This window comes from Malus domestica, chromosome 03 (assembly GCF_042453785.1).
Source record: "Malus domestica chromosome 03, GDT2T_hap1".
NCBI classification, from domain to species: domain Eukaryota; kingdom Viridiplantae; phylum Streptophyta; class Magnoliopsida; order Rosales; family Rosaceae; genus Malus; species Malus domestica.
In genome coordinates, this window is record NC_091663.1 from 24,186,647 (window position 1) to 24,238,454 (window position 51,808).

At 38.0% G+C, this 51,808-nt stretch overlaps 4 protein-coding genes and 1 long non-coding RNA gene across 15 annotated transcripts; 3 read left to right on the forward strand and 2 right to left on the reverse strand.

The window, feature by feature from the left end:
* Positions 1-8,262: 8,262 nt before the first annotated feature.
* Positions 8,263-10,339, reverse strand: LOC139194749 (uncharacterized). Its single transcript, XM_070819655.1, has 3 exons — positions 9,700-10,339; positions 8,903-9,612; positions 8,263-8,307 (listed from the first exon to the last, which is right to left on the reverse strand). The coding sequence occupies exons 1-3, from the start codon at positions 10,337-10,339 to the stop codon at positions 8,263-8,265; spliced, it is 1,395 nt and encodes a 464-aa protein (XP_070675756.1).
* A 6,218-nt stretch (positions 10,340-16,557) lies between these two features.
* On the forward strand, positions 16,558-20,392 carry LOC114823978 (copper-transporting ATPase HMA4-like). 11 transcript variants are annotated; one of them, XM_070818372.1, is made up of 8 exons: positions 16,558-16,863; positions 17,183-17,252; positions 17,380-17,440; positions 17,702-17,738; positions 18,360-18,521; positions 19,364-19,458; positions 19,602-19,933; positions 20,186-20,392. In XM_070818372.1, exons 7-8 carry the CDS (start codon positions 19,625-19,627, stop codon positions 20,318-20,320), a joined length of 444 nt encoding a protein of 147 aa, XP_070674473.1. In that variant the 5' UTR covers positions 16,558-16,863; positions 17,183-17,252; positions 17,380-17,440; positions 17,702-17,738; positions 18,360-18,521; positions 19,364-19,458; positions 19,602-19,624; the 3' UTR covers positions 20,321-20,392. The 11 variants fall into 11 exon arrangements, with proteins under 11 accessions (XP_070674473.1, XP_070674474.1, XP_070674470.1 ...); XM_070818374.1 differs by having other exon boundaries at positions 16,622-16,863; positions 17,183-17,206; XM_070818373.1 differs by having other exon boundaries at positions 17,164-17,440.
* A 1,901-nt stretch (positions 20,393-22,293) lies between these two features.
* LOC139194088 (LRR receptor-like serine/threonine-protein kinase FLS2) lies at positions 22,294-26,612 on the forward strand. The gene is made up of 5 exons (XM_070818356.1): positions 22,294-22,985; positions 23,163-23,234; positions 23,507-23,866; positions 23,963-25,962; positions 26,059-26,612. The coding sequence occupies exons 1-4, from the start codon at positions 22,421-22,423 to the stop codon at positions 25,600-25,602; spliced, it is 2,637 nt and encodes an 878-aa protein (XP_070674457.1). The 5' UTR covers positions 22,294-22,420; the 3' UTR covers positions 25,603-25,962; positions 26,059-26,612.
* LOC139194750 (receptor kinase-like protein Xa21) lies at positions 25,731-26,429 on the forward strand. The gene is made up of 2 exons (XM_070819656.1): positions 25,731-25,962; positions 26,059-26,429. Exons 1-2 carry the CDS (start codon positions 25,731-25,733, stop codon positions 26,427-26,429), a joined length of 603 nt encoding a protein of 200 aa, XP_070675757.1.
* Positions 26,613-26,624: 12 nt separating the features above from the next.
* On the reverse strand, positions 26,625-26,916 carry LOC139194099 (uncharacterized). Its single transcript, XR_011578809.1, has 2 exons — positions 26,779-26,916; positions 26,625-26,655 (listed from the first exon to the last, which is right to left on the reverse strand). It is a non-coding gene; the product is annotated as an uncharacterized lncRNA (long non-coding RNA).
* Positions 26,917-51,808: the final 24,892 nt, after the last annotated feature.

Genomic DNA, 51,808 nt, shown 5'->3' on the forward strand with positions numbered 1-51,808 from the left:
AGGGACTAAAGGGTTTAGGGCTGGGCTTGAAGCTTGGCCCACTTGTTTTGGGTTTTTAAAAGAAAACCAAATAAATAAAATAAAAAGGGTTTGGGTTGGGCTTCGCAAGGCTTGAGCCTCTGGACATTTGGGCTCCGGGTTTGTGTCAAATGGGCTAGGTAACCCGGCCCAAAGGCCTGGGTTGAGGGTAGTTTTCAGACCATCCTTTGGCCGGTTTCTGGGTTGATTTTTCAAGGCTCATAACTTCTCGTTACTCATCCAAATCAAGTGATCCAAACATGAAAGTTGTAGTACTCGACTAGATGAAGAGATTGATACCATGAACGCCGACCAAATCGCCGTATTTTGGCCTGAAAACGCATCGAAATGGGCGGTGCTCGTGGGGCAACTGGGTTTTTGGCCGAAGGTTTGGGCAATTTTCAAAGCTTCGTAACTTCTTCGTTTCTTGACCGCATTGAGTGATTCAAAAGCCAAAATGTAGTTAGGAATGTGATGAAGAGATTCATACTAAGTGGGGACCGAGTGGTAGCCAAAGTTAGTTGGAAAATGGCCTGAAAGATGGCCACATGACCACGGCCTGGAATTTCCAGATTTCTGGAAAATGCCCATCGAGTTGTTTTTCGTGCTAAAACCTTCACCAAAGCCATTTTAATCACTAACCAAGTAATGTAGACTGTGAGGAAGGAAGATCAAAGGAATCTCGAAGCTTACCTACATCGGAAAATCCTCAAAAGTCATCGGAGTTCGTCGGGGAAGTCTGGGCCATGGCTGTCACGGTGGAGGGTCGTGCTTGGCCTGAGGTTCTTTAGGTCTCAAGCCCAGGTGATGGTGGTGATGGGTGCTCTGTGTGTGTGTGTTTTCAGAGAAAAAAAGGATAGCTGAAGAGAAAGTGCACGGAAGTGAAAGGGAAGAGATAGAGTGTGTTATAGAAAAAAGAAAGAAAAGGGGAAGGGAACCGGGGGCCAAATCAGGGGGTGGGCCCCTTGGGCTCACCAATTAAGACCCAAAAACAAATTTTAAATGAAAAAGGTATAGCCCAAGATGAAATTTCAAGAAAATACATTCTTCGTTTCGATAAAATCGGGACGGGTTGTTACACTTGGTGATTAGTCAATCAGCTGTTTCATAGTGTTACCTTAGAATCTTAGATGCCAATTTATTTGAAAATGAGTGGACAGAATCGGAGATCAAAATTGACAAAATAAGTTGCAAACATTTTGATCGCACCGCATTTTTGCCAACGATGCATCCATATGCATTTTGTTCAGAGCTGATTGTTGCAGGTTTCTTTGTGTTCTCAGTGGAAAGCTCTGATTGTTGCAGAGATTGCATTGTTTTTGGCTCAGAGGAAAATTACAATTGTCAATTTGGATGCTGCCAACGATGCATAACTGTATCATTTTCTCTATTTTTTGTGTGTTTTGTTCTTTCTAATTTGCAGTATTGCATTGTATTCCAATATAGAATGTTCAGCCTTTAATGAATTTAGTTATGAATGTTTTGTGAACACGGAGGATCTTATAAAACTCAATCATGTGATGGTGGAGCACTCTCTGATCCCAATCGAGGTTAGTGTTCTTTATTGAATCTTTAAAAGTTCAGTGCTTCGATAAAGTAAACAGTATAATTGTTTTTGGTTTGTGAATTTGGAGATAGGTGATCATTTTTCTTTTAAAGATAGGAAGTTACTAGAAAGATAGGTGACAATTTGGAGAAGTTAGATGGTAGGAACAATGGTTACTGACTTATTTTTGTTATTTAAGCATTTAAGGATGATTTTCTGTTTGCTAAGGACTAGCCAGAAAGCTCGTTTTAGTCCTCTGGCCCTCCAAGATATTAATACTTTAGTGAACAGGACCATATTTGCATCCATCTTTAACCGATGACCAAACATAATTTATTATTTAAAAGCTACCACTTAAATTCAAATCCAACGACTAAGTGATGTCAGCATGAAATAAATAAAAAAATTTAAAAATATATGAAACAAATTTTGTGAAATAGAAGTTATAGGAAAAAATGGAATTTCAAAAAAAAATATGAAACAAATTTTGTAAAATAGAAGTTATAGGAAAAAAATAGAATTTAAAAAAATATATATGAACCAAATTTTGTGAAATAGAAGTTACTAGAAAAATTGCCTGCACTTTGCTGCAGGTTTTAAAACCTTTGTCCACAACAGGTATGAAAAATTTGCACAGAAAGATGCACTACAAAGATGGTACGAATGGAGTCACGCCCTAAAATGCACCAATGCAGATAACACACATTTCACCAAAGTAAATCCAACAAAATCACAAATCAATACAAGCATCTCTAAGGAATTTGAAGGACCAAAAGATGAGGGAATCGAGCTGATAAATATTTAAATAACCAAGAGATGGGTGAACCACAGGAAGAAAAGCATGCTACCTTTTACTATAATTGGAACGAATTTAAAAATATCTCACCATCACACTACCCAGAACTACAACTCTTAAGGAGAAAGTGAGAATTAAAGAGGTGTTCTCCAGATGATTCTCAAAACATCCTTTTACAATTTTTCACCCTATATCTCCCATGTATGATTATAGGTCAAATGCACAACAGTGAATTGGATAAGGGGGAAAATCTACCTTAGGAGCCAATAACGAAAGGAAATACAGGCTAAAACACTCTTTGAATTGTTCCAACAATAGGATAATAGGATTCACTAAATCATTAGAGATTGCAACGGTGAGAGAGTATATAAGCCCACCAATGTTCCCCTCTACACGTAGAACAAAATATCTGCAAAACAAGTAACATTCAGTCACCCTAGATACAAATCAAAATGCACAATTAAAACTTAAATAAGATTATACTGCTCAATAAACTTAATGCAAAGGAATCTTATTAAGAGTAATGTAGGCGCATGATGTTTTAACATGAGTCCAATAAAGATATGCTCCAGTTTAGTGAGAATTAGGATAAACCTGCAATTATCAGTTACAGGTTCCACTGGATGAGGGTGTGCAAGCATATAGTTCACCTGCAAGGATACATCAGACCATCCTTCAATTTCACTGACAACAAACCTACCCTCTCCCTTCCCTCTCTGTCTGAATTCCTTTTAAATAACGGACAAATACAACCACCATACATGAAATCACATTTTCGCTTCTCCCAAGCACTAAAGCTGAAAAACAAAGTAGACTTCCAAAATCAAAATAATTGATTGTACCATCCTCAATGTGCTTGAAACCCAAAAGAACAAAAACAGAAATGAAAGCAAACGGAATAACTTCACTCATATATGGACTTAAAGCACTCAATTTAGTGAATTCATTAATCTTCTATCTTTTTCCCTCGATTTTCTCGGAAACCAAACAGAAAATGAGAAATGAGTTAAACGCTATTCAAAAGGGAGAAAAGCGCAAATTCCCTATCACTCAATTTCTAATATCAAACAAACAAAATTAATCCAAACCCAATACAACATTAAACATAAATATTCAAACTTTACAGCATTTTAGCTCTTTGATACTCTCAAGCCAACACAGAAACTAAATCCAGTTAAAAAAGTATCCATTATTTAAAACCACTTGTCAATTCAACATAAAAAATAAAATAAAAAGGAACAGAAACAGTCCTAATTACTCCACGACACTGCGCTTTTTTTGGTCTAGTAATGTTGGATACATGAAAACTTAAAGCTCAAAAGTAGACATCCAAGAAAATTAAATCCTTCTGCAAGGGATACAACTATTAACAAAGATTTGGGAAATTTCAATTTTCTGAATGAAGCATCTCTTCTGAATGACAAACTCAAATCTTGGAAATAAACAATAATATTACTATAAGCAAAGAAAAAAGAAGAAAAATGTAAGCCAGTGTTATAGATGGTCCGTGGAAATGAGTGGCAATCTTCTGGACAACATTTATGAGCATCTTTCCAGTACTCGACAAATTAATTTAGTCAAAACCAGTTTGATGGTCTGATTCCCTCCAAACTGTGGCAATGCAAAGAGCTTCGTGACATTGCATTAGGGTCTGACAATTTCCGTGGAAGCATACCCAAGAGTCTTGGCAATTTGACCTACTTAAGCAATATTTTTCTATATTACAATAATTTAGAAGGTAATAAATTTGGGGGCATTTTACAATCATTTCGTTTTTAGTTTTTAGTTAAACTGAAGTTATAAAGTTAATGCAAACATGTTGAAATTATGATAGGTACAATACCAAATGAGATTGGTGATCTTCCACAGTTAGAGACTTTATCACTGGGCAGTAATAAGCTCTATGGGGCCATCCCATCCAAAACTTTTCAATCTCTCCACGGTAACAGAAATAGCGCTTTCTTCTAATCAGCTATCAGGTGGCCTCCCAGCAAACATAGGTCTTAACGTTCCAAACCTAGAATTCCTTTATGGAGCCCCAAATAACCTCGTGGTCGGACTATTCCCTAACCTTTCCAATGCTTCCAAGCTCAGGGAGCTAGACATGAGTGTAAACTCATTTACCAGGTTTCTTTTTATCACACTCTGTTCCTTGAAAAACCTCGAGTACCTTAACTTCTACTCCACAAGCAGCAAACACTCTCTCTTGCTTGTTTAATCTTAGAAATTTGACAGGATTATCCTTGGCAGATAATCCACTAAACACCACGATTCCAGCTTCTCGTGGGAACATCTCTACGTCACTCCTAACTGTTGATTTAAGAAATTCCAACATCAAGGGTAACATTCTCGTTGATATTGCCAACTTGAGCAGCTTGATATATAGGATGATACTTGGGAAACAATCAGTTAAGCGGAGCAATTCCAACTCCAACTCCAAGGCTACAAAATCTCCAAGTTTTTTATTTGAATGATAACGAACTGCGAGGACATATCCCATATGAACTCTGTCAACCTAGCCGAGTTACGTTTGGATGGTAATCAGCTCTCTGGTTCTATTCCATCTTGCTTGGGTACTTTGTCAGTAGCCCTACGAAGTCTATTATTAGGGTCTAATTGTTAACTTCAAAAATACCATCTTCATTGTGGGAACTCAAGTACATATTGCACCTAAACTTGTCATCCAATTCTCTAGTTGCACTCTTGTATCTCAATCATCTAAATTTGTCTTTCAACAAACTCCAAGGAGAAATTCCAACAGGCGGGCCTTTTGGAAACCTCTATGCTGATTCATTTATATCCAATGGTGCACTATGCAGTGCTTCTCACTGGCCACATCAAATATTATGCACGATTCAGGTAACCAAATTCAAATAACAGAGTTCAGATAACAAAATGCAAAGAACAAGATAGATATAGTAAAATTCAAGAACATGATTAAGAGGATTTGAACTACACTGTGTTGAAAACTTACCGAAGAATGATAGTTCCCTGGCGGCAATGGTCAGGCTAACATGGATTTAATATGAAAAGACTTTCCTTCTCAGTCAAGTGTACCTGTTCAGGTAGAGTGAACAAAGATTTTATACAAAACAGAAAAATAGCAATTTGTAAATTTATTTTGATTTGTTCATAGGGCGGCGATGACGACAGTCTCGGCTGGTATATGTGACGAATCTGGAGGCGGAGCATAGAGCTGCAAGCTATCAAGGGGTTCGCGGCTGGCAAGATGTGCAAACCGATGGCAATTTTTTAAATAAATCGAAATTTCTATTTGAACGATGTATAGGGGCGGTGGAAATTTTGTAGATAAAGTGAAATTCGGTCCAAATTCAAATGAACAGTGCAATTGGATTTCCTATTTTAGACTAAGGGGTGTAGTCAAACTAAGATTTTAAAGTATTTTAAAAGTGATAGATTTGATAGGATTTAAGAGAATTAAAGACTCCTACAAAATTCATATGGATTTTAAAGAATTTGAATGGATTGTGGTGGTTTGTGGGGGAAGGATTTGAAATCTTAGGGGGTGAGTTTGGATGGATTCTAAAATCTTTTAAAATCTTTTAATTGGCTACATCTAGATTTGAATGGATTCTAAAATCCTTTAAAATCTTTTAATTGACTACACTAGGATTTTAAAGTCTTTTAAAATCCTATCAAATCCAAATTTGACTACACCTCCATAAAGTAATTGGAATTGTATAATATTATAAATATCCAATAAACAAGGCATAAGGTCACACATTTTATAGACAACTGCAAGCCACCACTAGACACTACCACCACACACGGGTGTAAATGGACAGATCATTACCGTAGTCTAAAGTTGAGGGAATTTTGGCACTGTTCCTAAGCTACAACAAATTTCCCTTGATTTCGTAATATTTACATCTCTGCCATTGACTAGATTTGGGTCTTTTTGGGCCTAACGTGGGCTTCAGTGGTGTTCATTAAATGATTAAAGCCCTGAACGTCAAATGCCTATTTTACCCTGACTACATTCCAAATCTGACGGATTGGATTGGAAATTGACTTGGGTATTTTGGTCATTCTCGATTTGGGAGAGTTTAGGGGTGTGTGGTGTGGGTTTGATGGGATTGACATGGGTATTTTGGTCATTCTCGTCATTTCATTTCCTTTATGTCTCTGGCTTCTTTCCTTTTCTTTTGCCTAGTTTTCCGCTTTGAGCTTTTTATCCAGTAACTTGTTTGATTTTTTTTTTTTTCCTAGTACACCGCGTATTATGACAATATTTCGATTGCATAGTCAATTATTTTTTCTTTCTTACATCAGGTTGTCATTGTAGCATTTTTGACATGGCTTGGATGGTTCATCCCCGGAGAATTTGGTCCTTTCCCCGAAAACTGGATACCAAAAGGCATGGATAAATTTGAGCTGGCATTATAGTTCGGTCTCTCAGTGTTAGTGGTTGCTTACGCTTGTGCCTTGGGACTAGTAACCCCTACGGTGGTAATGGTTGCAACAGATGCCTCGGTTCTGGTCATTTCATATTATCCCCTATGCTACCAGCATACATTGTGTTAACGTTCCGTATTATAACAAGTTATGCACTTCATTCCTGACCAGTAAAACGCTCTGCTTCGGTTCGATCAATGTTTAGGCTGTTGACATAAAACTAAATGCAATCTATGTCATTGGGTACGGAGGATGTTCCTTATGCATATATTGGGATTGAACATGCAACTATTATTTCATAGTTGGAATCTGTCTCATGTGACCCTTTGCTCTGGACGGTTGATGGCTGTATGCACCTTGTCCATGTCACTGAAGGAGAGTTCTCTTTACCCAAACTCCTTTTTTTATAACAAGGCAAATAATTGTTTTATTCTTTTTGGGATTTTTGTTCTTTCCAAAATTAAAAGCTGAACAAACGGTACCTAAGTCATGAAGGTTGATATGTTTCTTAGCATTTGACACTTTGTTGGTGTCTGGACGTTTACGGACGTGTTTGATCCCTGCAGGTGAAAACGGTTGTTTTTTTATAAAACAGGGACTTTGACAGTTGGGAAACTCGTACTAGTTGATGATGTGCCTCTTCTCCAATTACTCAATGGAGGAGTTCTGTGCTGTCCACAGAGGTTGGTGCTTATGTTTCAAATTTGTACATGAAAAGTTTAATTTGCATATTAAAAAAGTTTGAGTGTTTGTAGAGCTATGCTACAAAAGAGACCACTCATTGTTATTATGCTATCGAAAATTATTTTGTCAATCATGCTACCATGCTTCTATTTGAGAAATATGTAGGCAAATAGTGAACACCCAATTGCAAAATCGGTGGTGGAGCATGCTAAGATGCTGCTAAAGACGTTTGGAACAACTAAACATGTGATGGAGGCTAAGGACTTTGAGGTGCACACAGGAGCTGGCGTTAGTGGAAGAGTTGGCGACAAAAGGGTTTTGGCTGGGAACAAGAGGCTCATGCGGGAAAACAATGTCCAGGTTGGTCCAGAGGTTGACAAGTATGTTTCAGAACATGAGAATCTGGCTCGAATGTGTGTGTTGGTTGCCATTGATGGAAAGATTGCTGGGTCATTTGCTGTAACTGATCCAGTGAGGCCAGAGGCTGCAAGAGTCATCTCTTATCTTCACTTGATGAACATTACAAGCGTCATGGTTACTGCTGATAACTGGGCTGCAGGAGCAGCCATTGCGAAGGAGGTTGGCATTGATAAGGTGTCTGCTGAGACGGATCCACTAGGAAAAGCTGATAGAATCAATGAATTACAGGTAACATTATATAATAGTTGCAGGTGCGGTGCGAATGAATTACAATTACCCAGCTCTACAAGTAATTTTATTCTGGTTTTGAACGCAGATTAAGGATTACTAAATTATATTTCAAATGCCTTGTCTAGTGTAAACTAATGTCTTACAGAAATCTTCACTCATATTTAGTGGCGGAGCCAGGAATGTTACCACAAGGGATCTTAGTATAAAAGTCCAAATAAAAATTTAGGATGGAAAAACATTGAAAATGAAATCATAGTACTTTCATTCATAATTCATAACGGAAACAATATTACAAGCTATAATCCACGACGAGGTTTCATATTTTGAAAACGAAGCATTATAGCTTCATTTTCAATACAAGCAAAAATATCTCTCTCAATATAAACAAGCAAAACAAGCAAGCGATCACTCAACCATTGATCTCCCATTTTGTTCCTAAGTGGACCCTTAACAATATTCATGACAGAAAATACTCTCTCCACTGAAGCAGTTGCAACTGGTAAAACTAAAGACAATGTAATGAGCAAATATACATAATTGAATACTTGATGCATCCTTGTCTCCACCATTTTTTTTGCAAGATCACCAATCCCTTCCAATTGAGAGAAATCACTATTGGAACGCACATAATGAATATAAATCTCAAGTTGATCTTCAAGTGTCAAACGATCCTCATCCGAAAAGTCTTGAGGATAAAATTGAGCAAGATGATGTAACTTTGGTTTATCAAAAACTACAAATGAATCTTTCGAACTCAAACATGCCAAACAAATAAGCAACTCAGTATTTACCTCATTAAAGCGATCCTCTAACTCCGTAATTTGCTCATCAATGACATAAATAAAGAGCTCCACACGATAATGATGACGATTTGTCCTTATTGGAGCATTACGCATTGACCTCCCTAGAAGTATAAATGCCTCTTCCATGTTAGGAACATCAATATGATGTTTTTCACAAAAAGAAGATACTTCATCAACCAATGAATCGAACCCATTATTCCTCATCCAATGTAGTTTTTCCATGCATAATTTCACTAAAGCCATTGCATTCACAATTTCTTGATCTTTCCTTTGCAATGCTTGTGACAAATCATTTGTGAGTCCCAATATGACTTTCATTAAGAAAAGGTGAAACACAAACTCAAAAGTACGTATTTCTCTCATTAACTTATTTGCTTCACCTGCACTTTCATTGGGATTATCATCAATAACCATTTGAAGCACATGAACCACGGATGTAAACATGGAAATGATGCTAATCAAGGTACCATAGTGTGAGTTCCATCGTGTGCCACCGGCACGTTTGAGACTTGTTTCTTGATTTAAGCCTCGCCCCGTTATAAGACAATCATTTTCAAAAGCTATCATAAGCTCTTCTTGAAGTTGTTGTCTAAGTAAATCATGCCGCTTACAAGATGCTCCAACATGATTAACCACACTATTAGCCGTTGCAAAAAAAGACACAATGTCTATATTCTTCTTTGCTACGGCAACAAGAGCTAGTTGAAGTTGATGAGCAAATCAATGAACATAATATGCACAAGGTTATTCTCTCAATATCTTTGTTTTAAGGCCATTCAACTCACCTCTCATATTGCTAGCACCATCATAACCTTGTCCTCGTAGCTTGGAAATGCTCAAACCGTTGCGAGAAAAGAATGTGTCAATAGCATCCTTTAGTGAACTTGAAGTAGTGTCGGTAACATGTTGGATACCCACAAATCTTTCAATTGCATGCCCGTTGTCATCCACATAACGCAACACCATAGCCATTTGCTCTTTCACCGACACATCACGTGCTTCATCCACCAATATTGAAAAGAATCTATCTTTTAGACCATCCATGATAGCATCAAGTGTTTCAAAGGCACATGAATTCACAATTTCTTTTTGAATGGAAGGAGCTAGTAATTTGAGATTCCCCGGAGCATTTTCCATCACAACTTCTCTAACTTTATCATCATTATCTGCAAGGAATTGCAATAGCTCCAGGTAATTTCCCCTATTGCTTGAAGTGGCACTTTCATCATGGCCACGAAAAGCAAGATCTTGTCGCAATAAAAACTTAGTGCACTTGATTGATGCATTCAAGCATGTGCGATAAGCCTTACGAGCTTGGTCGGAGTGTTTGCTCACTGCCGTTTCAATATGTGTAACTTGATTCATCAAATTTGTAGCAGCTTCTCTAACCTTATTATGAACACTCCCAACCGGTCCAACATGCATCTTAAATCTTTCTCTCCCTTTCTTCCAAGTCTTAAATCCATCTCTAGTGAAAGCTTCACTACCCACTTGTTCAAAATTGGTTTTAAAGAGATAGCAATAGAGACAAAATGCCGCATCTTTAGATATATTATACTCCAACCAATCAAACTCATCAAACCATTGGGGAATGAAGCGTCGATTAATTCCCGACATATTAGTTATTGGGAAATTATGACCTCTAGGTTGATAAGGTCCTTTTTGTAGATATGATCTTCGGACCTCATCTCTCATATTAGCATCATAATCTATTATTTGAATTCTTAATCCAGGATCCGCTTGAATATTACCCAAAACACCATCTAACTAACTTTGTCTTGAACTTGGAGTTCTTGAACTACCAACAATATTTGAACTATCAACATTATTCGAACTACCCGAACCCGATGATGACTTTCTCTTAAAAAACCATTCCATAATAATTCTACATATACAAAATATTCAAAATAAATACTCACAATATAAACAAACCATCAACATAATCAAAATAAATATGAATTGGATTTCAATTAAATTAAATATATTCTACATATACAAAATAATGAAAATAAAAACTCACAATATAAACAAACCATCAACATAATCAAAATAAATATGAATTGGATTTCAATTAAATTAAATATATTCTACATATACAAAATAATGAAAATAAAAACTCACAATATAAACAAACCATCAATATAATCAAAATAAATATGAATTGAATTTCAATTAAATTAAATATATTCTACATATACAAAATAATGAAAATAAAAACTCGCAATATAATCAAACCACAAATATAATCAAAATAAATATGAATTAGGTTTCAATTAAATTAAGTATATCATACATTATACATAGGGTTTAGAACTTACTTGAATTGTGAAATTTCACAATAACAATGTCAATGAGCAAATACAAAGAGAGTAGTTGGCGCGGCACCACCACCACAACGATGACGACGGCAACACAAAGGCACCTCAATGGCGGCAGCAAGGGAGGAGATGGAGTTGAGGGTTTTGGGGGGGGGGGGGGCATTGAGTTTGGAACTTAGGGTTGGAGGAGGAGAAAACAAAAGAAAATTGGGGGTTTTGGAATGGGGGAGTCGGATCTGTGAAAGAAGAAGGAGAGCTGCCTTTTTTTTTTTTTTTTTTTCAAACCTGGGCCAAAACAACGTCGTTTTGCCCGGGTTGTTTTAAAAAAAAAATGCCCGCGGACGGCGCCTCCTTCTTCTTCAACTTGCAAGGCTGCCTTTTTCTTTCAGACATTCCGTCGAACACGTGGTGTGCAGCTCCGAGAGGTCGCACCAGCAGCTCCAAGGGGTCGCACCAGCAACTCCAAGGGACCTCTAAGGTTATTTCGATGGCTTCCAAGAGGTCGTGCGACCCCATTGACCCCACTGTGGCTCCGCCTTTACTCATATTTCTATATCAAGTTTGTTTCCGACTTGATATATGAGTGCAATCTATCAAACATAGCGTTTTCAGACTTACTAAACTGGATTTGGATGCAGATGAAAGGAATGGCGGTGGCGGTGGCAGTGGCAGTAGTGGGAGATGGAATCAATGACTCTCCGCCTTTAGTTGCAACAGATGTCGGAATGGCAATTGGTGCTGTCACCGACGTAGCTATAGAAGCCGCTAATATAGTTCTGATGAAGAGCAGCTTGGAAGATGTAGTTATAGCCATTGATCTCTCTAGAAAGTGTAAGATTTTGCCATGTGTGTGAGTTTGCCACATCATTTCATCTGTATTATGTTAAATAAGAAATAGAATTATACATGTATTAGGAGATAAATAATATAATTATTTATATCAAAATTGATTGGGAATAGAACTCTGAGGGAGTGGTTTACACCACTCACATAATGGGATTACAGTTTTCCTTAATAGGAGGAAATTGTCAACAGTTAGATATATATGAATTTGGTCTCTCCTCTCACAGTTACGTTCATTAAGAAGTTTTCTCTATTGAAACTGAACACCATTTGCAGAGAGGAGAAGGCTAATTAAAGAACCATTGACTATGAATTCATCAAGTAAGTTTTATAGATTGTTTCTATGGAGTCAATCCTGTATTTGATTGTAATGTTAATTGTAGTTCCTTGTATTTAATTGGTTTAGATTCTTTATTTGAAAAATACTTACATGTGGTATCAGAGCCACCAGTTAAATCTTGAACTCAATTATTTTGACTTAAAAGAATATAAAGCTTGAAACGGTGCCGTTTGTCTTTTGGGTATAAAACTTCACTTTTCTTCCGCTGTTCTGTGTATAACGATAAACTTCTTCTCTTCAATTCTTATATGGCGGCAGTTCAATATTTCTTTCTTGATCTTTATATTTTATGTTGATCTCAATTTTATCAACTCTACTTTTCGTCTAATATAAAAGGTATGGACTTTAATTTAGTTATCTGCCATTTCGATCATTACTTCATCAAAATTCTATAATCTTGTCTAATTAAATCAGATAAAGTTTACTTTTTGTTTAAAATTATTACTGTAATCGTTTATTTTGAGTTCGTTTTCAATTATGGTTATAGTTGTGAACTTTGTCTAAATTATATTAGAATTCATTGGAGATCAAATTTAGATGAATTGATTTGTCTGATGGCCTTCTGTACATTTTTGTTTTTGTCAATATTGACAAAATATGAATTCTGGGTTGGTTTCATTAAGATGTTCAATTTACTACCAAAGTGGTTTATTTGAAATTTTGCTCTTAAGAAATCAAGTTTTGTTTAACCAGATTATGGTTTATGAACTATAACAAGTAAAATTAGCTTCCAAAAGGGTTGTTTTACTGGGATTAGTCATAAGCTAATGTACAGTGAGCAATGGAAAACTTGGATTATATTGTTCTTCTTGCCTAAAGGTGTGGATTGACATAATTTCTGGTGCTTTATTGTTGGCTATGCAAATGTTTGAATGTTCATGTTAATATATAGAATGGTTTCTTGCCCAAAGGTGTAACCAGTTTTTAAGTTGAATATGTAGAAAGCTTGTTCAACTTTCTTGTCATAGATATTATGAAATTCAAACACTTACAAAATTTTGAACAACTTTCAGGTCTCAATATTCTGAATCTCGTTAATATTGAGAAATTGAATGGGAACAACTTCAAAACATGGAAGCAGCAAATTAACATGAATTTGGGACTTTTGGAGTTTGCGATTGCTTTCAAGCAGCCTATGTAAGATCCCACATCGCCCAGAGGAGTGGATCATCTAAGCCTTATATGTATATTCTCATCTCTACCTAGCACGAGGTCTTTTGGGAGCTCACTGGCTTCGGGTTCTGTAGGAACTCCGAAGTTAAGCGAATTCGTGCGAGAGCAATCCTAGGATGGGTGACCTATTGGAAAGTTCTCGTGTGAGTTCCCAGAAACAAAACCATGAAGGTGTGGTCAGGGCCCAAAGATGACCGTATCGTGCTCAGTGGAGTCAAGACCAGGATGTGGTGGGGGCCTGGGCCGGGATGTGACAATTTAGTATCAGAGCCAATCCCTGACCGGAAGTGTGCCGACGAAGACATCGAGACCCTAAAGGAGGTGGATCGTAAGATCCCACATCACCCAGGGAAGTGGATCTTCTAAGCTTTATATGTATATTCTCATCTCTAATTTTTTTTAATAAAATAATAGATAATTGACTAAATAAACATTCTCCAAAGTTTCAATAAAAATTTCCAAGTTTTTCTTACAATTTCCGTGGTTTTTATTCAATTTTTAACGATATCGATAATATCCCGATATTTCCATCGAAATTTCCATGTTTTTAGACTACCGATATTTTCGATATCATCGATATTTTATACCATGATGAGAACAAAATTTTGAGAATTCATATGGGAATCCATAAGAATACTACTGATCAGACAATTACAATCCATAAGAATGCTACTGATCAAACAATTACAAGGCAAAACAAGCCTCAGTTTTCAAGGTCTAAGTCCATGGGGCCATGTTTCCTTGGAAGGCTCACTGGATGCACTGGCACCCTGATCTTAATAGCAACTTTTGAACTTAATTAGGTAGCTTTATAAGTTTTCAAATGTATCTGTTCATATGCTTTCATAATACATATGAAGATTCCGAGTAAATTATAACATATTTCAATTTTTAATTTGCTGTGCGTAGAAATGGAACTGAGTGCTTCGTTATTTTGATCTTGCATCTGAAGCCAAGTCTAGATTAAGAGAAATATCTCATGGCAGGAATCATGGGCTTGATGAAGGTGAGGTTAACGAAGTGTGCTTTAGCACCAAGATTGAGTTTTGTTTTGTTATGATTTTTCTATAATCTAGATGCTGAAATACTTGGAGTTGGAATTAATAAGAATCGATTGAAACATGGATTTTTTATTAGATTGGTATGGCTGACATAGTTAAGAAGTAGTTTAAGATGCACTGCAGTGATTAGGGAATTTATTTAACTGAACATATTTGTTTTCATGACGCAGGTGAAATCCTCTGTAATTTAATTAATTAGATTGAAATTTGGAGCCATGTCTGGATTCTTAAACTATGGTGGTTAATGTGGTTTTTAGGTGATTTTTTCAAGTGGGGAAAAAGAGGTGGGTGTGAGATTTATATTGTTATTCTCAGTCGGTAAGTATTTGAATGTGCAAGACATGGATACCATACAAGAAATGCAAGAATTGAAATTACAAGGCATGAAGGCAGTTTGCAGAGGGTGGGTTCGGGGATGGTAAAACTCGCCTAGGTGGCAAGATTAATGGTGATGGTTTCGTGACGGAGTAGTTCGCCGTGAAAAATGGCGACGATGGTTGCCTTGCTGTTTCTGTGTAGCAAGCACAGTATCGAGAGAAAGAGGTGAGGGAAATAGGGAGAGTGGTAGAGAGGGAGTGATACATGAGGGTGGTGGCAAGGTGGTGCCTCGCCGGAGTGGCGAGTGAGGTGGTGATGGCTGCTCAAACGGGAGATTGATGGTGCATTGGAGAACTTGACTCTTCGTTCCGTCTGGTCTCTGGAGACCAAATAGAGTTTGAAATGAGGGGTTTTAATCTTTGGCATGCTATTGTCTTTATTTAATCTTATTTGAATAAAATTCCGATGGACAAGTGAAATAAACTGAATGAAAACTTGGAGAAGAAGTTCTGATTTTAATATCTTCAGTCGGGGATTATTGTGATGCCTTTGACAATTGAAATGTGAATACATTATGTTGCTTAGAACACAAGTCAAAATTTTTTAAACTGGAACAAAAGTCCATTATCTAGACTCGAGTTTTTCTAAAATTGTTTTATAAATTCCAGTGTAATTAACAAAAAGAATAAACTTATGAAAAATGTTAGCTTAAGGTTGGATTCCAGGTAAATATGTGCTATCCCAGACGATGGAATTGCATCATGAGTTTCTATATTTTCCTTAACAAATTTACTGAAAATGTTTCCAACACCTAGGGGTTCAAAGATATTCAACTAAAACTTTAATCTTCAGACTTTCTCATTGTTGTAGTCTCTAATGGTTTAGTTAATTCTATTAGGCTATTGTTAGATTAGTTAAAAGAGTGTTTTAGCCTATTGATAGTGTATTGTCTTATATACTTTCTCATTGTTAGATAAGTTGTGATTTTGTGTAGTTCATGTTTCTGGGTGTAAAATTGTTCATACAATCTCACTTTTGCATCTAAGTAGTGAGCCAACAAGAAATTTTTTAACATTTTAAATGCTAGTTATCTCTATTTCAGCCAATGCATATTTTTTCCACCTAAAAGTCTTTGATGCATGTCCTTTTTTTTTGAAGTATTGAAACATACATTGTTCGAAATTTGTTCGAAGTTAAGGAGATGTATTCAATTGAGAATTTGAGACTTTAATGGGTTTATAAATCCATGGATTTTTATGGAATTTAATTGATCTGTAGATATTCCATATAAAATTTTGATTCAATTCCCTCGAAATCTCATGGGGAGGGGTGAGATTTGTGGATGTTAAAATACACTACAAAATCTCTTCAATTCTCTCTAATTCCTCAACTTTCTCAAATTCTTTAAAATCACTTTCTAATTGGATATACCTAGAATATTATAAACTTCTTTAAAATTCTAATTGAATACATCCAGATTTCTAAAGATTTTAATAAACTATCTTAAAATTCTAATCGAATACATCTTAAATTTTAGAGAATCAACTTTTAAAATTCTGATTAAATACCTAGATTCATTAAAAAATTAAAATCCTTCGAAATGTCAATTGAATACAATTGAATACACCTGTAAGTCTTTCATTCCTTCCTCCTCCACCTCTTCATCCTTGCTCCACCGCGAATCGAAACTAAAAGTTGCTCATCCAAATCAATTTCGGTTCACTCAAATCCTTAGAACCCTAAAACCCAAATTTCTCCAGATCATTCCAAAATGCAACGGCAAACACAAAACCCAGATCCCTAAACTCACTCGATAACGTGTCAAAGGCTGGGCATCCAGTTCTCACACGTGGCTCCCATTGGATCCAGTATGCTTTTGCTGCTGCCAATCTACAGGTAAAGCTTAAATTTACATACAATTTTTTTTTTCTTGATTGGAATTTGGGCTTTTTGTTCCTCCTTAATCCCAAACTTCTGTAATTTATGCAACTTTGATCGAAAGACATGTTTTTTATTGCTGAAAATTGTTAACCCCAGTTTAGATATTCATTTGCTCATTAAAATAGCGTTTTGGGTTCCGTAACCGAACCTCCTCGCTCCTCTTTTAACTCTAGAATCTTGAGAATATATGTGGGTTTTGCTTTGAATTTGATAAACCTGTGTATTCGTGAGCTGATATAGTTTTTGGGTACTAAGTCGAAATTTTGTTGGATAGGAACCCATAAACAAATATGAGGAAGTATGTGAATCATCACTCAGCAAGGGTGATTGGCGATAGAAATTGGGTTATTCCATTCATTACTTGTTTCTCAAATTTGTTTGATGGAAAGATTGTTTTATCCTTTACTAAACAGTTGTTAGGATTAATAGTTTTGATTTCTTTTGAATTTATTTTTTTATTTTATTTTGAAGCCCTGAATTTTGCAAGGACTGTCTACCATGTACACCAGATGCTCCTGACATTTCAAATAAGGTAACTTCCCAAACACTGATGTTTCGCTTTTTTACTGGTTTATGTAATCCATTGAGTTATGTAACTTTACTAATATTCGTTTACTATGCAAGTTAAATTGTTATTTTTCGGTTTGTCAATAATTTTGCTTTTCTTCTCTACATCCTGGATTAAGAGGTTGCCTTGTCAAGGAGTTAAGGTTTTGCTTAATAGATAACAATTGTTTTTAAGCTTAGTCTGTAATCTGTATGGTCTTGATCATGTCTTTTATTTTGGTGGCAGTTAGGTGTCACCAGATGGTCTACTAAAGCAGCTAAAGGTATTGAAATCAGTTATGGTTGATTGGTGGTGGGGAATTGTAGAGGGATATGGTAGACATAAGTATAATTGGAATGGATACAAGAGGCTCTTTCAGATGGTTCATGCCTGTTTTTTCACTTGCAGAAGCTTTTTTCTCTCAGTGGGCATATAAACACCACCTGTGGTTAATTGTTTTGCAATCTTTGTGGTCATTTTTATTCTTTTCATGGCTTCCTGTAATGCTTGGCAAAGTTTTGAGATTTAGTCTCTACAATGTGGGAACCAAGGAACTCACTTCCCTTTCATGCTCTGAATTCACACTCAGTCTGGAGATTATATAATCATTTGGGCATGGTTTCTCTCTAGGATAAAGCTTCTGTCTGGCTATATATATGGAATTGGGTTTGTGTAATTAATGTCAAATAATTGAGTTCAACATAGTTATATTCCTTGGCTTAAGCTTTCATTGTTCTTCCTTCCTTTTTCAAGAGGTTAATTTTATACTCATTTTTTTTAAGAATTATGCATAGTAGTTGTTAAATAATTGGGGCATTTGAAAGTCCTTGCTTCTGTAATTGTGAGATGATTATTATGTTTTGCTTTATTTAATTATAATATAGGGGTGATGGAATTTATGCAGGTGTTTTCATTTTTTCTTCCTAGCTATCAATTTGGTTTTGCACATGATGCCAAAAAGAACTAGGAATAGCAAAAGAAATCAGATGGTACAAGATCATACTTCTAGAAGTCCCTGCAGCAGAGCGCGGGTATTTTTGCTAGTGTACTCGAAAAGGCTTATGAGGTAAGACCACCTAATCCTTGGAAACAAATTTCTTTTTTAATTTAGAATCTGGTTTTCGTGCATTTGATTTTCATGTTGTTTTTTGCTGGTGTGTTTAGTTGCTTCATTATACTTGTTCCTACTTTTCCTCCCGAGGACGTCGAAAACCTGTTTGTTGTGGTATAGGAAAAAACAATTTCTGATTAGATACATTCTCTATATGTCTTGAGGGTGCAAGTGTAGTTTTTTTTCTCGTCTTTCCTCCATTTTGAAGTTGCTCTCCTCATATTGTTCTGGTCATTTCATATTATCCCCTATGCTACCACCATACATTATGTTAATGTTCCGTATGATTACAAGTTATGCACTTCATTCCTGACCAGTAAAACGCTTTGCCTCGGTTCGATCAACATTTAGGCTCTTGACATAAAACTAAATGCAATCTATGTCACTGGGTATGGAGGATGTTCTTCCTGCATATATTGGGATTGAACAAGCAACTATTATTTCATACTTGGAATCTGTCTCATATGACCCATTGGTTCTGGACGATTGATGGCTGTATGCACCTTGTCCATGTCACCAAGCCGTACTCGCCAAGTTTTAACTCCCCATTTCTTGTAGATGACAGCTCTCATTGAAGGAGAGTTCTCTCTACCCCAACTCCTTTTTTATATAACAAGGCTAATAATTGTTTCGTCCTTTTTGGGGTTTTTGTTCTTTCCAAAATTAAAAGCTGAACAAACGGTACCTAATTCATTAAGGTTGATATGTTTCTTAGTATTTGACACTTTGTTGGTGTCTGGACGTTTACGGACGTGTTTGATCCCTGCCAGTGAAAACGGTTGTTTTTTATGAAACAGGGACTCTGGCGGTTGGGAAACCCGTAGTAGCCAATGCTGTGCTCTTCTCCAATTACTCAATGGAGGAGTTCTGTGCTGTGTCTATTGTCACAGAGGTTGGTGCTTATGTTTCAAATTTGTAAATGAGAAGTTTAAGTTTGTACAGTTAAGTTACAGATGAGACATCTCATTGTTATTATGCTATTGTAAAATTATTTTGTCAATCATGCTAACATGCCTCTATTTGAGAAATATGTAGGTAAATGGTGATTGGTGAGGCTCATGCGGGAAAATAATGTCCAGGTTGGTCCTGAGGTTGACAAGTATGTTTCAGAACATGATAATCTGGCTCAAATGTGTGTGTCGGTTTCCATTGATGGAAAGATTGCTGGGTCATTTGCTGTAACTGATCCAGTGAAGCCAGAGGCTGCACGAGTCATCTCTTATCTTCACTCGATAAACATTACAAGCATCAGGGTTACTGGTGATAACTGGGCTACAGCTGCAGCCAGTGCGAAGGAGGTTGGCATTGATAAGGTGTATGCTGAGACGGATCCACTAGGAAAAGCTGATAGAATCAAAGAATTACGGGTACGATTATATAATAGTTACAGGGGTGGTGTGAGTGGATTACGATTACCCAGCTCCACAAGTAATTTTATTCTGGTTTTGAACGCAGATTAAGGATTACTAAATTATATTTCAAATGACTTATCTAGGGTAAAATAATGTCTCATAGAAATCTTCAGACTCATTTTTCTATATTAAGTTTGTTTCTGACTTGATATGTGAGTTTTATCTTACATAGTGTTTTCTGACTTGTTAAAGTGGATTTGGATGCAGATGAAAGGAATGGCAGTGGCAATGATGGGAGATGGAGTTAATGACTCTCCGGCTATGGTTGCAGGAGATGTTGGCATGGCATTTGGTGCTGGCACCGACGTAGCTATAGAAGCTGCTTATAGTTCTGATCAATGAACAAAATATCGATATTATCGGCGAAATATCGCTGATAATATCGTTTTTTACATAGAGCGATATTTTTACACATATCCAGTCATTTATCGTCAAAATATTGCGATAATATCGCCGAACTCCGAGGCTCCGTCGTCGGAAGGGAAGGAGAGGGCTTCTGCGGGGAAGAAATTGGGGAGGCTCTGGGAAGCAGTTATGAAAATCAATGGCAGGATGAGGTTTGAACAAATCTTACCAATAAAAAAGGGAAAATATACAAATGAAAACAAAAACCATAACACAATTCGCCCTTCGTTTTTCCATTTCTAGGGGCTGCGGCGATTGAAGGGTTGAAGGGTTGGGGGGGGAGATCTGCGGCGATTGAAGATTCGAAGGGTTGGGGGGGGAGAGATCTGAAGATTCGAAGGGTGGGGGGGGATCTGAAGATTCGAAGTGTGGGGGGGGCGCAGCGGAGAAGAGATTGTTGGGGGGGGGGGGGGGAGGGGGGAGATGGGGGATTCAAGAAGACTGAAAGGAGAAGAGAGAGGGATTGACTGAGAGCTCTCGGTGTGCGTGTGTGGTGTGGGTTCTCTCGAACTTTGTGTGCATGTGTGGTGGCGTGTGTAAGAGTGTAATGTGAAAAAATTTATCTCTGTGTGTGGTGGCGTGGCGTGTAATGTGAAAAAAAAAACATGCAAATAATTTATAGGACGAATAAAGTGTAAAATATTATACTAATTCATTATATATAAATAATTATGGTGTGTTTAAACTTCTTTCATTAATTACTACATATTTTCTACACTCACATGTTTGTCAGCTCGCTATATAATCAACTTAAATAAGTTAAATCCATCATGCAATGCATTTTCTTTCAATTTTTTGTGATAAAGTAATAGATAATTGACTAAATAAACATCCTGCAAAGTTTTAATAAAAATTTCCAAGTTTTTCTTACAATTTCCGTGGTTTTCATATAATTTTTATCGATATCGATATTATCCCGATATTTTCATCGATATTTCCGTGTTTTCGGACTACCGATATTTCCGATATCATCGATATTTAATACCTTGGTTCTGATGAAGAGTAACTTGAAAGATGTAGTTACAGCCATTGATCTCTCTAGAAACACCATGTCTCGAATTCGATTGAATTATGTCTGGGCCCTGGGCAATGTCCTCAGCATGCCGGTGGCGGCTGGAGTTTTGTTCCCTTTCACTGGAATTCGATTACCACCGTGGCTTGCAGGTGCATGCCTGCTTCATCTCTAAACGTGGTATGTTCTCTCTTGTTGCAGTCATATAAGAAGCCTTTGCATATTCAGAGCGTCTCCAATGGCAAGTCTGCATGATAGTGTATGTACGTATCTGAACTAGTTTTCAACCTCTGGTTGTTACTTCCCTTCTTCGTTATTGCTGCAATGAATTTGTTCATGCGATCGTGATTAATAATTTAGAAGCATAAGACCGTAATTCTTAGACCGTTTGCGTATCATCTTTGCTTTGTTCTGTTCAGAAAAACTAATTAGCCAAGTTTAGATGATTTTCGAATCCGAAGAGTGTTCAACTAGAGCTTGATTATATGTAAACGTCGTCGAAAACATTTCATCCGGAAGAATGTAACTGTTATGTGTTTGGTCGCATTTGCATTTGCATTTGCATTTGAATCAAAATGTATGTCATCATTAAATATCAATCTTGAAATTTATGGTGTTGTTTGTTTTGATGGTGAACTGAAGACTAAAATTCCACATTTGGGCATCTCCAGCTGTGGCCACAAAATGGACACCTGTCATGGGTACACAGTTATTTCAGTCAACTGGGTTGGTACGCCACTTTCAAGTCGTGGCCTTGAATCTCTCTTACATCGCAGTCACCATTCCTCCTCACCTAGCTACGCTATCAGCAAAAAATGATTGGTGTGTGTTTGATATGTTAAAAAATCTAAGTCTCCTCACCTTGACATAGAAGCCGGGCAAGTCTAAGTTGTTCACAAGTCTTGGTAACACCGACTTGTTTCCCTATTTATGTGAATGTAATGAGTTCTAGTTTTTGATCAAATTTATACCGAAAGACGAAAACTACTACAATTAAGGAGAGAAGTCGTTTCCTACTATCAAAAATGTTATCGATGATACACTGCATGTGTTATATCTATATGATGATTATGGCTAATTACTTAACTGCAGGTGCATTAGCAATAGCTCATAACAATTTCAACACGGATCAGTCTGCGCTACTTGCTCTCAAAGCTCACATCACTAGTGACCCTCAAAACATCCTGACCACCAACTGGTCGTCTACCTCCAATTCCAACATTTGCAACTGGGTTGGTGTGTCATTCGGTGCTCGCCACCACAGAGTCACGGCCTTAAATCTCTCGTACATGGGTCTTGCTGGAGTTATTCCTCCGCATCTAGGCAACCTCTCATTTCTCGTTGAGTTGGGCCTTAAGAATAATAGTTTTGATGGTCCCCTACCCCAAGAACTGTCTCGTTTGCACCGGTTGAAGGCGATTAACTTGGGAAACAACAACTTTATGGGAACCATTCCTTCGTGGTTTGGGTCCTTCCCTAAACTTCGAACCTTCACATTGGCCAGTAATGGCTTCTCTGGTTCCATACCCGCTACTATCTTCAACTTATCTGCGCTCGAAATAATTAATCTAAACAGGAACCAACTATCAGGTACGTACATACCACCATTACCAACCACCTAGGAATATAAATTAATGTTGCTTGCTTCATGATTACATTTTAACATCTTTGTTTCATTTTAATATCTATATATAAGATGTATAACAATCATCTCTTTTGGATCTTTTTTCCTTCTTTTTTGTTGGCATGCATGCACATATTTAACAGGTAGCATACCAAGAGAAATAGGCAACTTAACAATGGTGAAGAGCATATACCTTGACTACAACAAGTTCGAAGGTATACTACACGACTTAGGTTTTGTTACATCTATACATACAAGATCCTTCTTAGCAGGGATCTCGTTCCACTTTAGCGAAAATGAGATGAGAGGACTATCAAAGGATCGTATATTTACTATGTAAGACCCTTGTATTCGGGAGCAAAAAAGAGGTCCTATATAGTGAGTACATGGTCCTTATAATGTTATCCCTCTTTTGCTACCGTACAATGGGATAAGCTGCTCCTATATGTCTATACATGATTTTAATATATACGGATTGATTTTACAGAACTTCCAAACGAGATAGGCAGTTTAGGTCAGCTGGAGGAGTTGTTTGTGCAATCCAATGCCCTAAAAGGCTCTGCTTTTGTGCCTGTCCTCAACATATCTTCTTTGACTACTTTGATTCTATCCGAAAACAACATGAGTGGTAGTCTTCCGGACAATATATGTGAGCATCTTTCGAGTATTCGACGATTTAATTTGGCTCGAAACCAGCTTGACGGTCTGATTCCCTTCAAACTGTGGCAATGTAAAGAGCTTCGTCAATTGGTATTAGCGGTTAACGATTTCCGTGGAAGCATACCCAAAAGTCTTGGCAATTTCACCTACTTAACCCACATTAATCTTAGTGACAATAATTTAACAGGTAATAAATTTAGGACCGTTTGATAATCATTTCGTTTTTAGTATTTAGTTATACTAAAGTTTCAAATTTAATGCAAACGTGCTGAAATTGTGACAGGTACAATACCGGATGAGATTAGTGATCTTCCACAGCTAGAGACATTGGAACTGTTTAGTAATAATCTCAATGGCGTCATCCCATCCAAACTCTTCAATAACTCCATGATAAGAGGAATAACGCTTTCTATTAATCAGTTCTCAGGTAGCCTCCCAGCAAACATAGGTCTTAACGTTCCAAATCTAGAAATCCTTGATGTAGCGGAAACTAACCTCGTGTCCGAACTACTCCCTAACCTCTCCAATGCTTCCAAGCTCAGGGTGCTAGACATGAGCACAAACTCATTTACCGGGTTTCTTCCTAGTGCGCTCTGTTCCTTGAAAAACCTCAAGCGTCTTTACTTGTTCTTGAATCATTTGACGGTTGATGCTTCTACTCCACAAGCAGCAAGCACTCTCTCTTGCTTGTTTAATCTTAGAAATTTGAAAGACTTAGACTTGGGAGACAATCCACTAAACACCACGATTCCAGCTTCTCGTAGGAATCTCTCTACGTCCCTCCTATATGTGGATTTAATGAATTCCAACATCAGGGGCAACATTCCAGGAGATATTGGTAACTTGAGCAGCTTGATATCATTAAACCTGGGAAACAATCAGTTGAGTGGAGCAATTCCAACTTCAATACAAAGGCTACAAAATCTCCAAGCTTTGTATTTGAACGATAACGAACTGCAAGGACATATCCCGTATGAACTCTGTCAACTAAACAACCTAGCCGAGTTACTTTTGGCTGGTAATCGTCTCTCTGGTTCTATTCCTTCCTGCTTGGGTACTTTGGCATTAGCTCTAAGAAGTCTATCGTTACAGTCCAATTTGTTAACTTCTAAAATACCATCTTCCTTGTGGGAACTCAAGTATATATTGGACCTAGACTTGTCGTCCAATTCTCTAGTTGGACCACTCTCAGAAGACATTGGAAAGTTGAAAGATGTGGTTATTTTGGATTTATCAAATAACCATTTCTCCAGAAACATTCCCGATAGCATTGGTGGTCTTCAAAGTATGATTAATTTGTCCTTGGCAAACAATTATTTAGAAGGCCCTATTCCCAGTTCATTTAAAACCTTGTTAAGCCTAGAATTCTTGGATTTGTCCAAAAACAATCTATCTGGAGAGATCCCAAAGTCATTGGAAGCACTCTTGTATCTCAAGCATCTGAATTTGTCTTTCAACAAACTCCAAGGAGAAATTCCAACCGGCGGGCCTTTCGGAAACTTCTCTGCTGATTCATTTGTATCAAACGGTGCACTCTGCGGTGCCTCCCGACTCCATGTTCCCTTGTGCAAAAATAGAACAAAAGTTAAGCCAATTTGGAGGAAAGCTAAATATATCATCTCAGGGGTCATACCAGTAATACTCCTAGCGGCCGCTGCATTGATTCTGATACTATGCAAGAAAAGGAATGTCGAAGTTGTTAGAGAAATTGCCTCGCTACATCAAGTTCTTTGGAGAAGAGTTTCGCGCCTAGAACTTGTAAGCGCAACAAATGGATTTCATGAGAGTAACTTACTAGGCACGGGGGGTTTCGGCTCAGTATACAGAGGAACACTTTCAGACGAGATAGATATCGCCGTCAAGGTTTTCAATTTACAGCTAGAAGGGGCATTCAAGAGTTTTGATAAGGAAGTGAAATGCTAAGCAATATCCGTCACCGGAATCTTATTAAAATCATAAGTTGCTGCGATGAACTTGATTTCAAAGCCCTGATACTTCAATTGATGCCTAATGGAAGCCTCGAAAACTGGTTGTATTCTCCAAACCGCTCCATGACTATCTTGCAGAGGTTAGACATAATGAAAGATGTTGCATTGGCACTAGAATATCTTCATCACGGTTACTCGATACCTATCGTTCATTGTGATGTGAAACCCATCAATATACTACTAGATGATGATATGGTTGCACATGTTGCTGATTTTGGCATTGCAAGACTCATCGGCGGTGGAGATTCAATGACAGAAACCATGACCCTAGCCATAATTGGATATATGGCTCCAGGTGATGTATTTTCTCAATTTTGTATATGTTGGCCTTATTAAGAGTTATAATTTTCTTTTTGTCATATATAACTAAATTCACATACAAATTTTGCAGAGTATGGGATGGAAGGAAGCGTTTCGACTAGAGGGGATGTGTATAGTTTTGGTGTTGTACTCATGGAGACATTCACAAAAAGGAAGCCAACAGACGAGATGTTTGTTGGAGAAATGGATTTAAAGCAATGGATTGCAGATTCATTATTTCCAGATGCTGCAATAGGTGAAATTGTGGATGTCGATATACTTGGTGCGGAGGAAGATGGTGATTTCATCAGCAGAAGGGATTGCTTATTATCCGTTATGAGATTAGCTTTAGCTTGCTCTGCAGCATTGCCGAGAGAGAGGATTAACATGAAAGATGCTGCAATCACACTCACCAAAATCAAGACTAAGTATTTGAAGAACTGTGGAGGAATGAACTCTTAGTTATTTTTGTTCTCTATATTTTCGGATCCATTTTCTTATTGTTGTTTTCAATCTGCAAAGACTACATTATCTTCTCATAGTGACGGATATGAGAATATGACAATATTCCTAAAATTGAAATGTCGTACCTGGATTTGTCAATGTAATGAGACCAGTAGTAAAGCATTCAGTTTCTACAGCCAACCAAATCCATTTCAAAAAGTTTACACTTCGAGCTCAAGAACGCCTGTCATGGGAACACAAGGTTATTTAAGTCAAAATATCAGGAAGTTACAAACTTCTACACACGCCCTTGACAAAAAATTATAAGGCAGTGAGGCTGCTCCTCTAGGTAGTTCAATAAACTTACTGGTAAGTTGGGTTTTTTGGCTGCTTTACCAAAGAACAAAGTTACTCCAATTTTCAGCCCTAAAGATCTTATTGTTCTTAAAACTTAGAATCTTACGGAACATGCAAAGCAGCTCCATGACGAGACAAAAGTGAAGCAACAGGATCATAACCATCTCTAAAAGCAGTGTTGTAGTATCCTGCTGTAAGTTCAGCAGGGTGTGCTATCGCCTGTTACCACCAATTTTAGCCGCCAATACAATTGAAGTTTGCTCGTTTTCTTGATATTTCTTTGGAATGTTAGCTCCCTTTGCAAGAATATTATCTGCATGATGGAGCAACCTACCACTGTACCATTCCTACAACGAGTCAAGCCACGGTCAGATCTACTAAGCTCCACAGTGTTTTCCAATAAGTTTAATCATGTTATGCCAAGTATCGTATGATAAAGAACCATAATATAATTTAATTTTTCACTTATACTCCATAATTGTCCTTAGTTTACTAACCAGTATCAATGCATTTTCATTCTTAATCAAATTGCAAAAAGTCTGCAAGTACAACCCCTAGAAGCAAATAGAGTTAGTTATAAGAAAAGTTCCAGTCATCGTACCCAGTGCACAAGGCTCCCGCTTTACGCAGGGTCTGGGAGAGGTGAATATATTGCAGGCCCATATTGTTTACATGCACCTACACGGAAATGTTGCATGGCTAAAGAAACACAACTTCAATTCAGCGTTTGCATTTTACTCTGAGTGGTAGTTCGAGGATGAAATGTGCACAAACAGAACGATAAAAGCAATTATGTCATGCAAGTTACACAAGGCTTTAGCTATGCAGAAATTTTTCATGGGAAATAATTAAGCAAGCTGCTTTCATCAGTTTCATACAAGGAAAAAACACCCATAATCAGAAACAAAACTTTCCTCTCCCTCTCCAAAGAAAGGAACTTCAGATGGGAGACTGTTGTAACGGCCAGCGTTTTGTGGTCCCTTCTCTTCCCACTGAGGTTTTCCTTCCTTGCGTGCAGCCAACTTAAGGTCACCCATCCTAAAAGGAACAAGGTTGTAAATAGTAAAAATTCAATAGCAACCAAATTTCCGTCAGAGGAATGAAAGATTTTTAACATTCATGTACTTGTCATAGCACTGGAATTCACCGATTCTAGGAAACTTGCATCTACCATCACCAAAAGGATGTGCAGGATATCTGTGTGAGCAATGTAACAATGTGGCATAAGAAATCATTGGACTGGCTTCATACTCGTAGTTCTAGTGCAACTCTAAGATACTTAAGTTCACCAGAAGGACCAAGACCAACACTAATTTCTTCTATTACAGTTCCGATTAAGAAACATTGCAGAGCACAGTACCATAGCACGTTGCAGAGCACGAAACTGAAGAAACATTGATATTATCTCTAGTCATCCAAATGGGTTATGATTCTTAAAGTATGACCAGGTAAATTAAGGGTTGCAATATAGCCATGTGCATTGTACCAGACTAATAACTTCAAATGGGATTTCAAAATATCAAAGAAGACAAACCTCTATGATCCAAAGTGGAGGAGGTTCACCCCCTTTTCTGCTAGAAGAAGAGTTTACGTTTGAGTGAAAAGACAAGGCAACATGCAACTTCAAACCTAACCTGAGTCAGAAACCAGTTTAAAAAGCTCTTCATATAGAGACCAATCATATGCAAGAGGAGAGAAACGCTCTACGATCCCCCACCAAACCGCAACTGCAATTCCGTGGACACATGCCAACTTGAGTGCTTTTAGAGCTACAGTTAAGGCCTTGATTCTGAAACAACAGTAAATCGAGCAACATATAAACACGTACATTTACATAACTTGAATTGGGAAGAGATCAAAATAGTTAACTGCAACCTTGTAGCTAATCATACTCTGTCGTTTAAAAGAGTAACAATTAAATTAAGAATGTAACAGTTAAATTAAGAATGAAAATGCATCATAGCCTCATCAACAGAAAGTCATAATAAAATTAAGAATGAAAATGCATTGACGCCCCGTACCATCAATGCAGAAGGCATCAACAGGCATCATCACATATATGGGAATTCTGTTATCTCGGGAAGATGGCAATATCGAGGACCTCGAATCATCTAATTATCACACAGACACATTTATACCATCCCATTGAACATTCGAAAGCAATAAACTAGCTCAGAAACTTCTCGTCAAATAGATTAAAAGTTCGCGTCTAAATTTTATTGTTTGGAATTTATCAGCAACCCAACTGAACGTAGTCAAGTATTCACTTCAGTAAACTCTACAGAAGCTCCAAAATTTTATAAATTTTCCTGCGTTTTCTCGGGAACCAAACAGACCGTGCAACTCAAAAGAAAACGGAAAAAAACCGTAATTGTGTGAGATAAACCTGAGAATACTGTTTCCGGTGAGGGATGGGCTGCAGCGAGTAAAGAGGCCTTATTTAAAGACGGGAAGGGTCGAAATGTTTCGGAGGAGGTTTCCGCGGTCGGGCTTGTCGTCGAAACTGACTTCTCTGAAGCAGAAGACGCTCCTCCTCACTGTTGTGCATTTGCGGACGACTGCCATTGTCCGCCATTGCCATCGATCACAGAGAATCTCTCAGCGATAGAGAGAGCAAATCCCAGCGTGTGTAATTTGCATTTGCAACTGAAATGTACTAACTGACTCTGTATTTTTGGGTCCGTTTAGTTTTGTGCTCGTTAACACACTTATTTCTACTTCTCAGACATCACTTAATAATTTATGTCATTTAATTGTTTCAATTGATCGACAGTTGAGAAATAATAGAGGTTTGTGAAAGGTAAAAATAGATGTGTGTATATCACTATCGAAAAGTTATCTTTGTATGTATTTTTTAATTGTCAAAAGATATTTGGATTAGGATAATATCAGTTAACTAAATTTTTAAACCAAATTTGTAAATATGCTACCAATAAAAAATAAACATTTTGATTTGATTCCTAATTTTCAAGTATTGAGTTATGAATCAACTGGCCCTTTAAATTCCATGCTTGTTAGTAAACACGCAAAAGTCTGAGAACTGGGTGAAAGCTTGAGTTGGTTCTCCCCCATAAACCTAATAGAAGGCTGATCCCATTGCTTGGGAACCTCCTGATATTCGTTTGTATAAGCTTAACATTGATGGTTCAAGATTGATGCGGGTGTAGTTCTCTACCAATTTGGGACAAGGAGATTTTATTGATAGAGATGCTTGCTGTCACTTTGTTCCAACAAAATCTGGTTAATAGCTATTATCCTCTTGATACTTGATACAATTGTGAGTAAATGCAAAACATTGATGAATCAATTGGTTATATGTGAGCTAAGTTGAAGCATGAAGCATGTTTTCAAGGAGCGGAATTGTGTTGCTCATCAGTTGCCAAATTGGAGTTTTAATAAGTCCAAGAATTTGAAATTTGATCGATTTCCTTCTCTCGTTACTTCTTACTCTTAGTAATCACAAAAAAAAATAAAATAAAATAAAAATAAAGAATAAACACTCATTCATCGGACACAGACATAAGCTAAATTCTCAATGTGTATGTAGTCATCAACAACTCATTATGTAAATCTAACACCCTTGTATATGTAATCTCAACCTAAGACGTTTGAGAGGAAATTGGTGAGATTTTGTAGTGTATTATAAGCATCCACAAATCTCACCTCTCCCCGTGATATTTTAAGGGAATTGAATCAAAATTTTATATGGAATCTCTACTAATCAATTAAACTTCATAAAAATCCCTAGATTTATAAATCCATTAAAATCTCTCAAAATTCCAATTGAATATTTAGGAGAGAGAAAGTTAAACTTCTGATAAACATTAAAAGCTATAAATTACATTGTTTGTGGGCTCCAAGCAAAGAAAAAGGGTTTGAGTTGTTAAATGCAGAAGAAGAAAAAATAAATTAGAATATCTGAATTTAAGCTAAAATAGTTAGCTAGAATTGTCAAAAATGATGGCTAGCTGAATTAACATTTAGGTCATTTGGCTAGCTATAATTAGTCCGCATAGTACAAGAATTTGAAGACTCTTGTGAAGAATTTGGACACTGAAGTTCTGTCTAGACTGTACGGAGGTGAGGAAGGTGGTGGAGTGTCCCCTCCAAGTGGCGTGGCAGCATTGGTGGTGGAGGCAGCATGCATTGGGCACCCAATGATCCTCGTGCCAATCTAAAGTAGTACGACATTGATATACGATAGTGATGCAATTCTATATTTGTTGTTTGGTAATATCAAATTATCAATTGTAATCCAAATTTCAATAAAACGGAAAATGATTATTGATCAACATGTCATATGTTTCTTCTTTATTATCTGGGCAAGACAATCCAAATAAAACTAAAGATATACCTCAGAATGCATTATAAAATACTAAAAGAAACCTAAAAAACTGGTCAATAATATATGTACTACTGGAAAAAACTCATATTGGCCCGTTCCAAGCCCATGTTAGGACAAGGATTGTCTGCCCTCCTTGTTCCCGTGCCCTCCCATGCCCTCCTGTTTGTGTGGTTACGGTTAAACCACGTCAACATTTTATATTACTATTTATTTTTGTCTTATTATCTCTATAAAAAAAATAATATAAAATGTTGACGTGGCTTAACCGTGACCACACAAAACAGGAGGGCACGAGAGCAAGGAAGACAAACAATCCTTGTCCCCCATGTTAAACCTAGAGACCCTGCACGACCTGCCGTGCCAAGCACAACTCCATGGGCTAGCCCTACCTATAACTTAAAAGCTTGAATTATACATGACAAAATTTCTAAACTAGGTTCAAAATAAGAATTAAGTACCAACAAAGCAACAACCTAAGGAACCATTATTTATCAACAGATCGTGTGCCTGTTGGAGTAATCCTTCTGGGCTACAAAGATGGGATGCCGGGTTATCACCATCCATCATTTCTAAGCCGCTTTAATAAGATATTTAGTTTTTGAACTTGGTAGAATAGATACATTTGTAATCAAGCTAATGTCTAAGCAACCCTAATTATCAGTTTGGACAACAACAACAACAACAACAAAGCCTTTTCCCACTAAGTGGGGTCGGCTATATGAATCCTAGAACGCCATTGCGCTCGGTTTTGTGTCATGTCCTCCGTTAGATCCAAGTACTCAAGTCTTTTCTTAGGGTCTCTTCCAAAGTTTTCCTAGGTCTTCATCTACCACTTCGGCCCTGAACCTCTATCCCGTAGTCACATTTTCGAACCGGAGCGTCAGTAGGCCTTCTTTGCACATGTCCAAACCACCGGAACCGATTTTCTCTCATATTTCCTTCAATTTTGGCTACTCCTACTTTACCTCAGATATCCTCATTCCCAATCTTATCCTTTCTCGTGTGCCCATACATCCCACGAAGCATCCTCATCTCCGCTACACCCATTTTGTGTACGTGTTGATGCTTCACTGCCCAACATTCTGTGCCATACAACATCGCTGGCCTTATTGCCGTCCTATAAAATTTTCCCTTGAGCTTCAGTGGCCTACGACGGTCACATAACACGCCGGATGCACTCTTACACTTCATCCATCCAGCTTGTATTCTATGGTTGAGATCTCCATCTAATTATCCGTTCTCTTGCAAGATAGATCCTAGGTAGCGAAAACGGTCACTTTTTGTGATCTTCGCTAGATTGCTCCGGTCATTAGTGTGGATAAGTATATAAATGGATAGAGATAGGAAAGCAAACACAAGATGTACGTGGTTCACCCAGATTGGCTACGTCCACGGAATAGAGGAGTTCTCATTAATTGTGAAGGGTTTACACAAGTACATAGGTTCAAGCTCTCCTTTAGTGAGTACAAGTGAATGATTTAGTACAAATGACATTAGGAAATATTGTGGGAGAATGATCTCGTAACCACGAAACTTCTAAGTACCGGAGTGTGGTATCGTCTTGACTTGCCTTATCTGTCTCATAGGTAGATGTGGCATCTTCTTTGGAAGTACTCTTCCTCCATCCAGGGGTGGTATCTGTAACTGGTGGAGATGCACAAGGTAATGTATCAATTTCACTTGAAGCTTACTTGTAGTTTCAGGCTTGGTCAAGCGCGATACAAACCATGTAGTAGGAGTCCCCCAAGTCGCCGAGCTAGGGGATCTGCTGAAAGAGGTGACAGACAAGGTAAGTAATCAGAGCTCCGGCTGATTGTTCACATTCTCCCTATCTTGCAATCAGCATGAAGGATAAAGAGAAGAAAAATGAGAAGAGATGATATGGGATACTTTTGCTTTTGAAGAAGTAACTTTCCACAGGCTTATTCTTGAACTGAGCTGGAGGGTTTTCTGGTTTCCTCCAGAGTATAAGGCCGACTGAAGAATTTGAGGGTCAAAACAAGTCCATCAAATCTAGTGTACGTTCGACCCTGCTGATATGGGATACTTTTGCTTTTGACAGAGTAGTGGATGTATCGGCACGTGTGCTGTTACGTTTGTCTCCACATGCTTCCTTGTATCCTTCTCACTTGCCCTATCTGTTCCTCTGGCAGATGCGGTATCTTCCCTGGAAGCATAAGATGTTGAAGATGAGTACTCGAGAGCAATGTCAGGTAAGTAATCAGGTAAGGGGTTCCAGGCAATCAGTTCCTGGCTGGAAGCTTGATTCCAAATGCTGACTGATTGCTCTCTTTCTCCTTGTCTTGCAGGTAAGAACAAGGCCAAAGGAAAAGACAGGGAAAAAGCATGATATGGGATACTCTTGCTTTTAACCCTGATGATATGAGATATTCTTGCTCTAGTATAGCTTGTTTACAGAGGTATTATCGGGGGGAAAGAAAGCTGAATATTTCGAAAGGCTTCGTTGGGAGTGCCCTCTCAGATAAGAAGAAGTGTTGAGCATTTTTGCAGGTCTGCCTGTCCGTTAGGGATGGAGGTCGACATATATAGGAGTCTCCCTAACATCAAGTAATAATGCTATTCCTTTACCCTGCTTGGTCATAGTACGGTAGTGGGAGCTGCCAGCTTCACATGTTTTAACTCTGTTAGAGCACTTTGAAAAAGTGGTCTGTGGTATCTGGAAAGCTGATGTTGCGTGTGAAGATTACAGACAAGCTTTATCCAAGGAGATCCAGCTCTTGAAGTTGGGAAAGTGGTGCCTTTTCGGTTTTCGAACAAGCAATCCTGTCGGGGATCTGGCTCTCGAGATTCGGAGAACGATGCCTCTTCGATTTTTGAGAAAGAAATCCTGCTGGGGGTCTGGCTCTCGAGATTCGGAGAGCGGTGTCTCTTCGATTTTTGAGAAAGTAATCATGTTGGGAGTCTGGCTCTCGAGATTCGGAGGGCAGTGCCTCTTCGATTTTGGCGCAAGCAATCTTGTTGGGAGTGTTTTCTTGAATGTGAGTAAAGGTTGGGCATGTTTGCTAGTCTACCTTGCCACGAAGCACAGAGGTTGACACACAGGGACTTTCCAATTATCCAGCAGTGGTACTGTTCCTTTACCCTCTCTTCGATTTTTGAGAAAGTAATCATGTTGGGAGTCTGGCTCTCGAGATTCGGAGGGCGGTGCCTCTTCGATTTTGGAGCAAGCAATCTTGTTGGGAGTGTTTTCTCGAATGTGAGTAAAGGTTGGGCATGTTTGCTAGTCTACCTTGCCACGAAGCACAGAGGTTGATACACAGGAACTTTCCAATTATCCAGCAGTGGTACTGTTCCTTTACCCTCTCTTCGATTTTTGATAAAGTAATCATGTTGGGAGTCTGGCTCTCGAGATTCGGAGGGCGGTGCCTCTTCGATTTTGGAGCAAGCAATCTTGTTGGGAGTGTTTTCTCGAATGTGAGTAAAGGTTGGGCATGTTTGCTAGTCTACCTTGCCACGAAGCACAGAGGTTGACACACCGGGACTTTCCAATTATCCAGCAGTGGTACTGTTCCTTTACCCTTGTGGGTAATAATATGGTAGCTAGACCTTCAAAATTTATGTGTCTAAACTTTGTTAGTGTTGTTTCTTTGCTATTCTTTTACCCTTCTTGGTCAGAGCGATGTAGTGGGAGCTGCAAGCTTCACGTGTCTCAACTTTGTCAGAGAACTTTGGCAAAGTTATCTGTGGTACCCATGAGCTACTGTTGCGTGTGGGAAGTGGGTGATTGAACAGTATGATTCATGTGCTTTCTACTTCGCCAGAAATCTTTGACAGAATGCCCATAATTTCCGCAAAGCTGAGTGTGCGTGTGACAGGTGCTGACAAGGCTGGAAAAGTAGGTGCCTCTTCGATTTCTGAGATCGGCCCTCGTGGTCTCTGAGCAGCCCAGCTTTTGAGAAAGCAAGCCTCTTCGATTTCTGAGATCGGCATTCGTGGTCTTTGAGCAGCCCAGTTTTTGAGAAAGCAAACGCCTCTTCGATTTTTAAGATAGACCCTCGTGGTCTCTGAGCAGCCCAGCTTTTGAGAAAGTAAACGCCTCTTCGATTTCTGAGCAGGCGCCTCTTCGATTTCTAAAGTTTCGTCGAGTGCAGATTTTTATAGGGGCTGACATTAAGTTCCAAAGCACACTTGAATATCCACCAGTAGAAGCTCCATTCTTGCACTTCTAAGATCTTGATTTCTCCGACCTCTTCTCTCTTCAACACCTTTGAAAATGTCTGGCCCCTCCGACCGTCGTTTTGACTTGAACCTTGTTGAAGAGGCAGCCCCGCCTTCTCCAGACAACATATGGCGCCCATCCTTCGTCTCCCCTACTGGTCCTCTTATCGTTGGGGATTCCGTGATGAAGAATGATATGACCGCTGCGGTAGTGGCCAGGAACCTTCTCACTCCCAAAGATAACAGACTACTTTCCAAACGGTCTGATGAGTTGGCTGTTAAGGATTCTCTGGCTCTCAGTGTTCAGTGTGCAGGTTCTGTGTCTAATATGGCCCAACGCCTATTTGCTCGAACCCGCCAAGTTGAATCATTGGCGGCTGAAGTGATGAGTCTCAAACAGGAGATTAGAGGGCTCAAGCATGAGAATAAACAGTTGCACCGGCTCGCACATAACTATGCTACAAACATGAAGAGGAAGCTTGACCAGATGAAGGAATCTGATGGTCAGGTTTTACTTGATCATCAGAGATTTGTGGGTTTGTTCCAAAGGCATTTATTGCCTTCGTCTTCTGGGGCTGTACCGCGTAATGAAGCTCTAAATGATCAACCTCTGATGCCTCCTCCTTCTAGGGTTCTGTCCAGTACTGAGGCTCCGAATGATCCCCTTCCGGTGCCTTCTCTTTCTGGGGCTCTATCGACTGCTGAGACTTCTCCTAAGCAACCTTTGTGAAGGTTCCCTCTTGTTTGTTTATTTTAACTCAAGTATATGTACATATTTGTAACTTATCGGGGATATCAATAAATAAGCTTTCCTTCATTTCAACGTATTGTGTTAAATACACCAAAGCCTTCTTCGCTAAGTTCTTTGAATTTTCTTTTGTTGAAGCTTGTATGTTGAAGCTTTGTGAGTGGAGCATGTAGGTTGAGGTAGTGTTCCCTTAATTTCCCGAGTGAGGAAAACTTCTCAGTTGGAGACTTGGAAAATCCAAGTCACTGAGTGGGATCGGCTATATGAATCTTAGAACGCCATTGTGTTCTGTCATGTGTCATGTCCTCCGTTAGATCCAAGTACTCTAAGTCTTTTCTTAGGGTCTCTTCCAAAGTTTTCCTAGGTCTTCCTCTACCTCTTCGGCCCTGAACCTTTGTCCCATAGTCGCATCTTCTAATCGGAGCTTCAGTAGGCCTTCTTTACACATGTCTAAACCACCGTAACCGATTTTCTCTCATCTTTCCTTCAATTTCGGCTACTCCTACTTTACCCCGGATATCCTCATTCCTAATCTTATCCTTTCTCGTGTGCCCACACATCCAACGAAGCATCCTCATCTCCGCTACACCCATTTTGTGTATGTGTTGATGCTTCACCGCCCAACATTCTGTGCCACACAGCATCGCCGGCCTTATTGCCGTCCTATAAAATTTTCCCTTGAGCTTCAGTGGCATACGGCGGTCACACAACACGCCGGATGCACTCTTCCACTTCATCCATCCAACTTGTATTCTATGGTTGACATGGCTTGGATGGTTCATCCTTGGAGAATTTGGTCTTTTCCCCGAAAACTGAATACCAAAAGGCATGGATAAATTTGAGCTGGCATTACAGTTCGGTCTCTCAGTGTTAGTGGTTGCATACCCTTGTGCCTTGGGACTAGCAATGATGAAGGATCATCTGAGGAGTCTCACATAGAATTAAAGTCTAAAGGGGCATCATCTAATGAATATTCTATTGCCGAGGAACGTCCTAGGAGGGTGGTTACAAAACCCATCAGATTCCAAGATTAAGAAGGTTAATAATGCTGAAAACTGCCATGTCTAGTGGGTTTCTCTGTATATTTCATGTACTAGTTTATGTTCCTTTTATTGTATAAATAACTTGTACTTGGAATGCTGGAAGACAAGTCTGATTTGAATGAAATTACTACAATAGAGTTAGTTGTCAAGCTTCTCTTTATTCCAAGCTTGCGTTTTGTTATGCCTTTTCCAATTCTCTACTGCCCCTAAGAGGACTGTATCAAGCAAGCCCTACGGTGGTAACGGTTGCAACGGTTGCAACAGGGAAACAATCTGCCTCAGTTCTGGCCATTTCATGGTATCCCCTATGCTACCAGCATACATTGTGTTAACGTTCCGTATTATAACAAGTTATGCACTTCATTCCTGACCAGTAAAAAGCTATGCCTCGTTCCGATCAACGTTTAGGCTCTTGATATAAAACTAAATACAATCTATGTCATTGGGTATGGAGGATGTTCTTTATGCATATACTGGGATTGAACGTGCAACTATTATTTCATAGTTGGAATCTGTCTCATATGATCCTTTGGTCTGGACGATTGATGGCTGTATGCACCTTGTCCATGTCACCAAGCCGAACTCGCCAAGTTTTAAATCCCCATTTCTTGTAGATGACAGCTCTAACTGAAGGAGAGTTCTCTTTACCCCAACTCCTTTTTTTAAAACAAGGCTAATAATTGTTTCGTTCTTTTTGGGGTTTTTGTTCTTTCCAAAATTAAAAGCTGAACAAACGTTACCTAAGTCATGAAGGTTGATATGTTTCTTAGCATTTGACACTTTGTTGGTGTCTGGACGTTTACAGACGTGTTTGATCCCTGCAGGTGAAAATGGTTGTTTTTGATAAAACAGGGACTCTGAATGTTGGGGAACTCGTAGTAGTTGATGATGTGCATCTTCTCCAATTACTCAACGGAGGAGTTCTGTGCTGTGCTATTGCCACAGAGGTTGGTGCTTATGTTTCAAATTCGTACATGAAAAGTTTAATTTGCGTATTAAAAAAAGTTCGAGCGTTTGTAGAGTTATGCTACAGATGAGACCACTCATTGTTATTATGCTATCGAAAATTATTTTGTCAATCATGCTACCATGCTTCTATTTGAGAAGTACGTAGGCAAATAGTGAACACCCAATAGCAAAATTTGTGGTGGAGCATGCTAAGAGGCTGCTAAAGATGTTTGGATCAACTAAACATGTGATGGAGGCTAAGGACTTTGAGGTGCACACAGGAGCTTGATAGAGATAGGTTGTGTGACTGAGATTATGCCACTTGAATTTACTACTCCATGTAGTTGTACTTTGATGGTTCTGCTTGGTATATCCGCATTGGGGGACCATATGCATTCTAGGAGTGATCATGCTTGGTATATCCACATTGGGTGATCACTACCTACCTGATTATCTTGACCCTGCTTGGTTAATCCGCATTGGAAGGGGTCACTAGTGGTCCTGCTTGGTTAATCCGCATTGGGGGACCATACTATATATGGATCGCGCTTGGTTAATCCATGTTGGGCGATCCTTATGGCCATGTATGCTTAAGAGTGATCATGCTTGGTTAATCCGCATTGGGTGATCACTTTCTAACAGTTGTAGGAGTGACTCTGCTTGGTTAATTCGCATTGGGGGGGCACTTCCTATTTGGTTACTTATGTAGGCTTCGGCTGAACCGCGTCCCTCTAGCCCTAGTTTTTAATGCACTTATGAACGATGGTTTTTGGGAATCTTGGTTGGTTGAATGGGAAAAGCCGTTGGATGTTGGGTGATTCCTACGGAGTTTTCAATGACTTGATTACGATTCCATAAAGCATGATTCTATACTTGATGTTTATAGATTGTGATCGGTAGTTTGTCTTTATTGAATATCTCATACTTGAATTATTGTCACTCACCCGAGCTCCGCAGCTTATCTGAGTTCCGTTTGGCCAGTGCACCATTTCCATGATGTAGGCATTGATTTTACCTATAACAGGTCTGAGTAGATTGTGAGAAACTGCCTGATATTTTGGTTCTGTTGAATGGTCCGGAATCCTTACTTTAGCTAATTCTCATAAAATTAGTCTAGAACCCTAGATTCGAGTGAATGGGAATTACCCACAATGTATCTTGTGAATACAAATTAGAATTACCATGTTATTATTCATAACCCAAGTAGGGAATTATGTAGAGTTCTTTAATTAAATTCGTGAAATGATATGCTATCTCACTGATTGATTAACGTAATTAAATATTAATATTGTGCTTCGTGATTCCTTGATATGTTACAAGCTAGGGATGGAGATGTAATGTTGGAAACATAGTGATTGGTATGATGTAGTGAAATGTGATTTGACTTATGTATTGGAAATGGTTGTGGCATGTGATTGAAATGCTTATTGAATTACTTGGGTGATGTGAGGTCTGGTAATAGACCGATAACCCATTGTGATGGGGATTTGTTGCTCGATATTGTTTCGTTTCGTTTAGTCTTCGTGAATTGACTAACTTGAATCATGTCTTATTCCTTCGAGCCGTAGTTATGCTTCTTAGACTTCCGTTCGGTTCTGTTGAGTGGTCCGGAACTGAGTTTTGCTTGGATTCCATTGAGTGATGGTCCGGAGTCCCCTTTGGTGCTTTGATTTTGTTGGATGGTCCAAAATCCCTTTTCCAGAAATGTAGTATTCGGCCAAACTGTGTCGCTCTAGCCCTGCATTTCGGTCTATGATATTGGTTGTGATTGTTGCCATTATGATTAGACTTGTTGACCAATGTGGCTAGATAATAACATTGTGCTTCGTTGACCGTTCTTTGAGATGTTGCATACTATGATTTGCGGTGATATGTGAAACATGATGATTTATGTGTTGGATGAAGTGGAAATGTTAATCGTCATGTGCGATTGTTATGTTGGATATCATTGTATTTGTTATGATTAGACTTGTTGATAAATATGGCTAGAAAATATGTTGTGTTTCGTCGTTGTTCTTTGATATATCGCATAATATGCATTGTGGTATATTGTTGGGACAAAACGTTTTATGTGATGGATATTCGATTGTAGTGAATCAATGAACTACGAATGACTTGATCCCTATTGAGGGTACATAGGCAGTTTAACGAGGAGGTTAGATGCAGCCATAAACTATACGAAAAATTTCTATGAGATTTGGACCTTGAATTATACTATGTACATATCTCGGAGGCGGGGTAGGTTGAGATACGGGTATTTGGTGACGTCATGTATCGATCCTGGACGTATGTCGGGATCGGGGCGTGAGAACAAGCTCTAAGGATCTCTGGATTAGATTGAAAGAATAGTTCTCCACTGTCTCTAAGACTAGTGTTTTTCAAATGAAATCAAACCTGCAAACAATTAAAAAGGGGTCCGACTCTGTTGCTCAATACTTACAGAAAATTAAGGAGGCCAGAGATTATCTTTTTGCTGCTGGAGTCTATTTTGTTGATGAAGATATTGTCATACTTGCATTGAATGGTTTACCAGCAGAATATAACACATTTCGAACTGTGATAAGGGGGCGTGAGAGTGTTATTTCTCTAAAAGAGTTTCGGTCCCAACTTCTTGCTGAAGAGGCTATTTTGGAGTCTACTGTCAATGCACCATTTATGACAGCTATGGTTGCAAATAATTCACCTCAAAAAGGGCCTATTCAATCTGGTTCTTCACCTGGTGGATTCATGCAGTTCAATGCTTACAAGAACAAGGGAAATGGCAAGTTTAATCAAAATAACATGAGCTATTTACCAAGGCAGTACCTTCCTACTCAAACACATGTTATATAAACTCCAAGTCCTGGTGTACTTGGTGCATTTCCCAATCAGCAGCAATCTAGTCTCTTTGCTCCACAACCTGAGAAATCAAGATGCCAAATTTGTGGCCAGTTTAATCATAGCACATGGTTCTGCTTCTACAATGAAAAGGGTCCAAACTATATTGGTGCTGGCACTCAATACTCTCACATGAATTCTTATCCACAACAAGGGTATCACTACTCTAAAATGAATTCTTATCCACAACAAGGGTCTTCCTCACGGGTTCATGGACATCAGTTTCAATCTCAAGCACCAATGCTGGCTTTTCAGACTATGGTGTCACAGCCCACTTACTCAGCAGTCCCCTCATCTACTTCACAAGTATGGCTCACTGATTCAGGAGCCACAAACCACATGATTGCTAATCTTTCAAATCTGTCTTTGGCTTCTCCTTATCCCACTAATGAAGTCATTCAAACTGCAAGTGGTGAAGGTTTGCATGTATCACACATTGGTAACACTGTTCTCAAGCCTTCTATACATCCTATAAAACTGAATTATGTGTTATATGTGCCCAAATTATCACAGAATCTTTTATCAGTCCACAGAATTTGTTTGGACAATAACTGTTGGCTCATATTTGATGCCTTCTGTTTTTCGATCCAGGACAAGGCCAGAGGGAGAATACTCTACAAAGGACTATGCAGTAATGGACTTTACCCAATCTCTTCTCGTGCCAATGTTTGTTCTACAACTTTTCACGGCATGGTCCATCACAAAGCCCTTCTTGGGCAGCTTGTTAACTCTACTATCTGGCACAATAGATTAGGCCATCCTTCTAATTCTGTTGTGTCTCTAATGTTGCATAAATCCAATGTTGCATTTCCTAACAATTCTAGTCTTGTAATTTGTCAAAGATGTTTACAGGGCAAATTCTGCAAACTTCCCTTTTCCCCAAGTGTCAATAAATCTGTAATTGCTTTTGAAGTGGTGCATAGTGATCTTTGGGGTCCTGCACCTTGTCATCTGTGGATGGATATAGTTACTATGTTACCTTCATTGATGAATGTACCAAGTATTCTTGGATTTTCCCTTTGGTTAATAAATCTGACCTTTGTGCTACTTTTGTTGGTTTTCATGCTTATGTTCTCACTCAATTCTCTGCAAAAATAAGAATATTGCAAAGTGATGGTGGTGGTGAGTACATAGGTAAATCCCTTCGGTCCTTTCTTATACAAAATGGCATCTCACATCAAAAATCCTGCCCATATACCCCATAACAAAATGGTATGGCTGAACGAAAACATAGACATGTTATTGAAACCACAATTACATTCCTTCAAACAGCTAAATTGCCTCCTAAGTTTTGGTCCTTTGCATGTCAAACAGCCATTTATCTTATTAATAGGATGCCTACTCCCATTTTATCCAATAAGTCTCCATTTGAAGTTTTGTATGGTGCAGTTCCCATCAACACTTAAGAACTTTTGGATGTGCTTGTTACCCTTTTCTCAGACCATATACTACTACAAAACTTCAACCCAAGACAACCAAATGCATATTTTTGGGTTATGCCTCCAGATACAAGGGGTTCATATGTTATGCAGTTTCTCAGCACAGGTTCTTTATTTGTAGACATGTTGTGTTTAGTGAGCAGGAATTTCCTTATACAGATTTATTGGCACATACCAATCCTAAATCGTCATGTTCTGTGAACTCTAATGTTCAACCTTCTCCCCTTGTCGTTACATCACAAAATGTAGTCACCATGTTATCCCATGACACAAACACAAATCCAGTTCTATCTACCTTGTCTCCAACTTCAAGTCAAACTCACTCACCCCTACATTCCTCCACTGTTGCACTGTCTCCCCACATATCCCAAACATCATCTTTTTCATTAGATTCACAGAGGCCTCTTCAGTCCATTACTGGTGCATGTTCTGACAATCATCATATCCCTGTGGCACTTGATCATAGTTCTGATACACTTCAAGTGGTTCATTCCATACCACCACTCAATCTACATCCTATGCAGACTAGGAGTAAGAGTGGTATCAGCAAGAAAAAGGTGTTTTTATCTACACTTGCTGCTTCCAAGGATGTTGATATGTCTCTCTGTGAACCCTCAACATATAAGTCAGCTCTTAAGAGTTCAGTTTGGTTTCAAGCCATGCAGGAGGAAATCAGTGCATTACATGGTCAAGGAACATGGAGTTTGGTTTCATTATCAGCCAATAAAAATCTAGTGGGGTGCAAATGGGTCTTCAAAATCAAGAGGCATTCAAATGGGTCAATTGCAAGGCATAAAGCTAGATTGGTTGCCAAAGGATTCAATCAAGAACCTAGTCTTGACTATAGTGAAACTTTTAGTCCGGTTGTTAAACCAACCAGTGAGGATTGTCTTAGCACTTGCTGCACACTTCAATTGGTCTCTTAGGCAACTTGATGTTAAGAATACCTTTCTACATGGTGTTCTCCAAGAGGAAGTGTACATGGCCCAGCCACCTGGTTTTGTGGATCCATAGAATCCCTCATTAGTGTGTAAATTGCACAAGTCCCTCTATGGATTGAAGTAGGCCCCAAGGGCATGGAATGACAGGTTCACTACTTTTCTGCCTCAATTGGGATTTCAAAATACTTACTCAGATTCTTCCTTATTTGTGAAAACTGTTGGATCACAGATTGTGATATTATTGTTATATGTTGATGACATTGTTGATGCACAAAATCAATGAGGACTTTGGTACAACAGAAAGTGTCAAGTTTGTGACATTCGCCAGATTGCTCCGGTCACTAGTGTGGATAAGTATGTAAATGGATAGAGACAGGGAAGCAAACACAAGATGTACGTGGTTCATCCAGATTCACTACGTCCACGGAGTAGAGGAGTTTTCATTAATTATGAAGGGTTTACACAAGTACATAGGTTCAAGCTCTCATTTAGTGAGTACTAGTAAATGATTTAGTACAAATGACATTAGGAAATATTATGGGAGAATGATCTCCTTTTATAGAAGAGAGTTTCTAGTTTTGTTCTGACAATGACACGTGTCGTGTTGTGATTGGCTTCCGATGTTGACACGTGTCGCACTATAATTGGCTTCTGATGTTGACACGTGTCGCGCTGTGATTGACCTCCTGGTTGGAGGGAAACTCTTTTGGGTCCTTGACGGTATAACGTTGACCGGTGCTCGATAGTTTCGGGATTGGTCAAGTATGGTACAAACAAACATAATCATCACAGGAAGTGCAACCACTGAGATACAACAAGTGATCACTGATTTAACATCTGAGTTTGATATCAAGGACTTAGGTCCTCTTCATTTTTTTTTTGGGGATTCAGATTTCTAAGACTTCCAATGGTTTGGTTCTGTCCCAACAAAAATATGTCCAAGAGTTACTTGCTAAAACATAAATGATTGACTCAAAGGCCTGTGATACACCTTGTCTTCCCTACAACAGGTTGTTAAAGGATGATGGTGAGCCCTATTCTAATCCCACATTATATAGAAGTGTGGTAGGTGCCTTGCAGTATCTCACATTCACAAGACCCGATATTGCATTCTCTGTGCATCAAGTATGTCAGCTCATGCAAAATCCAATGGTTTCCCATTTCATTGCAATAAAACGGATCTTGAGATATTTGAAAGGAACTATGGATGTTGGCATTTCTTATTCACAAGGTGATTTGGCCTTACATGCTTTTAGTGAGCAGGTGATCCCAATGATCGCCGCTCTACAACTAGCTTGGTTGTGTTTTTAGGAAATAATCTCATTTCCTGGTCTTCTAAGAAGCAACAAACCGTATCCAGGTCCTCTACTGAGGCTGAGTATCGAGCTTTGTCTTCTACAGCGGCCGAGCTTGATTGGATTCACCAAATTCTTGCCCTTCTTCAAATTCCCATATCTGCACCTCCTGTGTTGTTTTGTGATAATCTTTCTGCTATAGCACTGTCCTTCAATCCAGTTCACCATCAACGGACAAAGCATATCGAGGTTGATGTGCACTTTGTTCGGGAGGGTCGCAACAAACAAGCTTCTGGTGCAGTTTGTGTCATCAAAGGAGCAATTTGCAGATATTTTAACTAAAGGACTCAGTGCTCCATTGTTTCGTGTTCATTGTAACAATCTCATGCTAGGATCTTCCAAGCATAAGATTGAGGGAGGATGATAGAGATAGGTTGTGTGGCTGAGATTATGTCACTTGTATGAAGATTAGAGAGTCTGTTATAGGTTGTGTGGCTGAGATTATGTCACTTGTATGAAGATTAGAGAGTCTGTTAGTTAGTTAGGCTGTTAGAAGAATTGAAAAATGTATAAATGGTGAGTGATGTACTTGCTTAATAGCTAAGAAATCAATATACGAAAGTTCTACAGTTTTCTTACTTCTCTCTCTCTCTAAAATCTCTCGAATTCTTCGAATTCCTTTTTCTCTCACATTACATTTCTGTAGATTAACAGAGCTGGCGTTAGTGGAAGAGTTGGCGACAAAATGGTTTTGGCTGGGAACAAGAGGCTCATGCAGGAAAACAATGTCCAGGTTGGTCCTGAGGTTGACAAGTATGTTTCAGAACATGAGAATTGGCTCGAACGTGTGTGTTGGTTTCCACTGATGGAAAGATTGCTGGGTCATTTGCTTAACTGATCCAGTGAAGCCAGAGGCTGCAAGAGTCATCTCTTATCTTCACTTGATGAACATTACAAGCATCATGGTTACTGCTGATAACTGGGCTGCAGGAGCAGCCATTGCGAAGGAGGTTGGCATTGATAAGGTGCTCTGCTTAGACGGATCCACTAGGAAAATCTGATAGAATCAAAGAATTACAGCTACGATTATACAATAGTTACAGGGGTGGTGCGAATGAATCTGGCTCTACATATAATTTTATTCTGGTTTTGAACGCAGATTAAGGATTACTAAATTATATTTCAAATGACTTGTCTAGTGTAAACTAATGTCTTATAGAAATCTTCACACTCATTTTTCTATATCAAGTTTGTTTCCGACTTGATATGTGAGTGCAATCTATCAAACACAGCGTTTTCAGACTTATTAAACTGGATTTGTATGCAGATGAAAGGATGGTGTTGGCAATGGTGGGAGATGGAATCAATGACTCTCCGCCTTTAGTTGCAGCAGATGTTGGCATGGCAATTGGTGCTGTCACTGACATAGCTATAGAAGCCGTTGATATAGTTCTGATGAAGAGCAACTTGGAAGATGTAGTTATAGCCATTCATCTCTCTAGAAAGACCATGTCTCGAATTTGATTGAATTATGTCTGGGCCCTGGGCTTATATCCTCGGCATGCCAGTGGTGACTGGAGTTTTGTTCCCTTTCACTGGAATTCAATTACCACAGTGGCTTGCATGTGCATGTATGGCTGCTTCATCTCTAAGCTCGTGTTGCAGTCATATAAGAAGCCTTTGCATATTCAGAGCGTCCCCCACGGCAACTCTGCATGACAGTGTACGTACATAGCTGAACTAGTTTTCAACCTCTGGTTGTTGCTTCCCTTCTTCGTTATTGCAGAAATGAATTTGTACTTGCGATCGTGACTAAAAATTTAATAGCATTAGACCCTGATTCTTGGACCGAATTTTTTGCGTATCATCTTTCTTTTGTTCTGTTCAAAAAAGCTAATTAGCTAAGTTTAGATGATTTTCGGATCCGAAGAGTGTTCAACTAGAGCTTGACAATACGTAAATGTCGTCGAAAACATTTCATCCGGAAGATTTAGTCCTTAAAACACTTTAAAACACTAATTTCATCTCTGCTTTTATATTTGAAGCAATTATATCAAAAATTTTGTCAATTTAAGACACACAACACTCTTTAGAGGAAATACTGTCTTTTTCTCACTCATATACCCTTAACATCACCTCTAGGTTTTTCACACGATTAATATTCATGGACTAAATTAATTAATATTCATGGACTAAATTAACACAGTACTCTTAATTTTAATGGTACTCTATTTGAACGGTTATGGGGCTTGGGTTAAGCCAAGCTAAACATAATAATTTGGTATCTAATTTGTCATTTAAGTGAGTCAAAACTGTCATTCAGTTTTTTTTTCCACCTTTTTTTTGTCAAACGATAGATTTTGTTAGATTAGCCATCAACGGGGTTCGAACTTACGCTGTCACTTTTTATTAAAATTGAAAATTGTAAACTTCTTTGGTAACTACTTCCTTGAGTTTTCAAAATTTAGCCTTTAGTTTTTAGTTTTCATTATTTTGAAAACTGAAAGTAATTACAAAACAAGTTTTCAGTTTTCAAAAAATGAAAGCCTAAAAATAAAAACTAAAAGTGAAATAGTTATCAAACGACTCCTTAATTATTAAAAAAAAAAAACTTTAATATACTTTTGTAAGTGCATTGTAGAGATCACAATTCTATGTTGTTTGATTTGATGAGTGTGAACTGAAGACTACAATTCCACATTTGGGCATGTCCATCTGTACGCACAAAATGGATAGCACTCAGTCGGCTAGCAGCTCAAATTACCAATATCACCGCCACAGACCAAAACATCCAAACCACTAATTGCTCACTTGCAAGTTGCATCTGGGTTGGGGCGTAGGCCACCTTCAAGTCGTGCCCTTGAATTTCTCTGACGTCAGTCTCGCTGCAGTCACCATTCTTCCTCACCTAGCTAAACTATCGGCAAAAAATGAAGGCTTATTTTTAGCTACGTCCATCTAAAATTTGATTTTGATGTCACTTTGCCTACTGTAACTTAAAAATCACCACTTTACTTTTGAAATTCAAAATTTGTTCCACTTTGATTTGTGGACTCTCTCTTCTCTCTTACACTCATAGGTCGCCTCCTGAAACATATATGGGACCCAACATTCAATAAGACTATGTTTCATATGCAATAAATTTGGTTATAAGTCTTAGTATGTGTTATCATCCAACAATCGAAAAGTATTAGGTTTTTTAAAAAAATGACAAAATGAAAAAACTAAAAAAATAAATTGATTAGCCTTGTGTACTCAAATCAAACTCATATAAGAAATTAACAGATCTAAGGCAATATGAAACGAATTTAGAGATTTATAAAAACAACTTTTGAGTTTCAAGAGGCAAAATGAGATCAAAATCGAGTTTCAGATGGTACATTGGAGTGAATTTTAAGTTTTAGAGAGTAAAGTGACGACTATCGAGCTCTAGAAAACAAAATGAGATTAAAATCGAGCTCCAGCGCATAGCCAAAAATAAGCCAAAAATGAATAATGTGTGTTTGATATGCAAAAAGTCCAAATCAGAAGTCTTCGTTCGACTAGTCTAGTCGCTTCACTTCGACATAGAAGCCGGGCTTAGACTATGGAGGTGGATTGTTTGCCCTCCAATTTTCATACTTTTTTCATTCCCTCTTATTTTGTGTGGTCACGGTTAAATCACGTTAACATTTTATATTCTTATTATTTTTTTTATTTTATTATTTTCTTATTTTTATAAAAAAAATTAATATAAAATATTGACGTGACTTAACCCTGACCACACAAACAAAAGAGAATGGAAATAATATTAAAATGGAAGGGCAGACAATCCACTAGACTATTCCTCCTCACCTAACAGCAAAAAAATGAATGGTGTGTGTTTGATTGAAAAAATTCCAAATCACAAGTCTTCTTTCAACTAGTCTAAGTCACCTCACTTCGACGTAGAAGCCGGACTTAGACTATTCCTCCTCACCTAGCTAAGCTATTAGCTAAAAATGAAGGACTTGGATTGCCTGCCCTCCAATTTCGATGCCCTTCCCGTGACTTCCTGTTTTTGTAGTCACGGTTAAGCCACGTCAACATTTTATATTATTATTTCTTTTTGTTTTATTATTTTTATAAAAAAATAATATAAAATATTAACGTGGCTTAACCGTGACCACACAAAACAGGAGGGCACGGGGAGGGCACCAAAATGGGAGGGCATACAATCCAAGTCCCCTACACTTTGTGTGTTGTTGCTTGTCAAAAGGCGTAATTGCTGCAGAAAACAGAAGGATTCCATCAGTGATTTTGAATCTGTCTCCTATGAAAATGAATATTTGAAAAAGACTATATTATTGTGTTCGAACTATAACTTAGAATTATCAGATTCAAAACTCAATAGACCAATAGAGACAGAAGTGATTCAAGTTTAGGTAAATGCATCAAAGCAAACACTGTCCAAGGTGAGCAGAGGTGGAAAATAATGGTGCTGCTAACATGAGGCATTTGTTTTTTTTTTTTTCAAAAAGAACAACTGTAAACAACAAATTATAATTAACCAAAAATTAGTATTGTTTATATCGTAAGTGTCTGGTGTGTTAGAACACACACCATTCATTTTTGGACTTGGATTGTCTGGCCTCTCATTTTGGTGCTCTCTTCCTGCCCTCTTGTTTTGTGTGGTCACGGTTAAGCCACGTTAATATTTTATATTATTTTTTTTATAAAAATAATAAAACAAAAAGAAATAATAATATAAAATATTGACGTGACTTAACCGTGACCACAAAAACAAAAGGACACGGGAAGGGCATCGAAATTGAAGGGCAAGCAATCCAAGTCCAAGTGTAGGTATCAGCAATAATGGAGATAGAGCGGTTGCCGACGCTACGCGACAAGGGCATCAGCAATAATGGAGATAGAGGAGTCACGCTGTCAAAAGCAATTTTAGCTGCCTTTAGATGGTGGTGTCACATCTCCTAAGCTCCACATTGTCTTCCAATAAGTTTAGTTATGTTATGCGACATCTGTAGGCCGTGCCGCATTAAATTCCTTTTTTTTTTTCTGGTACTTCTAATATATTTATATGTTTTACCTTTTAAATTTTACATAATAAAATAATTACGTAATGCATGAAACGTGTATATACATATATATATATATATATATATATTATATACAATATATATCAGAAGGAAAATATAAATATAGGAAATTCATGCATCATGTGAATGTTTTCATGATTCGTAGACGTTTTAAATATCTTACTTTATTTAAGCGCACATGATTGGCAGAAAACACATAAAAGCCTTTGAATTTTGTAGAAGAAAACCTTCTCCTACGATATGTACTGATAACGTGTAGTAAGCCTATTTGACTGAACTGTATTTAGGACTAGAGAGGGAGAGCCGGTGGCAAGAGAGGGAGAAGAGAGATATTTAATTGTGAGATGTGTGTTTTATCACCTCATTGTGCCTTTATTTATAGTATTAGTATATATTAAATCCTTACCCTATTAGAATTACAACTCTAATAGGATATTAACTACTAAAATGTAATATTCAAATATATCACTAGATACACTAGGATTTACACAATCATATTCCTATTTTAAATGTGATTGCAACGATAACTACTTTCTTGAGTTTTCAATGTTTAGCCTTTATTTTTCAACTTTCATTTTTAAAAAATAATTAAAAGTAGTCACTAAATAAATTTTCAATTTTCAAAAAAATAAGCACAAAAAAATAAAAATTAAAACAAAATAATTATCACACGGATCCTTAAGTATCACGAAAACATGCATGTTGCATACCCCCACCTTTTTATAAAAAAATTGAAAAAAAATTAAAAAAAAATTGAAAAAAAAAACCTACTTTTTTTTAAGCACTAGGGCTAGCCTAGTGGTGTGGGTAAAAGGGTGGGGTAGCATTAGGTCTTGGGTTCGAGGGGTGGGTGGCCTTGGGTTCGTACATAGGTCTTGCCGGAGTTATTCCTCCGCATCTAGGCAACCTCTCATTTCTCGTTGAGTTGTGCCTTAAGAATAATAGTTTTCATGGTCCCCTACCCCAAGAATTGTCTCGTTTGCGCTGGTTGAAGACGATTAACTTTGGAAGCAACTTTATGGGAACCATTCCTTCGTGGTTTGTGTCCTTCGCTAAACTTGAAACCTTCAATCAATGTGGTCATTCTGTTACAATTTCGTTAAAAAATTTGTTATAAGCTGATGTGGTAAATAACTGGATTCCACAAATCTAATTATATATTACTATGTGAATTTAAAAATATTTAAATAATAGAAAACAATTTTTAATTTTATGTAATTAAAAACTTAAAAATAAAAAAGAAGAAGAAAAAGAAGAAGAAGAAGTAAATGAATAAATTGGGATTCAAGCTTCAAGCTTGAAGCTTGATGGTTCGTTGTTCGTGCTGGGTTTGACTGAAATGGAAAAATAATATGACAGAAAGTTCACATTGATTTGAGACATTCAATTTCAGTGATCATTTAATTACAGGCCATTTGATATCCATTTCATTTTCAATTTTTTTTTTCACTTTTGTGAACTACTTTCTTGAGTTTTCAATGTTTAGCCTGTATTTTTCATTTTTCATTTAAAAAAAAATTAAAAGTAGTTATAAAATAAATTTTCAATTTTCAAAAAAATAAGCACCAAAAAACAAAAACAAAAACGAAATAATTATTAAACGAGTCCTTAATTAATAATTATCAAGAAAACAAGAAATTTTAACATACTTTTTTTAATGCATTGTAAAGATCACAATTCTATGTTGTTTGTTTTGATCGAGTGTGAACTGAAGACTACAATTCCACATTTGGGCATCTCCAGCTGTGCAGCACAAATTACCTAACATTGTTAAATTTGGATCCTCTCCTGAGCTTAGAAATTTGAGCCTTCTGACCAAATCACAGGGTCGTTAGATTTTGATCAAACGACTGCAATTATTATAACTTTTAGATAAATCCCATGTTTGTAAACGTTGGATCAAAATCCAATGGCCCGTATGATTTGGTCAGGAGGCTCAGATTTCTGAGCTCAGGAGAGGATCCAAATCCCAAATAAAGATGACATCCTTATCATTGATGGCTCACTTCCAAGTTGCAACCTTCTAGTCTCATTTCCAAGTTGCCCTTGAATCTCACTTACATCGTTCTCACTGGAGTCACAATTCCTCCTCACCTAGCTAAGCTATCAGCAAAAAGTGAAGGCTTAATTTTACCTCCCTTAAACTTATT

What these genes read in the sequence shown, in the direction of transcription:
- LOC139194749 (XM_070819655.1), bottom strand. Translation starts at nt 10,339, where the DNA reads ATGCATGTTGGACCGGTTGGGAGTGTTCATAATAAGGTTAGAGAAGCT. An exon ending in TGGTGCTAGCAATATGAGAG is followed by an intron (nt 9,613 to 9,699) that starts GTGAGTTGAATG and finishes AACTTCAACTAG; the next exon opens with CTCTTGTTGCCGTAGCAAAG. An exon ending in TAGAGGATCGCTTTAATGAG is followed by an intron (nt 8,308 to 8,902) that starts GTAAATACTGAG and finishes TTTTATACTAAG; the next exon opens with ATCCCTTGTGGTAACATTCC.
- LOC114823978 (XM_070818373.1), top strand. Translation starts at nt 19,625, where the DNA reads ATGCGGGAAAATAATGTCCAGGTTGGTCCTGAGGTTGACAAGTATGTT. An exon ending in ATAGAATCAAAGAATTACGG is followed by an intron (nt 19,934 to 20,185) that starts GTACGATTATAT and finishes ATTTGGATGCAG; the next exon opens with ATGAAAGGAATGGCAGTGGC.
- LOC139194088 (XM_070818356.1), top strand. Translation starts at nt 22,421, where the DNA reads ATGTTATCGATGATACACTGCATGTGTTATATCTATATGATGATTATG. An exon ending in AAACAGGAACCAACTATCAG is followed by an intron (nt 22,986 to 23,162) that starts GTACGTACATAC and finishes CATATTTAACAG; the next exon opens with GTAGCATACCAAGAGAAATA. An exon ending in TGACTACAACAAGTTCGAAG is followed by an intron (nt 23,235 to 23,506) that starts GTATACTACACG and finishes TTGATTTTACAG; the next exon opens with AACTTCCAAACGAGATAGGC.
- LOC139194750 (XM_070819656.1), top strand. Translation starts at nt 25,731, where the DNA reads ATGACTATCTTGCAGAGGTTAGACATAATGAAAGATGTTGCATTGGCA. An exon ending in AATTGGATATATGGCTCCAG is followed by an intron (nt 25,963 to 26,058) that starts GTGATGTATTTT and finishes CAAATTTTGCAG; the next exon opens with AGTATGGGATGGAAGGAAGC.